The sequence below is a fragment of the Hylobates moloch genome, unplaced genomic scaffold, assembly GCF_009828535.3.
Source record: "Hylobates moloch isolate HMO894 unplaced genomic scaffold, HMol_V3 SCAFFOLD_6, whole genome shotgun sequence".
Taxonomy (NCBI): domain Eukaryota; kingdom Metazoa; phylum Chordata; class Mammalia; order Primates; family Hylobatidae; genus Hylobates; species Hylobates moloch.
Window position 1 is genome coordinate 85,174,061 of NW_026652281.1, and position 52,982 is coordinate 85,227,042.

At 40.0% G+C, this 52,982-nt stretch overlaps 2 protein-coding genes across 2 annotated transcripts; one reads left to right on the forward strand and one right to left on the reverse strand.

The window, feature by feature from the left end:
* Positions 1 to 2,044: 2,044 nt before the first annotated feature.
* Positions 2,045 to 32,181, reverse strand: LOC116470591 (lon protease homolog 2, peroxisomal-like). The gene is made up of 6 exons (XM_058440375.1): positions 31,876 to 32,181; positions 24,346 to 24,448; positions 22,729 to 22,892; positions 21,454 to 21,548; positions 6,028 to 6,166; positions 2,045 to 5,727 (listed from the first exon to the last, which is right to left on the reverse strand). Exons 1-6 carry the CDS (start codon positions 32,106 to 32,108, stop codon positions 5,493 to 5,495), a joined length of 969 nt encoding a protein of 322 aa, XP_058296358.1. The 5' UTR covers positions 32,109 to 32,181; the 3' UTR covers positions 2,045 to 5,492.
* A 12,780-nt stretch (positions 32,182 to 44,961) lies between these two features.
* On the forward strand, positions 44,962 to 49,717 carry LOC116470592 (ATP-binding cassette sub-family C member 11-like). The gene is made up of 3 exons (XM_032156043.2): positions 44,962 to 45,060; positions 46,309 to 46,445; positions 49,555 to 49,717. Exons 1-3 carry the CDS (start codon positions 44,962 to 44,964, stop codon positions 49,715 to 49,717), a joined length of 399 nt encoding a protein of 132 aa, XP_032011934.1.
* The last annotated feature ends 3,265 nt before the right edge of the window (positions 49,718 to 52,982 follow it).

The following is a 52,982-nucleotide window of genomic DNA, read 5'->3' on the forward strand; positions in this document are numbered from 1 at the left end:
TTTCACTTCAACACTTAGAAGCCACTGCAGGGTTATTACTTGGCCTAATTTCAATATTGCTGTGTCTCAGGGAATAAGGGCCAGAGGAGAGGGAGAGAGAAGGGGGAATGCCTGGCCAGTTGAGCAGTTAGTACATACTCAACATTTATTGATTAAGTTTGCTGTCTTACATGGGTGCAGTTTGTGGTGCTCCAAAACAATTACAATAGCAATACCAAAGATCACTGATAACAGATCATCATAATAGATATAATAATGAAAAAGTTAAAAATATTGCAATAACTACCAAAATGTGACATACAGACATGAAGTAAGCTGTTGGAAAAATGGTGCCAACGGACTTGCTTGACACAAGGTTGCCATAAACACTTTTTTTTTTTTTTTGAGACAGAGTCTTGCTCTGTCACCCAGGCTGGAGTGTAATGGTGTGATCTCGGCTCACCGCAACCTCTGCCTCCCAGGTTCAAGCGATTCTCATGCCTCAGCCTCCTGAGTGGCTGGGATTACAGGCATGCACCACCACGCCCAGCTAATTTTTTTGTGTTTTTAGTAGAGACAGGGTTTCGCCATGTTAGCCAGGCTGGTCTTGAACTCCTGAGCTCAGGCAATCTACCTGCCTCGGCCTCCCAAAGTGCTAGGATTACAGGCGTGAGCCACTGCGCCTGACCTGCCATAAACATTTAATTTGTTAAAAAAAACACAGTCTGTGAAGTACAATGAAGCACAACACAATAAAACAAGGTATGCCTTATTTAAGGCATTTTTTTACTCCATTCGATTTTTGGAAATTGTATCATTAATATAGCATGCAGTGAAATAAAAAATTAAAATAATATCTTAGGCCTTAAGCTTTTTTTTTTTTGAGACAGAGTCCCGCTCAGTTGCCCAGGCTGGAGTGCAGTGGTGCGATTTCCACTCACTGCAAGCTCCGCCTCCCAAGTTCACGCCATTCTCCTGCCTCAGCCTCCCAAGTGGCTGGGACTACAGGCGCCCGCCAGCATGCCCGGCTAATTTTTTGTATTTTTAGTAGAGACGGGGTTTCACCGTTAGCCAGGATGGTCTCGATCTCCTGACCTCATGATCCACCCGCCTCAGCCTCCCAAAGTGCTGGGATTACAGGCGTGAGCCACGGCGCCCGGCCAGGCCTTAAGCTTTTTATCCTTAAGAGGATGAAGCTGGATTAGATGATGTCTAAGTCCCTCTCTTCTGACATTCTTTGACAATAATTGTATAGCTCAAATCAAAAGATCATGTCTACTGTATCTAAGTAGTAAATATACTATTGATCTAATTACTAACTGGATCTAATTCTAATTAAGTAAGAACTTCAGTTTTAAAGCAAGTTTACTATATCTAGACTAGTGACTTTTCTATTTTGGGGAATGTATGTTTTTTGAACTGTAAATATTATTGCCTATAAAGACAATTAATTATTGTATCCATGCATTTTATTTGCCCATTCACACAAAAATGTATTTGAGATATGCATTCATATTTAACAATAAAGTCTGGACATGTGCCAGTTATAAATATAACATATATCTGGTAAGAAAATAATTCCGTAATTTTCTTTCAAGTCTATTAATTACATTACAAGCCCTTACTTTCGTTATATCTAATATTTTAGTGCTACTCAGTTATAGACTTGCCCAAATTCTACTGCCTACCACCATTTATTAATTAAGTAGTTGGACCTATTTTTATAGTCTTCCAATAAATTTTCAAAAGAGAGTATCTAAATTTTGAATTCTCCTTTTTTGGACAATATTAAGTAATAACTTGAAATACATTCTGTTTTACATAAGCAACAATCACATGGTAGATCAAGGAAACAGGCATATCCTTCATAAATAAAAAGAGGAATATACAGCAGAAAAAGTTTATTCTTTATTCAGAGTAAGCACTCTAGTGTATATTTACATCTACTATTACATTCTTCACATCTGGCCTATATTACCTTAATAATATAAATTAGCTTAAACATAAAATAATCTTATACATTTACAAATAGTATCTAGATATCATTTTTTAAAAGTAGGTTTTCTATGTAGAAAGATAATAAAACTATACTTGGGTCTCCAAACTCTCAGGAATATTCACTGTAAATATAAAGTGTTGTGTAACTGAATTTGTTCTTTTTTTAAATCTAAGTGAACCTACTGGCAATGGAAACAGCAGGTGGCTTTCAAAATGGACACAGAAGAAATATCAGTGGATATTAAATTAACATCTGTAGAGTACTTTACCATTTATAGAGTGCTTTAAAATGTATTGTTATTTAACTGTTTCAACAATCTGTGAGGTCTGAGGTTTTTACCCAGGACTTGGGCAAGCAGGGAGGAAGAGGCTGTCAGGTACCAAGATAGTCAGTTCCTCCATATGTATGTCTTGCTTCATTTTATAGCATTTATAGTCTGTAAGGAACCGATGCTATTCATAACTAAACTACAATGATTAGTATGTGGGCCCGGGGGCATTTACTCTGAGATATCATTTGAGGTTTTCATACCTTTTTTTTGAATGCTAATAAATCAACTGCCAAAAAAGTGAGTACCAAGGTCTACATCAGACAAGAAAATATCATTATGCTAGCTGCTTGTTATCAAAGATCAATTTAACAAATATTGAATAATTACAAAGTATATATAGGTGAAGACCTAAAACATATTGTGTATCAATTGAACAAATAAACAGGGGACTTAATCATCTACTACTACTTGTAAAGCTGTCTTTGGTGAACTTGCTTCAAAACAGTTGTTGAAAAAATTTAAGTGTCAGGGGAGTACTCTAAAATTCTTTTCAACAGGATAACTATAAGTGTCTAATGGGAGAATCTGTCAGATAACCTGAAAAAATGTCCCAGTATAAATTAAACTGAAAGTCTAAAGATATTATATAAGAAACTACTAAAATCTTAAATAATGTTCACTATTTTACTCTTCACAGTAAAATGAACCAGAGTAAACCAGTTATGGAGCCAGAAGGTAATAATCTTACAATAAAAAATAGCAAAACTGAGCCAAATCAAACCCTTACCTCCAAATACCAGGGCTTTTAAGTAAGGTAACTGTACTTTTTTATTGTCCAAACAAAACCCACTTCCGAGACTAAAAAAGAGAGCAATTAATATTAGGCATAAACTGGGACTGTGCCAGGCAAACCAGAATGTATGGTCTCCTGTTTAATAAGACACATGTTCCAGGCCATCCTGTTCTAAGATCACAAAAACAGAAAAAAAACAGGAAGCACGAGGGAGCTCAAAGCACAGAAATAAACAAGAAAAAAATAAAAACTTCCACAAAGTAAGTTTTCCTCAATTTTACAAATCAATTTGCATTAATAATATTTTAAGCAAGGGTAAAAGGGAGGAGGGGCTGATGTGCTAAAATAAGGAGGACTGGCTGAAACAAATTTAGGAAGCAGTCAGATCCCAGATCCCCTCCCCCACCCCAGCAAAACACTGGAAGTTTATTTTCTTAAGAACATAAAACAGCGGTTCTCTTCACAGGGACCCTGGGCACAGCTGAGAAGAACATATACTATGCTGAAAACGAGAGCTCAGGTGAACGCATATATACGGATGCTGAATGCAGTGATACCTCCAACCCCAATCATTCTTCCCCTGCTTGGTTCCCAGAATGATGCCTTCATTCTCAAGGCAAGAGACAGGAAGAGTCTTCTCTGAGGAATCTGACCATCCTAAGAAGGAAGACTTAAAGCTATTGAGTAGAAGATTCCTCAACCAAACAGCCCAGCCAGGTGACTCTATTGTGGAACTCACTGTTGATAAGCCCCACTCCTATGCTCATCGCCTCCAATCAGCCTTTTTGTTCCTTACTATTAAATATAAACACACAAACAAAAATGTCCAGATATCTAATGAAAGACTCTAATATAAAAGGCAGAGACTAAAAGAAATATATAATAAACAGATAAAAGCAGCTTAAAGAGAAGTAATTTTTTTCTTTTTCTTTTTAATATACCAAGTGGTCAGAGAAGTAAAATTTTAAAAAATATCTATAAGTATCTTTCTCATGGAGATAAGATATATTACAACTACGTAACAAGAACAGGATACTATAAAAGAACGTGCAGAGAAAGTTTTTGAAATAATAAATTCAGAGGGTTTTTAAAAGATAAATCTGAAAAAGTCTGCACAGAAAGTAGAGCAAAACATAAAAGTGGAGACTAATAGGAGAGAAAAGATAAGTCAGAAATGTAATATCCAAGTCATGGGAGTTCCAAAAAATAACAAGGAAAAGTCATCAACAAAAGAATTTAAGAAAAAATTTTAGAACCAAAGAATAGGAAGAATTCAAAGAAAGAATAAGCAAAAATGCATGAAAACAAACCCATGCCAAGGCAGATTATTATGAAATTTCAGAATCCCAGGGAAGAACCTGAAAGTTTTCAGGGTAAAGCAGGTCTGAAAGGATAGGAACTGAATGGAATCAGTTTTACGAACAGCAGCACTGGAAATGGGAAAGTGAAGTAAAATGGAGGCAAAGTACAATTCTGTAGAAAAATTATTTCCAACCAGAATTCTATACTCAAATTACTAATCAAGTATGAGAGAAACATAAAGACATTTTCAGATATGCAAAGTCTAAAACATTTACCACTCATGCAAGCTTTCTCAGGAAACTATCAGGGAGTTAACACCACAAAAATGAGGGAATGGACCAACAAAGAGCAAGAAATGGAATACAGGAGACCGGAAACCCAACATGGTGAAAGGTGAAGGGAGAACCTAGGAAAGCAGCCATAAAACCCGATGTCAAAAACAACCAGTTCAGAATGGACGCTTAAGAAGATAAGATGGATAGAACACCTAAAGTGTCTGAATGTCTTGAGAGAATTAGACGATTGGTGAAAAAGAAAAGAAAAGAAACAAGACAGTTAACTCTGAAAATATTCTTATAAAGTAGAGAAAAAAAAAATAGGAACAGCAAAAGTGATCATAGTTTACCATGTGGCTCCTGCTGTGAAAAGCATTTACATAATCATAATAATGTAAATACTAATATGGATGTAACAAAAACAAGAAAAAATTCTTATTGCGAGATCTAGGGTATAAAAATGATACAGTGGGGACAAGGGAAGAAAAAAGGTAAAATCTTCACCTCCTCTTGGGGGTGGTCTATAGAAAATGACAAAAACTAAAAAAAAAAGAAAAATCAGGAAGTGCAAGATAGCCATGCTATTTTGAAAATAGGATTAATCAACTAAAAGCTAAAGAGGACAAAGTGCAGAAGAGGGCATGGGGGACCCCAGGGAGAAGGAGACTTGCTTGCTGTTTTTTTGCCATAACTGTGCAGAATTGTTGGTCTCTAGATAATAAGTGTGCACAAAATTTTGTTGAACTATTTGATTAAAATAGAAAAGGAAAAAAAAGAGAGGACTTAGTGAAAGAAATCTCAAAAACATTTTAATTTAAGTGCCAAATTGCTCAGACCTCAGCCAGTATCAAACTGTTTTTCCCATAACTAAAGCTACACCACTGTGTATATCACTTGAATATAATTATCAACCCTCCTCCATACTCTTCCAGTATGAAGACAGACAGGGAATTTTCCAAATCTTACCTCAAGCAGAGCTGCTCCTGGATCACCCTGTAGACTTTTTCCCAGTTTGTCAACCTCATCTAATAGGAACACTGGGTTGTTCACTCCCACAGTCTTCAAGCCGTTGATGATGCGACCAGGCATGCTGCCAACATAGGTGCGCCTAGAGAAAGCAAGTAGCACATTCACAGTGTGAGATGTCAGGAGGCAGGAGCGACGCCATTCAGAAATCAAAACTTAGGAATGTGAAAAGATCATTTAGCTATCACTATAATATAGCAAAGAGGTACTATGTATTTAAAAGGTACTATGATAAATCAAAAGTTATTATATTCAATTCTAATCTTATCTTCTACTTAATTCTGGCTACAAGTTGCCCATGATATTGGAAGAACTGTATCACATTTTGCCACTTGCTGAAATGAAGAAACATGACACTTAAGTCACCAGTTATGGTTCTTACTCTTCAAGATTCCAAAATGTCCAAAGTACCCTATGAATTCCCATGCTTTCCATGATTTTTCTGAGCATCCCCCTACCCAACGCAACCACCTTTATACACACTGAAATGGCTGCCCCAGGGCCAGCTAAAACATCATCATCTTCATGAAGGAAATTAAAATCAGTTCAAACGGCCACTCAGAATGCAGACCAAAAACAACCACAGAAAAGAAAAACTCCAATCTCTTTTATTTTCAAAGGAAATAATCTATTAATTATAGTATGAGGATCTGGGGTCAACAGTATTTATATCAGAATTCCATTATTCTGTCCTTTTGAACAAAACTGTATTCATCCCATATGCACTAATTGGCAATAACCACGTTCAGCCAGCCAGGTATTTTGTTGAACGTTAAAATGTGAGAGCCTGCTTTATCGTATTCGGACAAGAATCACCTACATAATTATGACAGATGTAGAGTATGGCATGAAATAAAAACACATATGTTTATCAAACCAAAAAAGGTGTCTTTTTTACAAAGCCAGCAAAACTTAAAGCAGCAATTTACTAATTTTAATTATAATCTTGCTGTCTACGTTGTGCAAAGCAAATGCTGTCTCTGAAAAGGCATAAAAGCCTGACTGCCGAGAAGAAAATGATCAATGATAAGTGGCACAGCCGCAGTTACCTCATGATCTGCACAAAGCTGATTCACAGAGCAGGCCTGATTTCTGCCACATGACTGGTATAAAGTAGGACAGAATAAACAGAGTGACCTTTGAAAAGACAAGCAAGCCTTAAAAACATCATGGGAATGCCTTTCATCTGGGAAAGGTGACCAAGGCACAGAGAAGCAAAGGCAATAAACATTGTCCTGTTAATATAAGGAATTAGCACATTCAAGATTTCAGAATCAGATACAGGAAAGACAAGACTCAGAATTAATAAATTCTTTTTTTTTTTTGAGAAGGAGTCTCGCTCTTTTTTTTTTTTTTTTTTTTTTTTTTTTTTTTTTGACGGGGTTTCACTGTGGTCTCGATCTCCTGACCTCGTGATCCGCCCGCCTCGGCCTCCCAAAGTGCTGGGATTACAAGCGTGAGCCACCGCGCCCGGCGGAGTCTCGCTCTTTCACCTAAGCTGGAGTGCAGTGGTGCGATCTCAGCTCACTGCAGGCTCCGCCCCCCGGGGTTCACGCCATTCTCCTGCCTCAGCCTCCCGCGTAGCTGGGACTACAGGCGCCCGCCACCTCGCCCGGCTAATTTTTTGTATTTTTAGTAGAGATGGGGTTTCACTGTGTTAGCCAGGGTGGTCTCGATCTCCTGATCTCGTGATCCACCCGCCTCGGCCTCCCATAGTGCTGGGATTACAGGCGTGAGCCACCGCGCCCAGCAATAAATTCTTTCCAATTATTTTTCTAGAGAACTTACAGATTTGCCATTACTCTGATTTTTAAGAGTGGTAGGGAAGGGAATTTTTTTAAAGAATCTCAAAGCCTCTAATGGGTCATTTTTTGCTGCAGTTATTTATTTGCCTTTCCTTTTTTGATGAGTAAACTTCAAAAACAGGTATTGACAATTCTACACCTAAAGTTACAGAGAGAAAATAATATTCTAGGTAGGCACCCTTTCCAAAAAAAGTGGAATCCCAGATTCTACTCACACTGCATATAAGCAATTCCTCTTACACTTTCCATTGCTTCCCAGAGCCTACAGAATAAGGTTCAAATTCCTTTGTCTGGAGTTCGAGGCTTTTCACAATCTAGCTCCCATTCATCTTCCCAACTTGCTGCCATTACTTTCTTGCTTCATCCACAATCAAGATCCTATTATGCCCCTTAAAAATTTTTACCTTTCTTAAAAATATGGTGCCTTCCTGCCCTTAATACTACCCTTCCTGCTTGCGTAAACCCCAACAATTCTAAGAAACTTTTTCTGACTACCTCTCACAAGGTGATCGCTCTAATAATGCAATGTCTACAGCACTTACTGGCCCCGTAACTCATCTGATAGTTACTTACAACCTAGTTTTTATTCATGGGTATAATAACCTCCTCTAAAGGGCCAGTGAGCACTTTTATGACAGAGACGAGGTCTTACCACAGAGTAGAGGCTAGATATAGAGCTGTAAGATTGTTCCCCACCAGATCCACCATGCCAGCACTCAAAGCATCTTTCCATCAGCACTCTAAAGGTAACACAGTACAAGCCTCTGAATACTATTTTGGGCAAATTACTTGACCTAAGCCTCAGTTTCCTCACCTATAAGATGGGGATAATAGTGTCAACCTGGTGGGTTATATTAATATAAGGATCATGAGAGAACACAGGCAAAGCACACAGCATGATCCGTGGCACACGGTGAGCTTTCCAATGATGCTCATCCTTATCAGCAACAGCTACTTAAAGTTTACTTCTGGTTTCCTGGAAGAAGCACAAGGGCAGAATTCAGTACACCTGAATTTGAGTCCCATTTCAATTTCTGCCTCAACTTTTGCAAAAGTCTTTTATAGCAGACAAGAAAGAAAAATATAGGCATTTCACCATCCACACTCTTCCTACCTATTCAATTAAAGGGCTCGGCTCCCGCAGGCTATAATGCAAACCGTTAAAATAAAATTTACAAAGAATTTGGAATATAAAAGAGTTTAAGTGTTACAATGTTAAGTGAAAATGACAGGATTACAATTCTGTTACTTAAAATCCAATGATAAGTCTGGCAGAGCAAAACAAATGTTAACAGTGATTATCTTTGTATGGTAGAAAAACATGAGGATTTTTTTCCTTTCTTTTTTTTATTTTTCACATTTTCTACCAAGGGTGTGTGGATGTGTGGGTGTGGGTGTGGGTGTGGGTGGGTGTGTGGGTGTGTGTGTGTATCTCAAACTGGAAAAAGTAATCAGTTTAAAAAAGATTCTAATGATCTCAAAAAGAAAAACAGTCTTTAAGAAACTGGGATTTGAATGCATAGTAGCATGTCTAAACAAATGCAATTATTCTTCTGGTAGTCATTCCTAAATCTTTTTATAGACTAATTTCTATGGGTGTACTCATCTAAAGGGTTGCATAACTTCCAAAATATTATGTTTTAATCTTACATGAGTTCACAAAACACCTAGAGAGCATTCACCACATTTAGCACCATGTTAAATAAGCATCATGGGGTACATAAAGGAGATAGATGATAAATCCCCTGCCTGAGAAAGCTTGTACTTTTTATAAAGGTATTTATGTTTCATCTCCCCAGTTGTATGGTAGAAATGCCAGAGGCCTGTATTCTATAAAGGAGCACAATAGGTGGTCAGTTTAGAGAAGAGTAAAATCATAACTGACTGCACTTACATTAATGGAGGAAGCCTTGGGTTGAGGCCTTAAAATAAACCTAAGTTTTGGACAGGCAAAGAAGAGCTACGTGCAAATACAAGTTGAAAGGATAGTGGGCAAACCATAATATATATCTGGTATACTATGCTAAAAAAATATATTAGAAGCTTGCTGCTTCAGTTATTTTTCCCTTGTAGAAACTAATAATGAAATACTTTATTTATAACTTTACCATTTTAGGTTGCATATGAAAATGTATCAATGTGGAAATCACAAGTTCATTTTTCTTCTCATCTTGGTTGCAAGTTGAGACAAGGATTTCTTGCAATAATATAATTTTATTATCTAAATAAACAGCTGGTAAAGTATTTCTAGGAGTTAATATCCACAGTGATTTAAGAGATATCATAACAATAATATTTCTTTTTACCAAAGAACAAATGAAAAACAATTATGCAAACATTATTTCATAAAATTTCGTCTTAAAAGAAGTTACTTTATATTTAATTTGTGTGAACTGATTTAATTATTTAAATGTAATATTTAAATATAAAAGTTTAAGTTGTTAAAACTGATAGAAGGGAATGGGTATTTTGTGGCTTACAAAGTGGACAGAAAAATCACAATGGAGATAAACCCAAATGAGAAATGTCGAAAAGACTGAAAAACTGAATGAGTTAATACGTAGCATAAACATTATTCTTCCTTTAAGCTACTCAAAACAATACAGACAAAAATGAGGCAATGTTTAGTCAGATCACTATTATTTTCCAAGTTTAAGATTAAATATTAAGGCAAGGCTTTCTTTTGCTTCCCCATCTCCCACCTCATTATCATTTAACCATAAAAAACATATCTTTGCTTGTTTTTAAAATCAATCCCCAACTTATCGGCATCCTCCTTCTCATGCGCAGGTACTTTCAGCAAAAGGAAAGTGTTCCACCCATGGGAAAACAGGGAGAGTGAGTGGCAAAATCGAGAGGATAAGCAAGGGCAATAACAAAGCAGCTTTCTTTTTCCTTCTCTATTCTAAGACTGTGGAACAGTGGTGCCTACTCAGAGGCTGAGGAAAAACAAAACTTTTCATGAACTCTAACTGTGAGCACGTGACCGGTACTCAAATGCCAAGACCTGGGTTGTCTCCCAAATGCCTCAACTGTCACATGGAACCACATGTTCCCCCAGGCACACCCATGGTTGTGCTGGAATTGTCGGCTGTTCTTTCTCTCCTCCTCCTATTCACCTTTAATTCATAACTGACCTAAGTGCATGCTCTGCCCTCAGCCTTTCCTCAACAACTGAACCCCACTACACTCCATGTGCTTCCAAACAGGGTTTGAAATAAAATTTTTCACCAGGCTTTAATAATTCATGGGGTAGATGGGTCATACATCCCCAACAGCACAAGGGCAGGTTGCTATAGTAGTTAATCAAACATCTGGTACACTGATGGCTAAGTAACGCCAGCAAGGTGTATCTAAAATCAGGCTGAATAGAATGATTCACAAAACAAATCCGTATACTTTTTACTTGGCAACAATCACAGCCTCCATATATATGTTTCTAAAAAGGTTATGTTTACAAATATTTTAGGCAATGGTGATTGTAACATGACCTCCTTTTACAAAAGACTCATAAAGTCAATTCTTATTTTCTTCAGACTCAATTTTCTTAATACAGTCACACACACAAAAGCATATTCACTTGAAAAAAAGAACAAATTTTATATGTCAGTAAGGATTTAAAATAGAGATTTATTTTAATCCAACGATGTTCATAAGTGGTGAGAACCATGACACTATACACTGTCCATTAATAGGCAACAGAAAAATGCATTTTCCCGTAATTCTGCCATATAAATTAAGTAATAATGCTGAGAATAGGATAAATATTTTAGAAGGCAATTTAAAAAATCAGATTGAAATTTATAAAAACTCATACTGAAGCTTGTAAATCTAAATTTGTCCTCCTGAGAATTTATTAATAGAATTTAAATAATGGTTAAAGCTAATTTTTAGGGAATGTTCACTGTGTGTCAGGCATTGAATAAGTGCTTTCTAAGCCTTATCAAATAATCAATACCAATGTGAAAAGAACAATTACCTACATGTCATGTGCTTATGATGTCAATTTCACATAGCATTAATTCCACAAACTCACTCTCTAAATGCCATCGAATACTTACTCTGTAGCTAAAATTAGAAGATTAAGGCCGTAGACGCAGCTTCTTTAAGTTTGGTCCAAGAGAAATGCCAATTCCTTTACGAAAGCAAACTACAGCCTCTAGTGGTACATGCAAGAATAAGAAGTCTAGGCAACAAAAACATCTTTTGAAATTGCCAGAAGAAATCACTCAAATCAATTCTCTACTCTGATCTGCACCCCTCATTGTTTATTTACTAAAATCTTGTGATGAGTCTTTTTTAAAATTTATTATTATTATATTTTAAAGATAGGGTCTCACCATGTTGGCCAGGCTGGTCTTGAACTCCTGAGCTCAAGCAATCTGCCTGCCTCAGTCTCCCAAAGTGCTGGGATTACAGGCATGAACTACCACACAAGGCCAGTAATGATTCTTTTTAAATGCATAAGAATTTTAAGTGAGCAAATAAAAGAGAATAAAAATAACCATTTCTTACAAAAAAGTTTCTGAAACCATTTCCCATCCCTGTCTGTGGATAGGGATCCCTTTGAATAAGGTAAAATAGAAAACAAGATATTAAAAAAGCATCATACTCTTTTATAAGCAGTTCATGGTTCCTACATTTAAACATGTTCTTTAACACATACACTACAGGTATGTTTTCTCACAACTTAACAATTGCTATGAATCCCCTAAACCATGAAATGTAAATTCATGCTTTCCCAAGGCATTTTCCATCAGATCAACAAAGAGATCAGTGAGAACAATGAATGCAGGATGAAAATCTGATTCTAATAATGTCAGATTAATCAGAAACAGTTTTGTTGTTGTTTGTTTGTTTGAGATAATGTCTCTGTCTCCAGGCTGGCGTGCAGTGGGACAATCATGGCTTACTGCAGCCTGGACCTTCCCAGGCCTAAATGATTCTCCCACCTCAGCCTCCTGAGTAGCTAGGACCACAGGCGCATGCCACTGGGCCTGCCTAATTTTTTAATTTTTGTGGAGACAAAAATTAAAATCTAAAAATTAAAAATTTAAATATAAATTTTGTAGAGACAAAAGGGTTTCCCTGTGTTGCCCCAGCTGATCTCAAACTGTTGGGCTCAAACAATCCATCCACCTCAGCCTCCCAAAGCATTAGGATTACAGGCATGAGCCACTGCGCCCAGCCTACAGAGACAGTCCTTACAGTTTATTGTTTTTTTATAGAAAGTGAGTCCAAAATGCAAGAATAAGCCTTAATAATTCTTAATAATTATGCTAACATTTATCCCTATTACTCATATTCATAATACAAACCAACCTTCATAAAAGGAAGTTTAGACTACAATCAGAATGAGTTTGTTATCAAAGACTTCTTACCTCCTCCTATTGGCCCTCCCTATTGCAGTTACTTTTTTTAACTCTAAGAGTTAGGGGTCATTATTTATGGAATGCTACTGGGTTGAAAAGAGTGTAAAGACATAATAATATCCAATCATAAATAACTTGTATTTACATTCAAATGAGATTCCAGGAAAGTTGAGGCACAGAGTAGGTATCCACTGCCATACAAATCAAGGTTAGTTTGGGTTTATCATTATGCTTAGAGGCTCTAGGCTAGCTGATAATTCTTGTAAATGCCCTTTCCATTCAAGGGACCACAAATAGCCCTTTAAGGAAAATAGATGTATGCTATGCCTAAGCTGAACTCTCGGCAGAAACTCTACAAGCCAGAAGAGAGTGGGGGCCGATATTCAACATTCTTAAAGAAAAGAATTTTCAACCCAGAATTTCATATCCAGCAAAACTAAGCTTCATAAGTGAAGGAGAAATAAAATACTTTATAGACAAGCAAACGCTGAGTGATTTTGTCACCACCAGGCCTGCCCTAAAAGAGCTCCTGAAGGAAGCACTAAACATGGAAAGGAGCAACCGGTACCAGCCACTGCAAAAACATGCCAAATTGTAAAGACCATCGAAGCTAGGAAGAAACTGCATCAACTAACGAGCAAAATAACCAACTAACATCATAATGACAGGATCAGATTCACACATAACAATATTAACTTTAAATGTAAATGGGCTAAATGCTCCAATTAAAAGACACAGACTGGCAAACTGGATAAGGAGTCAGGACCCATCAGTGTGCTGTATTCAGGAAACCCATCTCACGTGCAGAGACACACACAGACTCAAAATAAAGGGATGGAGGAAGATCTATCAAGCAAATGGAAAACAAAAAAAGGCAGGGGTTGCAATCCTAGTCTCTGATAAAATAGACTTTAAACCAACAAAGATCAAAAGGGACAAAGAAGGCTATTACATAATGGTAAAGGGATCAATTCAACAAGAAGAGCTAACTATCCTAAATATATATGCACCCAACACAGGAGCACCCAGATTCATAAAGTAAGTCCTGAGTGACCTACAAAGGGACTTAAACTCCCACACAATAATAATGGGAGATTTTAACACCCCACTGTCAACATTAGACAGATCAACGAGACAGAAAGTTAACATGGATATCCAGGAATTGAACTCAGCTCTGCACAAAGTGGACCTAATAGACATCTACGGAACTCTCCACCCCAAATGAACAGAATATACATTTTTTTCAGCACCACACCACATCTATTCCAAAATTGACCACACAGTTGGAAGTAAAGCTCTCCTCAGCAAATGTAAAAGAACAGAAATTATAACAAACTGTCTCTCAGACCACAGCGCAATCAAACTAGAACTCAGGATTAAGAAACTCACTCAAAACCGCTCAACTACATGGAAACTGAACAACCTGCTCCTGAATGACTATTGGGTACATAATGAAATGAAGGCAGAAATAAAGATGGTCTTTGAAACCAACGAGAACAAAGACACAACATACCAGAATCTCTGGGACACATTCAAAGCAGTGTGTAGAGGGAAATTTATAGCACTAAATGCCCACAAGAGAAAGCAGGAAAGATCCAAAATTGACACCCTAACATCACAATTAAAAGAACTAGAAAAGAAAGAGCAAACACATTCAAAAGCTAGCAGAAGGCTAGAAATAACTAAAATCAGAGCAGAACTGAAGGAAATAGAGATACAAAAAACCCTTCAAAAAATTAATGAATCCAGGAGCTGGTTTTTTGAAAAGATCAACAAAATTGATAGACCGCTAGCAAGACTAATAAAGAAGAAAAGAGAGAAGAATCCAATAGATGCAATAAAAAATGAAAAAGGGGATATCACCAGCGATCCCACAGAAATACAACCTACCATCAGAGAATACTACAAACAACTCTATGCAAATAAACTAGAAAATCTAGAAGAAATGGATAAATTCCTCGACAAATATTCCCTCCCAAGACTAAACCAGGAAGAAGTTGAATCTCTGAATAGACCAATAACAGGTTCTGAAATTGTGGCAATAATCAATAGCTTACCAACCAAAAAGAGTCCAGGACCGGATGGATTCACAGCTGAATTCTACCAGAGGTACAAGGAGGAACTGGTACCATTCCTTCTGAAACTATTCCAATCGATAGAAAAAGAGGCAATCCTCCCTAACACATTTTATGAAGCCAGCATCGTCCTGATACCAAAGCCTGGCAGAGACATACCCAAAAAAGAGAGTTTCAGACCAATATCCTTGATGAACATTGATGCAAAAATCCTCAATAAAATACTATCAAACCGAATCCAGCAGCACATCAAAAAGCTTATACACCATGATCAAGTGGGCTTCATCCCTGGGATGCAAGGCTGGTTCAACATATGCAAATCAATAAATGTAATCCAGCATATAAACAGAACCAAAGACAAAAACCACATGATTATCTCAACAGATGCAGAAAAGGCCTTTGACAAAATTCAACAACCCTTCATGCTAAAAACTCTCAATAAATTAGGTATTGATGGGACGTATCTCAAAATAATAAGAGCTATCTATGACAACCCCACAGCCAATATCATACTGAATGGGCAAAAACTGGAAGCATTCCCTTTGAAAACTGGCACAAGACAGGGATGCCCTCTCTCACCACTCCTATTCAACATAGTGCTGGAAGTTCTGGCCAGGGCAATCAGGCAGGAGAAGGAAATAAAGGGTATTCAATTAGGAAAAGAGGAAGTCAAATTGTCCCTGTTTGCAGATGACATGATTGTATATCTAGAAAACCCCATTGTCTCAGCCCAAAATCTCCTTAAGCTGATTAGCAACTTCAGCAAAGTCTAAGGATACAAAATCAATGTACAAAAATCACAAGCATTCTTGTACACCAATCACAGACAAACAAAGAGCCAAATCATGAGTGAACTCCCATTCATAATTGCTTCAAAGAGAATAAAATACCTAGGAATCCAACTTATAAGGGATGTGAAGGACCTCTTCAAGGAGAACTACAAACCACTGCTCAATGAAATAAAAGAGGATACAAACAAATGAAAGAACATTCCATGCTCATGGGTTGAAAGAATCAATATCGTGAAAATGGCCATACTGCCCAAGGTAATTTATAGATTCAATGCCATCCCCATCAAGCTACCAATGACTTTCTTCACAGAATTGGAAAAAACTACTTTAAAGTTCATATGGAACCAAAAAAGAGCCCGCATCGCCAAGTCAATCCTAAGCCAAAGAACAAAGCTGGAGGCATCACGCTACCTGACTTCAAACTATACTACAAGGCTACAGTAACCAAAACAGCATGGCACTGGTACCACAACAGAGACATAGATCAATGGAACAGAACAGAGCCCTCAGAAATGATGCCACATATCTACAACTATATGATCTTTGACAAACCTGACAAAAACAAGAAATGGGGAAAGGATTCCCTATTTAATAAATGGTGCTGGGAAAACTGGCTAGCCATATGGAGAAAGCTGAAACTGGATCCCTTCCTTACACCTTATACAAAAATTAATTCAAGATGGATTAAAGACTTAAATGTTAGACCTAAAACCATTAAAATCCTACAAGAACACCTAGGCAATACCATTCAGGACATAGGCGTGGGCAAGGACTTCATGTCTAAAACACCAAAAGCAATGGCAACAAAAGCCAAAATTGACAAATGGGATCTAATTAAACTAAAGAGCTTCTGCACAGCAAAACAAACTACCATCAGAGTGAATGGGCAACCTACACAATGGGAGAAAATTTTTGCAACCTACTCATCTGACAAAGGGCTAATATCCAGAATCTACAATGAACTCAAACAAATTTACAAGAAAAAAACAAACAACCCCATCAAAAAGTGGGCAGAGGACATGAACAGACACTTCTCAAAAGAAGACATTTATGCAGCCAAAAAGCACGTGAAAAAATGCTCATCATCACTGGCCATCAGAGAAATGCAAATCAAAACCACAGTGAGATACCATCTCACACCAGTTAGAATGGCCATCATTAAAAAATCAGGAAACAACAGGTGCTGGAGAGGATGTGGAGAAATAGGAACACTTTTACACTGTTGGTGGGACTGTAAACTAGTTCAACTATTGTGGAAGTCAGTGGGGCGATTCCTCAGGGATCTAGAACTAGAAATACCATTTGACCCAGCCATCCCATTACTGGGTATATACCCAAAGGACTATAAACCATGCTGCTATAAAGACACATGCACACATATGTTTATTGCGGCACTATTCACAATAGCAAAGAGTTGGAACCAACCCAAATGTCCGACAATGATAGACTGGATTAAGAAAATGTGGCACATATACACCATGGAATACTATGCAGCCATAAAAAATGATGAGTTCATGTCCTTTGTAGGGACATGGATGAAACTGGAATACAGGATATATTTTTCTAATTATTCTCTTTAATGATTCAAGAAAGCATACTTCCTGTTTTGAATAACATGTGGTTATATGCAAATAATTTTCAAATTTCAATATAAATTTCCCTGTTTATAATTGGAAGATTGAAATGGTATCTACTGACTCCTCTAAGATGGGAAAATCTGTGAACATATTTCCTACAACTCTTTCCTCTCTGCTTTCCTTTCTGCTTTTGGTTACTATCTGAGATCTCTACTTGGTAGGTAAACTTCTCTTTCAGAAATTATGAACGGGGGGCCGAGCTTGGTGGCTCACACCTGTAATCCCAGCACTTTGGGAGGCCGAGATGGGAGGATCACTTGAGGTCAGGAGTTCAAGACCAGCCTGGCCAATGTGGTGAAACCCCATCTCTACTAAAAATACAAAAATTAGCTGGGCATGGCAGCAGGCGCCTGTAATCCCTGCTACTCAGTAGACTAGAGCAGGAGAATCATTTGAACCCAGGAGGCGGAGGTTGCAGTGAGCCAAGATCACGCCACTGCACTCCAGCCTAGGCGACAGGGCAAGACACCATCTCAAAAAACAAACAAACAAAGATATTTAGGCTGGACACAGTGGCTCAGGTCTGTAATCCCAGCACTTTTGGAGGACAAGGCAGGCAGATCACTTGAGGCCAGGAGTTCGAGACCAGCCTGGCCAACGTGGTGAAACCCTGTCTCTACTAAACACACAAAAATGAGCCAGGTATGGTTGCAAGCGCCTGTAGTCCCAGTTACTTGGGAGGCTGAGGCAGGAGAATTGCTTGAACCCAGCAGGAGGAGGCTGCAGTGAGTTAAGATCACACCACTGCACTCCAGACTGGGAGACAGAGCGAGACTCCGTCTCAAAAATATATATATGAATGGCATTTTCATGGTTTTATAACCACACTCACAATTATCTAGACATAATCCTATGTAGTAATGGTTTAGGAGCTTAACATGACTCCTTTTATACCATAATTTATTCATCTTCAGTTCTCTGTGCTATGTGCAATGATAAACAATGGAATTATTTTCATGATGGATACATGGCTGCTATACATCTCTAGTGCTAACACACACGGCATCTCAGAGTACCAAGAAACGTTTCCTTTCAACTAAAAGGCAGTATTTTGTCATGACATGCAAACATTAAATAAATTAAAAAATAAATTTACTACCATAGTTCACAGTAGCTTTATTTTTTGATATTTTATTTTATTAAATATCTTATTTATTTTATTTTTTTTTTTAAATAGAGTCGGGGTCTTCCTGTGTTACCCATGCTGGTCTCAAACTCCTGGGCTCAAATGATCTGTCCACCTTGGTCTCTCAAAGTGCTAGGATTATAGGCATGAGCCACTGTGCCCAGCCAGCTTTATTTTTAATAGCCAAAAAACTGAAAACAATCCAAATGTCTATCAACAGGTGAACTGATAAACAAATGATGGTATATCCATACAACAGAATACAACTCCAGCAATAAAAAGAAACAAATTTCTGTTATATACAGCAACATGGATGAACCTCAAAATAATCATGCTGAATTAAAGAAGCCAGAAAAAATGGCTCACAACTATATGATTCCATTTATATGAAATTTTAGAAAATACAGATTAATCTTTAGTGGTTGCTTGGGGATTAGGAGGCAAGGAGGAAAGGGGCGGGGAAGAAGGAAGGGATTATCAAAGAGCATGAAGAAACTTTTGGAGGTGATAGTTATGCTCATTATCTTAATTATGGTGATGGTATTACAGATATATACGTAAGTCAAAACTCATCAAAATGTACATATTACATTTGTGAAGTTTACCGTATGTCAATTACACTTCAATAAAGCTCAAAAAAAAAAAAAAACCTTTCTCCAAAGAGAAATTAAGGGCCAGGCACGGTGGCTCACATTTGCAATCCCAGCACTTTGGGAGGCCAAGGCGGGTGGATCACTTGAGGTCAGGAGTTCGAGACTAGCCTGTCCAACATAGTGAAATCCCGTCTCTGCTAAAAATAAAAAAATTAGCCGGGTGTCATGGCAGGTGCCTGTAATTAGAGCTACTTGTGAGGCTGAGGCAGGACAATCACTTGAACTTGGGAGGCAGAGGTTGCAGTGAGCCAAGATCATGCCACTGCACTCCAGCCTGGGTGACAAGAGTGAAACTCCATGTCAAAATAAATAAATAAATAAATAGAAATTAAGGAAACAATCTCATTTACAATAGTTTCAGAAAGAATAAAATACTTAAGTACAAACTTAACCAAGGAGGTAAAAGGTCTGTACACTAAAAATTATAAAACACTGATGAAAGAAGTTAAACACAAATAAATTGAAAGATATTACATGTTTGTAGACTAGAAGAATGTTGTTAAAATGTCTATACCACTCAAAGCAATCTACAAGTTCAATGTAATCCCTATTAAAATTCCAATGACATTTTTCACAAAAATAGATTTAAAAATCTTAAAATTAATAAGAAATTACAAAAGACCCTGAATAGCCAAACCAATCTCGAGCAAGAACAAACATGGAGGCACCAGACTTTCTGACTTCAAGTTATTTTATGAAGTTATAGTAATCAGAGAGTATGATTCTGGCACAAAAACAGACACATGGACCAACGGAATAGAATAGAGTGCCCAGAAATAAATCCTATAAGGTTACCTAGAAGGTCAACCAATTTTCAACAAGGGCACCAAGAATATACAATAGGGAAAGGGCAGTCTCTTCAAAAAAATGTTGCTGGGCAAACCAGACACCCACATGCAGAAGAACGCACTTGAACCCTTATATTACACCACGTACAAACATTAATTCAAAATGGATTAAAGACTTAAATGTAAGGCCTGAAACTGAAAAACTTCTAGAAGAAAATATATTTTAAAAGCTCCTTGACATTGGTCTGGGCATGGTATTTTTGCATATGACACCAAAGTCAAGGCAACAAAAGCTAAAATGAACAAGTGAAATTATATCAAACTAAAAAGCTTCTGTACAGAATTTTAAAAGTTCAGCAAAATGAGAAGGCAACCTATGTAATGTGAGAAAATATGTGCAAACCATATTTCTGATAAGGGGTTAATATCCAAAACATATAAGGAACTCATGAAACTTAGCAAAAAATCAAATAGCTGCTTATCATGACTAATCATCAGGGAAATGCAAATCAAAACCACAATGAGAAAGCACTTTATGCCTGTTAGGATGGCCATTATTTAAAAAAACAAACAAACAAAAAACCATAACCAGTGAAGGTGAGGATATGGAGAAAAGGGCACCCTTGTACACTGCTGATCGGAATGTAAATTGGTACAGTCATTATGAAAACAGTATGGAAGTTACTAAAAAAGTTAAAATACAACTTCCATATGATCCAGCAATCCCACCTCTGGGTAAATAGCCAAAGGAACTGAAATCAGGGATATCTGCACTTCCGTATTCACTGCAGTATTACTTACAATAGCCATGATACAGAAATAACTGAAATGTCTACTGACACATAAGTGAATAAAGAAAATGTGGTATAGACATACAATGGAATATTATGCACCTTAAAAAGGAAGGAAATCTTGCCATCTGTGACAACATAGATGGACCTAGAGGGCATCATGCTAAGTGAAATGAGCCAGACACAGAAAGACAAGTACTGTATGATTTCACCTATTTAATGCATGTGGAATCTAAAATAGTCAAACTCATAGAAATGGAGAGTAGACTAGTAGTTGCCAGGGCATGAGAGGAGAAGGAAATGGGAGGTGATGGTTAAAGGGAACAAAGTTTCACTTATGCAAGATAAATAAGTTCTAGAGATCTACTATAAAGAAAAGTGCCTATCGCTAACAATATTGTTAATTTAACATTAGACCTTACGCTCAATGTTCTTACCACCAGCACCAAAAGAAAAAAGCCAATAATGATGATAATAATAATCACAAAAGAGGTAGGAGGAAACTTTGGAGGTGATGGATATGTTTATGGCTATGAAGATTGTGATGGTTTCATGGGTGTATACTTATTCTGAAACTCACTGAGATGTATTCATCAAATATATACAGCTTTTTGTATGCCAATCACACTTCAATAAAATTGTTTCAAAAAAATTGAAAACAAAAATAATTTAACAGTACGACAGTCAGTGGAGTAAACTTGAAATGAAAAATTGCATGAGCTTTCTGAGTGACAATTAGACTGCAAAAAAGGTGTTATTTTTTGGCTTACCAGTTGTACTTTTGTTCCAAGGAAGTTCTACCATAAGTTCCAAATAATTTCTAGTCAGAGCATATTCTGGCATTGACTGAGGCATTTTTTTGAGTCTGTGGAGAAAGAATACACAGCAAACATGTTCACGAACACAGAAAAATTCCATAACAGAAAAATCAAACACAGCTCTCTTTCTTGGTTAGATGTATCATGCATGTTTAAACAAATCTGAAAAAGTTTTAAAGTATCCAGATAATAAAACGTTTATTTTGTTTTGTAATGTAATGATCACCACTCCTATCTCTCTCCCCAGCCTACTTTACTGCCCCTTCTGGAGTCCCACCAGGGAGGGGTTCTTCCCTTCTGCTTTGCTTTCTCTACAATATATTCTCATATTTTCTAAGTACTAAAGGTACTTACAAAACAAAATAAGGCAGATACCTGCAAACTGCAGGAGAAAACATTATATCTAATTCTAGCCTGGAAATATGGCCTCACTAGTGTGTGTCCCTTTTAAGCTCACAGGGATAGTCAAGTGACACATATCCATTGGTTTACTTATCACAGTAAGATTTAAGTGCCTAACTATGCATAATACAATAATTTTATTTTTTTTGTATCAGAGATGAGTGAGGTCTGCTCATAAAAGCAAGCTAATATCATATATTTAATAACAAATGCTACTTCCACAATATATGCAGTGCTTAGCAAAGTGTTCTGCACATAATAAACGTTCTACACATAGTAACTACTGTCAGAGGCAATATAAAATACCCATCAACTACAATTACTAATGTTCTTAACTGTGAGCCTCAGAAAGTCAAATATTAAGTCACTAAGCATTCAAGCAGGCTCATTACAATTCACTAATAAAAGAAAATGTAATAAGAGTTATAAAGTTAAAAGTATGCAAAGGAAAAATGGCTTTCAGTTTAACGCTGGGGATATCCAGAAAATGTAATCAACCCATATATCCTATTCTGTTATCAAGGTTTCCCCGTACTTTGTCTTGTACAAAGAGAAACGGACAGTCCTTGCCCTTGAGAGTTTATAATCTAGAGAAGAAAAGTCACATGTGAAGAATATGATGCTAACTGTATAAACAAAGAAGCATGGTCTGTTCTTTCAGACAACAAAAAGGCAGCTGCAAGAGTTATATTGCTTGACAGCACACTGCAGGTGGAAGACTTGTATTATGTATCCTCAGTAATTGAGAAAAGAGTAGTGAAAGTGGTGTTAATCAGGAGTGCTAAGAATGAAAACAATAATGAACAAATGCCTTTTATAATTTACCTCTTTATCTCTTTGACACAGACTTTATGGGCCTGCTCTGGCATACTAGATGTTCGTATTTTTTTCTCTAGCATGACAATGTCATCATTATCTTCATCTTCATCTTCATCTTCTAAAGTACCTGAGATATGTGTAATTCTCCTAATAGGGCGTATTGCTATAACCTAACGTAGAAAGCAGAAGAGTAAAACCGTATGTCAAAATAAATTGGAAATGAAGTACTCAGGTACACAAAAGATTATGACTGGTGCTGAATAAACATTTTTATGACTACAGTCTATATCTTTAGGAAGTGAAGTTCAGAATGATAATCAAAAGGCGGTTGTATACAGAGAGGCAGCAGAATTGCAGACGCAGACCAGCATAAGGTAGACATGATTCTTTGGTATATGCTTACAATAATACTTGCATAAGAAAACAAATTTCAAGGAACTGGATACTAGAAATAATTAAACCATCTAGAAATTATGTTTCTTTGAGCTACTGTTGCAGCCACTATTTTCTTGAAATACATTACTTCTTACCATTTGGTGACTGAAAAAAATTCCATTTTACCTCCTACATTACAAAATTTCTTCCTAGCATCTTCAACCTTTCCACCACTGGCTCTATTTTGCCTTCAAAGCTTTCCTGCTTTCAAAGTATTTTTTTCTTACCTCTAGTTTCTTCTAGTTAACTACTGCACTGTTTACTTCCTTTCTTGTGAGGTTCTGCTTCTCTAACAAGTGGCTATAACCACCAGATCCCCTACCTCATCAATTACTTCAGTGAACCTTTGGCATCTGTTCCCATCCTGCCAAAATTGTTCTTTCAAATCTAAAAAACATATTCTGTGCAAAGTCAAATGGCCTTTGTGTTCTCTATGATCTCTGTATCATATGTTAAAACCACCTTACGTGCTCCTTGAAATTCATGAATAAACAACCATTACTGGAGCAAAATTATATACTAGCATTTAATTTAAAAGCCCCCAGAACATTTTATTTTTTGAGACAGGGTCAAGCTTTGTCATCCAGGCTGAAGTGCAACGGCATGAACACTGCTTACTGCAGCCTCAACCTCCCTGGCTCAAATAATCCTTCCACCTCAGCTGCCTAAGTAGCTGGGACTACAGACACACACCAGCATGCTGGCTAATTTTTTAAATTTTTTTTGTAAAGATGAGGTCTCATTATGTTGCCCAGCCTGGTCTTGAACTCCTGGCCTCAAGCGATTCTCCTTCCTTGGCCTCTCAAAGTGCTGGGATTACAGGCATGAGCCACTGCATTCAGCCCAGAACTTATTTTTTAACCTGGAAAATTTATCTATTTAATGCATTCAAGGCCGGGCGCGGTGGCTCAAGCTTGTAATCCCAGCACTTTGGGAGGCCGAGGCGGGCGGATCAGGAGGTCAGTAGATCGAGACCACGGTGAAACCCCGTCTCTACTAAAAATACAAAAAAAAAATTAGCCGGGCGTGGTGGCGGGCGCCTGTAGTCCCAGCTACACGGAGAGGCTGAGGCAGGAGAATGGCGTGAACCCGGGAGGCGGAGCTTGCAGTGAACCGAGATTGGGCCACTGCACTCCAGCCTGGGTGACAGAGAGAGACTCCGTCTCAAAAAAAAAAAAAAAAAAAGACCTGTACAATCTGGAAACGGCACAGGCCTGTAATCAACAGAGTGTAGTGGGGCTTGGGCCAGTTACTGCCCACAACCTGAACGGCCAGTGCAGCTGTGCCAATCCTGAAAAACACACAAAACATCGGCATTATAAACATTCAGTATGGTAGAACAGAAACTCACTTCAGAAAATGTTGGCTTTTCTGATACATTCATTAAGCAAAATACAACTGAAGTGTAAATAAATTGTTTCTCTATTTAACTTAGCATCCAGTATGTGGCCTCTTCCGCCACTACCCTCAGCTATACGGCAAAGCAGACCATCTCACTATAATCCGCACCTCTTTTAAAAAATTAGGGAGGAATTTGTAAACACTTGGATTATTCAAGCATAAAAATGTAAGAGAAAAGCAGCTGAGAATTACATATCTTAAATTAACGTTGCCAACTAAGAATAAGGCAATCTTATACCAGGATAAATATTATCAATTTAAATACATTTAGATATAAATAGCATAAACCAATCTAAGAAATCTCTGTTCCAACACCAGTTGTGCTACTAACATCAAGTCAGTTTTCTTACATAATCAGTCTATGAAACTTCCACATACCCACCTTATCACAAACGGCCATCACAAACTGGGAACTTATATATATGCCCTTAACACTGAATTTCTAAGTGTGAGGGCTAAATATGAGTCCACACACTGCCATAGACTGAGGAGAGCTAAAGAAAGACCCACATCTCAAAAGGTCTCAACCTAGTTCTAAGTGGTAATCACTTTACCTAACAATAGGTGAAAAGGCTTCAAGTCTCAGCTCCTCATCAGCAAATACAACTCTGATCAAATCACATATAAATTTAATTCACAGAAAGGAAGCCTCATCCAAACTAAGTCAGTTATATAAAATACAAAAATCAACATTGAGAGGACAATTCCAGATCCCAAAATAAATAATATTTTCTCCCTTCAGCCATAGGAAAAGTGGTAATTCCAGAAAAGAAAATAGAAGGACTAGAACTCTCAACACCCTAGGAAAGCGGTAATAGAAGAACACCACACCTGCCCATCTCAAAGATAATAAATCATATAATATAGTATGTGAATATGTGAGTGAACTTGCTTACTTCTACACACAGTGAGTTCTTAATTACTTCCTTATAAATTACTCATTCCGTAGATTACACATAGCCTTTGGCTTCTTTCTGCCACTCAGCTTATTCTGAACTACGTCTATCCTTTCTTACCTTTCAGTCATCATGTTTACAATAAAAACTGATTTAAATAATAACTTAAGCCAAACAACTGAGAAGATAAATTGGTGAGGGAAAAAAATCACATACATAAAAAACTTGAAATTATTTAGCAATTAGCTATCATTTTGACTTATTTGTGTTGTGGTTGCTTTTCTTCAATCAATAGTAGATCATATTTCCCACTTCTGAAAGCCCACTCAGATTGCCTGAGAAAGTGAGCCACATCTAAACTGATTAGAGAATAACTTAAACCATAATTAATTGCAGATGATATTCATCAATGTTTGTACAATGCTGAAAGAGCTCACAGTCCTGTTTGTATATAAAACATCCACAGACAAGAAACTGGATCCCCAGCCTAAAGGGTTTACAAAGTAGAAACCAAGGAGGAACCAGAAAGAGAGATGAGACAAATCCAAACCTCCGATCAGGAGACAAATTTAATTATTTGGGCTACGTCATTGGGCTAAAAGGTGATGCTAAAGAGGTTTTTTTTTTTTTTGAGACGGAGTCTCACTTTGTCACCAGGCTGGAGCACAGTAGCGTAATCTCGGCTCACTGCAACCTCCGTCTCCTGGGTTCAAGTGATTCTCCTGCCTCAGCCTCCCAAGTAGCTGGGACTATAGGTGCACACCATCACGCCCAGCTAATTTTTTGTATTTTTTGTAGAGATGAGGTTTCACCATGTTGGCCAGGATGCTCTCGATCTCTTCACCTAATGATTCGCCCACCCCGGACTCCCAATGTGCTGGGATTACAGGTGTGAGCCACTGTGGTTTCTTTGTTTGTTTGTTTTTTAGAGGGAGTCTCGCCCTGTCGCCCAGGCTGAAGTACAATGGCGTGATCTCGGCTTACTGCACTCTGCCTCCTGGGTTCAAGGGATTCTCGTGCCTCAGCCTCCCAAGTAGCTGGGATTACAGGCATACACCACCACGCCCAGCTAATTTTTGTATTTTTAGTAGAGATGGGGTTTCACCATGTTGGCCAGGCTGGTCTTGAACTCCTGACCTCAGGTGATCCACCCACCTCAGCCTTCCAAAGTGCTAGGATTACAGGCATGAGCCACCACACCTGGCCAAAATGGGTTTTCTTATAAAACAAATACAATATTTTTGCTGTGAAAGGAAGATGTTCCAAACTGAAGAGATTAAGCTGAAGGTATAGATGTATACATGTCTTAATTGCTTTTTACTTAAAATCACTTATAGTTGACTAGAAATTATCCCTTTTAAAAAAATCTTTTTTTTTTTTAACAGAGATGGGATCTCATTATGTTGACCAGGCTGATCTCCAACTACTGGCCTCAAGCAATCCTCCCATCTCGGTTTCCCAAAGTGCTAGGATCATAGGCATGAACCACTGTGCCCAGCCTAGAATATATCCCTTTTAAAGAAAATTATAGATGGCCAGAAACAGAGTACCTGGTGAGACACTGTGGGTGAAAAGCATAGTGAAAAAGAATCTATTGTATATTGGGCCCCAGGTTTTATATATACAAACAGGTAAATAAAATACTCAACTAATATTTTCCTTCTATGATATACAAAAGGTTGTATATCAAGTCAGTCATTTTTCTAAAAATTCTGGCTCTTCTATTGTATGTGCATTATTAGGTATGCTCAAAAGGCAGCATTTTAATTTTGCAATAGATCCAAACTTATACATCCCAATGACTGGTGTCCTTCCCTTTAGCTAGTTGCTCTATAAATCTACATCCTAATTATGATATTGTTCAAAGAAGTTTTGAAACCCCTAACTCGAATCTATCCTCAGAGTTTGTAAGATAATGTTTTAATCCAAATCCTAACTCAAATCTACCCTCAGAGTTTGTAAAATATTGTTTTAATTCAAATGAGGTCTGACTACAATGGTTATAATTTGTGTAATTTGGAAACTGACCTAAATAATATAAGAGTTCCAAACATATTTAAGAACCATCAACTGCAGTAGTGGGAAAATCTAAAAGCAGCACTACTGGAAAAAGCAGTTTTCCAAGATGAGGATATTATGTAAATATCTAATTCCAGCCTATATGCCCAGCACTTCCTGTTTTTTTTTTTTCCCCTATAGACAGAATCTTGCTCTGTCACCCAGGCTGGAGTGCAGTGGTACAATTAAGCTCACTGCAGCTTCAATCACCTGGGCTCAAGTTATCCTCCACCTCAGCATCATGAGTAGGTGGGAGTACAGGCACGTGCCACCAGGCCCAGCCACTTTAAAAAAATTTTTTTACTCAAAGCCCTTAATTTTTCTTGGAATCTTTAATCTTCCAAGACCTTCCTGCAATGATGTTAGTTCAGTTCAGCCCGTGTTGGAATAATATGGGGCCTCCCCACTCCTCTCTTTAATCCCCTTTTGTGAAAATCTACATTTAAAACTACCCATTTGGATATAGGTTTAGAATGCTTTGCAGTTTCAAAAGGCTTTCCTATGTATACTTCATTTTATACCTCCTTTCACCCCATGAAGAAGGTAGTATTATTTCCTTATTACGAGTGAGTAAATGAGATTCAAAAAGGTAGAACATGGCATGGTGGCTCACGCCTATAATCCCAGCACTTTGGGAGGCCGAGGCAAGTGAATCGCTTGGGCTCAGGAGTTTGAAACCAGTTTGAGCAACATGGCAAAACCCCGTTTCCACCAAAAAAAAAAAAGCTAGGCATTGTGGCACGTGCCTGTAGTCCCAAACACTCAGGAGGCTGAGGTGGATCACTTGAACCTGGGAGGCAGAGGTTGCAGTGAGCTGAGATGGCACCACTGCACCAGCATGGGTGACAGAGTGAGACCCTGTCTCAAAAAAATAAAAGTAGAACAACTTAGTTACACGTGGTTACAAGAAAATTTAATAGAAATAAATTTAAATTTAAAATTTAAAGGATAAATTTAAATTTAATAAATTGAGTTCCTTACTTATATTTTAAGACAAACTTTACTTTTTTCTCATCACAATGGACAATAGGTACCACTTCTACCTACAAGAATTATAAACATAGGCCAGGCATGGTGGCTCATACCTGTAATCCTAACACTTTGGGAGACTGAGGCAGGAGGATCACTTGAGCCCACAAGTTTGACACCAGCCTGGTGAGGGGGACTGAGAAGTCGGCACTATGAGGAAATGAAGCCATGTACCCTGAAAAGTGTAAATTTGGAAGAAAGCTGGATGACCATCTTGAAATGCTTGAAAGGATATTGTACAGGTAGTGCTAAATTATGACCCCTTTTCACTAAGAAAACAATGGGTCACTCAGGAAGCACTAAAAATGCAGTTCTACTAAGCAGAAAAACACAGGGTGCCCTGGCTCAGCATGGCAGCCAAGTTCTATACTGCAGGACAAGTCCAAAGCTCCTCCTTTAAAAAGGCTCCTGCAGGCAACATGCCTGCACACTAATGTGCAGAAAGGGACTGTACTACTCAAAACCACCAAGGAAGTGGCAGAGGTAAGTCAACATCTAACCCTGCCACTCTGTGTGGCAAAGAACGCTGGGAGCAAATTACTTCTGCTGCTCCTTGAAGGCTGCAGCCAGTGTCACCTGGATGGTGTAAAGGAAACAAGAGACAGGAACAGAGCCCCTCGTCTCACCTCTGCGCTACCATACAGAAAAGCAGGTAACTGGGGAAGGACAGACTTGTGCATGGAAACAGGCTAATACTATGGATAACTCAGTATTGGTATTGTTAAAGCTTTTTTTTTTTTTTTTTTTTTAAGTAGAGTGTTTTAAAGGCCCTATTAGAGAAAAAAAAAGACATTGGAAACTATTACCAAGGAATATGGTACAATCTTCCCACATAGCTTTTTAAGTAGCAAACAATACTTCTAGGATAACTAGATGGTCTGATGAGTTCTTATAATGCTGGACTTCTGTGAAGACTTTTCAATGTATGTTTTCTAATTTAAATGATTAAATTTTAACATTGCTACTCAGTTAAAGGCAATAATATGAACATCAAGGATCAGATCACATAGTATCTGATTATTAGTGATTACTTTCAAGCCGGAGAATTGAGGATTGTTGTTTTGGAGGGATTTTCACAAAATAAATTAAAAACCTGAAGGGTATGGTGGTGCTTGCCTATAGTCCCAGTTACTCCAGAGGCCAAAGCAGGGGGATAGCTTGAGTCCAGGAGTTCGAGACCAGCCTAGGCAACACAGTGAGACCCCATTTCTACAAAAAATTTAAAAATTAGCTGGGTGTAGTGGTGCATGCCTGTAGTCCCAGCCACTCCGGAAGCTGAGGCAGGACGATCACTTGAGCCCAGGAGTTCAAGGTTGCGGTGGGCTACGATCATGCCACTACACTTCAGCCAAGGAGACAGAATGAGACTCTGTCTCAAAAAATAAATGAATAAATAATAAAAACCCTCCAAAATCTTGCCAGAATAATACCAACAAATAGTGAAACTTAAAATGTGACTAAATCGACTTTTCAAGTTCACAATGTGCCATGGCTAATCAATACATAGGCACAGCAGAAAGAAAATGAAAAGTCTAATCATGACCACTCTTGCCTAGACAGGGAACTAAGTGCCTGGGCACAGAAGGCAAAAAAATTTGGGAAAAGTAAGCAGAAGGAGCAGGGTCATATGTTGGGAAACTAGAATCCAATACAATTTATCAAAGAGTACTGAAATTTGGAATGTGACCAATTTCACTCAGGCAGTAACCAAAGCAGGTCAGATGGGAGCCAAAATATTTTCCATGCTTGAGAAAATCAAGGCTTTTACAATATAAATGAATACTGGGCTGTTGTGGAAGGTTTGTTGGTCTTTGTTCCTTTGTTTTGTTTTCTTTTAACGGGAGTGGGGGGGAGGTACCCGTCTCCTTTGAGAACCTGAAGAAAGCAAAGGATTCCCCTTTAAAAAATGTACATAATCACAAGATTTTGAGGAAAAATAAGGCATGTCCAACCCTCTGGAAATCCGTTCAGAGTCAGGAACCCCTAATTTAAAAATGAGGGATAACTGCCAGGAAAGGAGAAGCTCTAAACTGAAAACACAACACCTCCAGTAGAGTTAGGAATAGGAGGCGGGTGCTTGGGAGCTGAGTTTGAAGATACTTGTTGAGAGCACACTATATACCAGCATTGTCCAATAAAAATATAACGTGGGCCACATATAAAATTTTAGTGGCCACATTATAAAGTAAAAACAGCAGGAATCTTAATATTTTATTAACCCCAAGTACTCAAAATATTACCGTTCCAACATTTAATCTATATGAAATGTATTAATCAAAAAGTTTTTTTCAAAATCAGGTGTGTATTGTACACTTACAGCACATTTAGGGTGACCAACCTCCTGGTTTCCCTGGGATGGAGAGGCTAAAACATAGGACTTTCAATGCCAAAACAGACAATCCCAGCAAACCAGGACAACTGGCAACTCTATCATCTCAATTTGACGAGCCACATGCACTACACAGTACTGGACAGCACAGTCATCCATCATGCATAGTGCAAAGCGGAATATACACATTATTCAATTTATTCTTCATAACATGCCTAAGAGATGGATGCTGTCAGTTTCCAAACTACAGACTAAAAGAAATAGAGGTTAAGGCTCTCACCCAAAGTCACACCAATAGGGCGACGGTATTGGGCAATACAGTAGTAAGCCTGGGGCCTAAGAAATGTTATGAGTGAAGCAGCAGAGGTGAGAAGCTAGGAAAGTTCCAGAAAGAGGGACCAGCGAAAATGTAAGCAGGAAACGCCCTTTACAAAGGGAAACAGAAAGATCAGGGGGAGAAAGAAAAGGGTGGCAGGGAGTATAGAAGGCACCCACAAATAGTGCAGTTTAGGAATGAAACAGGAAAAGTTAAAACTCACGGAGCAGAGAATGCCTCAGCGGACAAAAATGATGGGTGACGGAAAAGGGGAGGCGGATAGGAGGAAAGGGCAGTGGGAAGAAAGGTGGAAAACGAAGGAAAGTGAAGGCAGAGATCACCGGGGAGAAAGAAAGGGCCTGAAAAGTTAAAAGCACTGGCCTCGGGGGCTGAAGACCGAGGGCGAGGAATTGCGGGGGAGAAAGAGGATTCAAATTAAATTATCCAGAACGGTAGGGAACTGTGTAGTTTCACCAGATGTCAGGCACTACTTCACAACGATCTCATTCATGGTCATGGGGCAGGTATCTGTCATCCCCATTTTGCACGTGATAGCACCGGAGAGGCGAAACCGAGCCGCGAAGGCCGCCCCGAACCGAGCCTCGTGCTCAAGGCAGGCCGTGGCCTGGGCCCGAGTCCCCAGAGGAGGCCGCGCCGCCCGCCGCCGCCGTAGGGGCAGCCAGGCCTACCTGTGCAGCGGCGGAAGGTCCTGCGCGTCGCTGGCGGGGTCAGGCGTGTTGGGGATGACGCCCAGGATGGTGCTTTGCAGCGACGTGCCTTTCAGAAGGCGGCTCCGCACCAGCTGCAGGTTGCGGGCCGAGTCCACGCTGGTGCGCATGGTGGAGCCGGGCAGCAGGACGCCCTCGTGGATGAGCAGCAGCGGGAGGCGGCTGGGGATCTGGATGGGGCTCACTGATGACATGCTGGCAGCCGTTCGCACTGGCAGCTGTCAAAAGGAGCCGGACAGCTGCCCGCGGCCTGCCCCCCACCCACCAAACCTCAGACCCGCCTCCGCGCCCCCGCTTCCGGCTACGCGCTACGGTCCGTCCCCGGGCCCAAAAGCCATCGCTTCGCGCTGCTCTCTCGCAGAGCCTCCCGGTAAGAATTAAGCGTCGTACCTATGTGAAAAGAGGTGCACTCAAGCGTGCGGCGACTTTCGCCTCACTTACAGAGTATATTTGAAAGGATGATCTTATTTGAATTGTATATACTTGAAGTGTTTTTAACTTTTTTCAATTTTTTACATATACTTGAAGTGTTTTTAACCTTTGATTCGAACTAATTATGTATTTATGTATTTATTTATTTATTTATTTATTTTGAGACAGATTCTCGCTCTGTCGCGGAGGCTGGAGTACAGTGGCGCGATATCCGCGCCTTGCAGCCTCCGCCTCCCGGGTTCAAGTGATTCTCCTGCCTCAGCCTCCCGAGTAGCTGGGATCACAGATGCCCGCCACCACACCCAGCTAATTCTTGTATTTTTAGTAGGGAGGGGAATTCACCATTGGCCAGGCTGGTCTCTAACTCCTGACCTCAAGCGATGCGTCCACCTCGGCCTCCCAAAGTGCTGGGATTACAGGCGTGAGCCAACATGCCTGGCCCGAATTGATTTTAGGTGTACAAAACTACAGCAAAGAGTTCCTATATACCTTTCGCCCAGTTTCGTCTGTTATCATCTTGCATAATCATAGTTTAATTATCAAAACCAGGAAATTAACATTACTATCGTTTAACCTATAGACCTTACCCAAATTTTGCCAGTTTTCCCACTAATGTCCTTCGTTGGATCCAGTCCAGGATCCAATATCCAGGATCCTGTTATGAAATCTCCTAGGTGTTTTGTTATGAAATCTCCTAGGTGTTCTCTAATCTGTGGCAAGTCCTCAATTTCTTTTTATTTTTATTTTTTTTGAGACGGAGTCTCTCTCCGTCGCCCAGGCTGGAGTGCAGTGGCGAAATCTCAGCTCACTGCAAGCTCCACCTCCCGGGTTCATGCCATTCTCCTGCTTCAGCCTCCCGAGTAGCTGGGACTACAGGCTCCCGCCACCACGCCAGGCTAATTTTTTGTATTTTTAGTAGAGACGGGGTTTCACCATGTTAGCCGGGATGGTCTCGATCTCCTGACCTCGTGATCCGCCCACCTCGGCCTCCCAAAGTGCTGGGATTACAGGCGTGAGCCACCGCGCCCGGCCAATTTTTTCTTCTTTTAAAACCTTGATACTTTTATTTTTTTTCCGTTTTTAATTTAATTTAATTTTTTTATTATAGTTTAAGTTCTAGGGTTCATGTGCACAATGTGCAGGTTTGTTACATATGTATACATCTGCCATGTTGGTTTGCTGCACCCATTAACTTGTCATTTACATTAGGTATATCTACTAATGCTATCCCTCCCCCTTCCCCCCTCCCCTCACCCCACGACAGGCCCCCCAGTGTGATGTTCCCCACCCTGTGTCCAAGTGTTCTCATTCAGTTCCCACCTATGAGTGAGAACATGCAGTGTTTGGTTTTCAGTCTTTGCAATAGTTTGCTCAGAATGATGGTTTCCAGCATCATCCATGTCCCTACAAAGGACATGAACTCATCCTTTTTTATGGGTGCATAGTATTCCATGGTGTATATGTGCCACATTTTCTTAATCCAGTCTATCATTGATGGACATTTGCGTTTGTTCCAAGTCTTTGGTATTGTGAATAGTGCCACAATAAACATACATGTGCATGTGTCTTTATAGCAGCATGATTTATAATCCTTTGGGTATATACCAAGCAATGGGATGGCTGGGTCAAATGGTATTTCTAGTTCTAGATCCTTGAGGAATCACCACACTGTCTTCCACAGTGGTTGAACTGGTTTACAGTCCCACCAACAGTGTAAAAGTGTTCCTATTTCTCCACATCCTCTCCAGCACCTGTTGTTTCCTGACTTTTTAATGATGGCCATTCTAACTGGTGTGAGATGGTATCTCACTGTGGTTTTGATTTGCATTTCTCTGATGGCCAGTGATGATGAGCAGTTTTTCATGTGTCTGTTGGCTGCATAAATGTCTTCTTTTGAAAAGTGTCTGTTCATATCCTTTGCCCACTTTTAGATGGGGTTGTTTGATTTTTTCTTGTAAATTTGTTTAAGTTCTTTGTAGATTCTGGATATTAGCCCTTTGTCAGATGGGTAGATTGTAAAAATTTTCTCCCATTCTGTAGGTTGCCTGTTCACTCTGATGGTAGTTTCTTTTGCTGGGCAGAAGCTCTTTAGTTTAATTAGATCCCATTTGTCAATTTTGGCTTTTGTTGCCATTGCTTTGGTGTTTTAGTCATGAAGTCCTTGCCCATGCTTATGTCCTGAATGGTATTGCCTAGGTTTTCTTCTAGGGATTTTATGGTTTTAGGTCTAACATTTAAGTCTTTAATCCATCTTGAATTAATTTTTGTATAAGGTGTAAGGAAGGGATCCAGTTTCAGCTTTCTACATATGGCTAGCCAGTTTTCCCAGCACCATTTATTAAATAGGGAATCCTTTCCCCATTTCTTGTTTTTGTCAGGTTTATCAAAGATCAGATAGTTGTAGATATATGGCATTATTTCTGAGGGCTCTGTTCTGTTCCATTGGTCTATATCTCTGTTTTGGTACCAGTGCCATGCTGTTTTGGTTACTGTAGCCTTATAGTATAGTTTGAAGTCAGGTAGCATGATGCCTCTAGCTTTGTTCTCTTGGCTTAGGATTGTCTCGGCAGTGCCGGCTCTTTTTTGGTTCCATATGAGCTTTAAAGTAGTTTTTTCCAATTCTGTGAAGAAAGTCATTGGTAGCTTGATGGGGATGGCATTGAATCTATAAATTACCTTGGGCAGTATAGCCATTTTCATGATATTGATTCTTCCTATGCATGAGCATGGAATTTTCTTCCATTTGTTTGTGTCCTCTTTTATTTCGTTGAGCAGTGGGAAAACCTTGATACTTTTGAAGGATATCAGTCAGTTATTTTGTAGAAGTTCATTCAATTGGAGTTTATCTACTGTTTCTCATGATTAGATCAATGATATGCATTTTGGGGCCAAATACCATGAAAGAGGTGTTGTGGGCCTGATGCAGTGGCTCACACCTGTAATCCCAGCACTTTGGGAGGCCGAGATGGGTGGATCATCTGAGTCAGGAGTTCGAGACCAGACTGGCTAACATAGTGAAATCCCGTTTCTACTAAAAATACAGAAAATTAGCCAGGCGTGGTGGTGTGTGCCTGTAATCCAGCTACTTGGGAGGCTGAGGCAGGAGAATTGCTTGAACTCAGGAGGCAGAGGTTGCAGTTAGCCAAGATCAGGCCATTGCACTCTGACTTGGGCAACAAGAGTGAAACTCTGTCTCAAAAAATAAAAAAAAAGTGATGTTGTGGCCATGTGATATATGATGGTGAAATGTCTTACTAATGATGATTTGAATCTTGACTACTTGGTGAAGGTGGTATCTGCCAGATTTTTTCACTGTAAGTTACCATTTTTCTCTTTGTAATTAGTAAGTATTGTTTAAGGAGATAATTTCACATTTATTTATTTATTTATTTATTTATTTATTTATTTATTTATTTATTTTTATTTATTTATTTATTTATTTATTTATTTATTTATTTATTTATTTTTCCTTCAACTTTTATTAGGTTGGTGCAAAAGTAATGGCAAGAAACCGCAATTACTTTTGCACCAACCTAATATTTTAAGTTCTGGGGTACATGTGCAGATGTGCAGGTTTGTTACATAGGTAAACATGTGCCATGGTGGTTTGCTGCACAGATCAACCCATAACCTAGGTATTAAGCCCAGCATCCATTAGCTATTCTTCCTGATGCTCTGTCTCCCCCTACTCCTGCCCCCATCAGGCCCCATTGTGTTGTTCCCCCACCATGTGACCATGTGGTCTCATCCTTCAGCTTCCACTTATAAGTGAGAACATGCAGTGTTTGAGTTTCTGATCCTGTGTTAGTTTGCTGAGGGTAACAGCTTCCAGCTCCATCCATGTCCCTGCAAAGGACATAATCTCATTCCTTTTCATAGCTGCATAGTATTCCATGGTGTGTATGTACCATATTTTCTTTATCCAGTCTATTGTTGATGGGCGTTTAGGTTGATTCCATGTCTTTGCTATTGTGAATAGTGCTGCAGTGAACATACGTGTGCATGTATCTTCAAAATAAACTGATTTATATTCCTTTGGGTATATACCCAGTAATGGAATTGCTGGGTCAAATGGTATTTCTGCCTCTAGAACTTTAAGGAATTGCCATACCATCTCCTGCAATGGTCGAACTAATTTACACTCTCACCAACAGTGTAAAAGTATTCCTTTTTCTCTGCAACCTCGCCAGCATCTATTGTTTCTTGACTTTTTAATAATTGCCATTCTGACTGGTGTGAGATGGCATCTCACTGTGGTTTTGATTTGCATTTCTCTAATGTTCAGTGATGTTGAGCTTTTTTTCATGTTTGCTGGCCACATGAATATCTTCTTTTGAGAAGTGTCTCTTCATGTCCTTTGCCCATTGTTTAATGTGGTTGTTTGTTTTTAAATTTGTTTGTAAATTTGTTTAAGTTCCTCCTAGACTCTGGATATTAGACCTTTATCAGATTGCAAAATTTTTCTTCCATTCTGTAGGTTGTCTGTTCACTCTGCCGGTAGTTTCTTTTGCTGTGCAGAAGCTCTTTGGTTTAATTAGATTCCATTTGTCAATTTTTGTTTTTATTGCAATTGCTTTTGTTGTTTTCATCATGAAATCTTGCTGGTGCCTATATCCTGTATGGTATTACCAAGATTTTCCTCTAGAGGGTTTTTTTTTTTGTTTTTTTTTTTGTGACAGAGTCTCACTCTGTTGCCTAGGCTAGAGTGCAGTGGCACGATCTCAGCTCACTGCAAGCTCCGCCTCCTGGGTTCATGCCATTCTCCTGCCTCAGCCCCCCTAGTAGCTGGGACTACAGGCACCTGCCACCACGCCCGGCTAATTTTTTGTATTTTTGGTAGAGACGGGGTTTCACCGTGTTAGCCGGGATGGTCTTGATCTCCTGACCTCGTGATCTGCCCACTTCGGCCTCCCAAAGTCCTGGGATTACAGGCGTGAGCCACCTCGCCCGGCCCTTCTAGAGTTTTTATAGTTTTGGGTTTTACATTTAATCGATCTTGAGTTAATTTTTTGTGTAAGGTGTAAGGAAGGGGTCCAGTTTCAAGTTTCTGCATATGGCTAGCCAGTTCTCCCAGCACCATTTATTAAATTGGGAATCCTTTCCCCATTGCTTGTTTTTGTCAAGTTTGTTGAAGATCAGGTGGTTGTAGGTGTAATTTTACATTTATTATTTAGAATTCTACTGTAAGAAAGAGCTGTTCCATCTCCCCCATTTATTTACTTACTCAATTACTTTTTAATGTTAGTATGGTCTCATAGATATTTAGGTTTTATGGATTTTTTTTTTTTTTTAGACTGAGTCTCCTCTGTTGCCCAGGCTGGAGTGTACTGGTGTGATCTCGGCTCACTGCAAGCTCCACCTCCCAGGTTCATGCCATTCTTCTGCCTCAGCCTCCTGAGTAGCTGGGACTACAGGCTCCCGCCACCATGCCTGGCTAATTTTTTGTATTTTTAGTGGAGACAGGGTTTCACCGTGTTAGCCAGAATGGTCTTGATCTCCTGACCTTGTGATCCGCCTGTCTTGGCCTCCCAAAGTGCTGGGATTACAGGCGTGAGCCACCGCGCCCAGCTAGTTTTTATGGATTCTAATCCAATAATATTTTTTTTTTCTTGAATTGTTTTGGATTTGACCATTTCTGCATGTTGAGATTTGACTTGGGTTTGGCCTTAGGTTGCAGGTGGAATATTTTCTCCAATATGAAGTCCAGCAGTGCTTTCAGAATTCCGGAAGGAATTGAAAGTCCATTCATATCAAGAGTTATTTGCTGAGGGACTTCTCAGTGCCAGGCCCTGAGCTAATTGCAGAGGGGTAGACAGGTCCTAAAACAAGGTCCTACTCTCAAGCACTCTCAGCCAGGGGAACAGACCCATAGGCATCTGAGTATGAGGTAGTGCAGACAGAACTGTGTGTTTACATGTGTGCAACAGATAAGGGAAAGAGAAATCAGGTGACTAGGTGCTGTGGGAGAGACATAAATATAGAAACTTGGAAGCTCCTGCCTAAAGCTCTTTGTCTGACAGGATCCCACCTTCTTTTATTCATTCACTGAACATCATTTTCACATTGCTTAATATTCATTTCAATAACCATTCACTAAAAATATTTTTTGAACACCTATGATGTGCTGGACACTTTTCTAGGTAATGGGGAATACATCAGGGAATAAGACAGACAAGATTTCTGCTTTCATGAAGCTGACATTCTAGTGGGAAAAACAAACAATAAGTAAGGAAAGAAATAAGGAAAATATTTCTGGATAGTAATAAGCCTTTTAGATGGTCAGGGAAGGCCTCTGAAAAGATGACATTTGAACTGAGCCCTGCAGTATGAGAAAGCATAGATCAGTGCAAAGATTGGGGGGTGGGGGCCAAGGGCACTGTTCTAGGCAGAGAAAGCAGCACTTGCAAAGACCCTGTGGCTAGAATGAATTTAGGGTGTTTGAGGAACCTGTTCCTGGAATGTCTGAGCTTGGGACCTAGTGATTCCAGTTGCAATAAGGTGGGCGGAGTCAGATTATAGAGGGCTATGTAGGCTCCGGTAAGGAGTTTGGGTCTTACTCTAAACCTGATGGAAGCCATGGGAGAGATCAAGTTGAGAAATAACATTATCTAGCTTATATTTTCGAAAGTTCATTTTGACTGCAATGTGGAGAATGGAATGTAAGGATTTAAGATCAAAAGCAGGGAGGCCAGTCAGGAGGTGGTTGCAGTTGTCCAGGCAAGAAGTGATGACTTAGACTAGGAGCAGTTACTGTCAAGCTATGTTTGACTGTAGCTTCAAAAGAATATGCTGATGGATTGGACATGAAGATTTAAGGAAAAACAGTTGAGAAGGATTATCCTAGGTTGGGGCCTAAGCCACCAGAGCCTGGAGAGAGGTTGAGCCAGTAGCTGAAGATCCTGGCTATAATGAGGGTCTCAGTCACTTCTCTGGATATATACAACGTACCCTACCCTGTGACAGACTCTGAGGGTGATACAGAGATAAAACATATGTGGCCCAGATTCGCAAGCGCTTACCTTTTCATCAAGGGTCTCTCCAAGGGTAAGAGGGGAGGGGCTGCATTCATTCAGGCTTCCAGAGTTTTAACAAAGAACTTCTAAAACCAGCTTACAAACTTTATGGTATATTTTTATTTTTATTTTTATTTTTTATTTTTTTTTTTTTTGAGACTGAGTCTCGCTGTCGCCCAGGCTGGAGTGCAGTGGCGCGATCTCGGCTCACTGCAAGCTCCGCCTCCCGGGTTCACGCCATTCTCCTGCCTCAGCCTCCTGAGTAGTTGGGACTACAGGCGCCCACCACCACGCCCGGCTAATTTTTGTATTTTTAGTAGAGACGGGGTTTCACCGTGTTAGCCAGGATGGTCTCGATCTCCTGACCTCGTGATCCGCCCGCCTCGGCCTCCCAAAGTGCTGGGATTACAGGCGTGAGCCACCGCGCCCAGCCCAATGGTATATTTTTAAAACACTAATGTTTAATAATTTTAACTCACTTATGCCGGAGGTTGCAATTTTTTTGGATTTTTGCAATCAGACCTCGGTGATGACCTTGAGCAGTAGGATATAAATAACTTTCACAGGCTTAGCATTCCCATAATGGAACACTAGGCATCAATGGCCTAATACATACATGTGCCCCAACAACCACAATAAACAATACTATATAAATGTTCTGTTCACATAATAATGGCTGGATTTAGTTTTTAAAACACAAATTAATGCTGCTCTGTAGAAGATGTGGTGTGTGGTGTGGGAATAGGCCCAAGTTTAACCTGCCTGCTTGATGAAAACCCTCTTTCAATCCTGTCACTATATCTCTGTGATGGGATGTGTCAGCCTACTTTGGAAAACACCAAGAATTTAAATGTGAAGACTTTTGTGACTGTGTGGCTTTCCTAGCTCCTTTTTGGACAGACTCTGCATGTACTTCATTCATTTATCCACTGAATATTTTTTATGCATATACTATGTGCTGGGCACACTTCTAGATCCAAGGACACATCTGTGAACAAGACAGACAAGGTCCCTGGTTTCAAAGAGCTTATATTCTAATGAAGTATGCAGAAAACAAATAAGCCAATGAGGAAAGAAATGGCAATTTCAGAATGTGATGAGTAAAGGAAGTAGATTAGGAAAATATGCAGAAGGTGGTATGGAGAGAGGGGATCTGGGAAGGTTACTCTGAGGAGGTGGCATTTGAGTAGAGTCCTGAATGTCAAGAATGAACCAGCTCTGCAAGGAGGTGGGAGGAGAATATTCTTGTCAGATATTAGGACTAATGCAAAGATCAAGGTGAGAGGATCATCCTAGCTTCTGAAATTGAGGAGAAGGCCAGGTACTGAGATGTGGGGATTCTTCAGGCAACAAGATGCCCTCCTGAAGCTATTGGAACTAACAGAAGGAAATAAACCTAAGAGCAGAGAAAGTTAAATAGCACAGGGTGAGGTACAGGAGGAGTAAAATCTAATCACTTAAACTTCTTTAGGGCCCAGCTGGCAGGTGCTTCTGGTGCCTTGCCCTGGACACTTCCTTAGCCACTGATGTACCTTCTGGTCTTGGACACTAGACCCTGCTGCGTAAGAACATGGAAATAAATCAGCTCCTCCAGAAAGCCCATGATACAGGTTACCCTGCTCCAGTGGCTCCCCTCCTGTTCACAGTCCGTTTCACCATATGCAAACAACCCATGTCCAAACCAAATTTGTCACCTGACCTTTGCCTCTGGGGATTGGGAAAACACAGGGCTGGAAGCATCTGCTGTTTCCTCTCTATTTTATTCCCAGTCATGTCCTGGTTTCCATCCTGACTACAATGATGGTCTTACACTAATTAGAGTGAATAAACTCCAGCTCCATTTTCTTCCGGAAAGAGAATTGGGAGTCCAGGGAACTTTTCCGGGACTGTCAAGGAAAGTTCTGGAGGGAATTCCCCTGGTCAGTCCAGAAAGTGGAGATGGGCCCCATGGAACTGGAAGGAGGCCCAAGCTAATGTGTGGCTGAGCTTGAGCTCATTTGCTTGGGATGAGTGACTGATGTTCTGCAAACATAACTATTACATGTTTGCATTTTCTTAATTTTCGTTGGGTTTCATTTTCCATGTTGTTAGTTTCCTGGATGAATCTTGAATAGGAAAGAGTCACACTATGTGCTGGGCACTCTTCTAGATCCAAAGACACATCTGTGAACAAGACAGACAAGGTCCCTGGTTTCAAAGAGCTTACATTCTAATGAGGTATGCAGAAAACAAATAAGCCAATGAGGAAAGCAATGGCAATTTCAGAATGTGATGAGTAACCCTCATTGCATATCTTTGCATCTCTAGTTGTGAAACCTTCGTTACCTCTCTTTGCAGGTGTATTTGAATAAGCCAGGTTGGCAAATCACACTGTAGCTGAGAGGTGAGAGAAAATCTAATTTCTTTACTTGGTCTTTATAAACCTGGTCTTCCTCATGATTCCCCACTTGCTGGTTAATGAGGGAAAAATAAATGTTTGGGCTTACCATTTTAAGATCTTGTTTGAGCCAATAATTTAAGTAATTTTATCAAATAATTCTCACTAAAGGCTCTGTCTAGGAGTTGTCACCTGGCAGAGAAAGAATCAGGGACTTGGGCACAGTTACCTCTGCTCCTGGGCTCTCCCAGGGGAGGTCTTTTATCTACTTGCTCACTGCCTGTCCTGCTGTCTTTGCAAGCCAGCTAGATCTTGGGTAGGCCTTCAAGTAATGCTTTTTTGGCTCACTCACCTGGGGGTGTCCTCTGAGTTGCTAGGCCTCCCCTGTCCCACTTCCGTTGGCACCATAACCCCCTCCAAGATCTCTCCATGACTCTCAGCTGTTTGCAGTCTGGGTTGTCCACTATGCCACTTGTGGAAAGCCCTTCACCCAGACTTTTAGCAACTTCTTGTTCCCATCTATACCACAGGGAAGCCAAGAAAGCTAACCACCAGGCACAGCCAGCCACAGCCCATAGAGCACTTAGAAGTGAATTGGAAAATGATGTGCCCGGCAAGACGAGGATTTAGGAAAAGGCAGCACTCTCGCAAGACGGATGCCACAGTGGTTGGCTGGCACCTGTTCATACTGCCTCATGAGAATCAGCAGTCAAATTTTCATGAACTTTGAGAGTGTAGTTGCTAAACACAAACATTATTAAAAATCAAGTTATATAAACTTACAGTTAAATAAATTATATCAAAAACAATGATAATACTAAAAATGTATCATTTCCTACTTATTTTGCTACCTTTTGCTGTTATTTATACTTCTAAGGTTACTTACATCTATTATATCTCTATAGTAGAAACACTATATGATGATGCCGTCCTGCGCATCTCTTCCCAGCTCTGCATTCGGTGGAGTTATGTTGGTATCACATCACGAAATCGGCCATGATGGGTGTGTTTACACCACAGAAATAGGCAAAGGCTACATATCAGGGCTGGATTTATCATTTTGTTGACTGTCTAGTCTTAAGAAAGAAATGTAGGAAATGTTAATAATGCAGATTAAATGTACAAGTGTGTGGTGTCTGTAGCCATTACATTGTGAGTAGTAAAATAAAATAAGGGAATATTCTTTCAGCATTTGAAAACTATTCAGCAAAGTTACTCAGGTCATTGACAAATGAGTGAAGATTCAACCAACATACATCTCTGGTATTGCACTTTCCTCTTACTTGTTAACATAGAGCAAAATGTCAAGTAGCATTGGCACTATACTTAATCACCAATTGCAGCCACAGGTTTGTTACAGACACAAACGTTTATCAGCACAGCACTGAGGCAGCCCTTTGCGAGGATATGAGACTTGCGCTCTGAAATTTGCTGCCTCCATCCCTTGCTCTATTCCCTTTACTGGGGATCTTTGTGTATGAATAAATCATACAGCAATATACCGTGGCCCCATCCACAGGGCCTCATTCTAGGGAATCATGCCAGTTTTACTTTAATGCAGCTATATTCTAGGCTGGTTCATGGCAGCCAGTCTTCCTCCCAGAACTGTAAAGAGTGTGTGTCACTCTCTCTTATCTAATACACCTCCTTCTCTCTCTTTTCTCTTTTCTATCATCCCTGAAGTGTCCACATTCTACCACTACATGGCAAGTAAGCCTATGGCCTGGTGCCCTGGCTGGGAAGCCTATCTTATATGGTCTGTAGGAAAATTCCAGCAACTGACTCTACCAGATCTTGTTGTGATTTGGTAAAAGGAAGTGGGATGGGAAGGAGTGGGACAAAGAAATCTAGAGTAACTTCTCACAAAGTAGTGGGTTAGCTTGCAGTCTATTTGCTTGAAGTACAATCCAATATTTGAATGTTTGTTTTGTTCTGTTTTTTGAGATGGGGTCTTGCTCTGTTGCCCAGGCTGGAGTAGAGTGGCACAATCTCAGTTCATTGCAACTTCCACCTTCCAGGATCAAGTTATACTTCTGCCTCAACCTCTCAAGTAGCTGAGACCACAAGCGTGCACCACCACGTCTAGCTAATTTTTTATATTTTTGGTAGAGACAGGGTTTCGCCATGTTGCCCAGGCTGGTCTCAAACTCCTGAGCTCAAGCAGTCCTCCTGCCTCGGCCTCCCAAAGTGCTAGAATTACAGGTGCATGCCATCATACCCAGCCTCAGTATTTGAATGGTAAAAGCTATATCTGAACACCAGGACCAACTACATAATTTGTGGGTCACAGTGCAAAATGAAAATGAAAATGAAAATGTGGGTCTTCTTGTTCAAATTTATTAAGAATTTCAGGATGGCAACAGAAAAGCATTCAACTAAGCCTGGGGCCCTTCTGAGTGTGGGGCCCTGGGGGGGCACAGGCTGCACCCTCATGGCCCTGGCTCTGCTACACACTTTCTCTTTCCATCTCTTCAGAATATTCCTAATTACTACCTTCTCTTCTGTCCCAGGCACATGAATGTTCTGAGTCAAGCAGGGAGTGAGTCACATACTCAGAAAAACAAATATGAAAGGCGTATTTTTTTTTTTAAAGAACCCTGATTATTTAAGTCTCCTAACTTGTGCCCAGATTCCTTCTGGGGTCTGTGAAAACCAAGAGTGAAAGCAGGGAAAAATGATGTTTCTTTCATTCACGTATGCGTCAGTTCATTCTTCATTTATTGAGCACCTGCTGTCCTCCCAGCACGTTCCAGGCCCCGGAAATTCAACAGCGAGGAAAGCAGACATGTCCCTGTGTTCATGAGGCTCTCTGTGTAGTGCATAAATGAAGTCTGAACAAATAATGATTCAAACAAATACACAGTTACAGACTGGGATAAAGCAAGAAGACTGATTTTACGAGCAGGGCTTTGATAGATCAAAGGAGATTGCCCAGGATCAAGGGTGCGGTGTTAGGGGTGGGTTGGGGAGGGTGGTGGTGGTTAGAGAAGGTTTCGCTAAGTGATTTGGGCCTGAGGCCTGAGAAGATGTTTAAAAAGAGGGATCAAGCACATGCTAAGGAGAGGAAAGAGCAGGCACCCAAACCTCTGCATGGCCCCAAAATGCTCCCTGTAGGGTAGTGCCCCCTCTCCTGGCTGCTCAAGACGGGATCTAAGCTGCTTCTAACTCCTGCTGTCTTTTCATATTCTCTGATTCTGGGAAACGAAGAATTGGCAGGAACTGAAAATGACTAGGAAGAGGACATACTGGGTGCCCAACTCTTCTGGTGGCCTCGTGAATCTTGGCATCGACATAGGCGATGAAATGGTTTCAGGACTTAGTTATGTAAGTAGATCTCTTAGCATCAGCACACCAGGAAACTGAGGTGGCAGAGTGCTCTCCATGGTCATAAATTACGTCAAACAATTTCTTCCCATACTTATTTATCCTTGAATTTTTTTTCTTTTCTCTTTTCGCTCTCTCTCTCTCTCTCTTTTTTTTTTTTTTTTGACTCAGGGTCTTGCTTTGTCACCCAGGCTAGAGTACAGTGGCACAATCATAGCTCACTGACGCCTCCTGGGTTCAAATAATCCTCCCACCTCAGCCTCCTGAGTAGCTGGGACTATAGGCACATACCACTACGCCCAGCTAATTTTTAAATTTTTCACAGAAATGGGGGTCTCCCTATGTTGCCCAGGCTTGTCATGAACTCCTGGCCTCAATCCTCCTGTCTTGGCCTCCCAAAGCACTGGGATTACAAGCATGAGCCACCCCACCCAGCTACTCTTGATTTTTTTCAAATAGACCTCAGGCTTCCACAATGAGATCAATTATAATCTGTCATCATGGCACACCTTCATGGTTTATGCATATCTCTATGCATAAGATTGTATAGAGATTAGATTGTATCTATCTCTCTATCACCTATTACCTATTTATCTATGCATTTACTCATATTAATAATAATAATAATAAGCATCGGCAAACCCATCACCAATACATCAGCTTGGACCTTGACAATCACACACAGCAATTGGTCTTCCCCCATTTCATTCCCCAACCCTTCCTACCTGATGTAACCACTATTCTGAATCTCTTTCTGTCAATCCTTGCTGTGCTTTTAAAATAGTATTATTTTATATAGAATATATTATTTATTCTATATGAAGTCCTAAAAATTACCTGTCCTTTTATTTTAGTTGTCAAAAGGGAAACATACAATATTTTAGGATTTGCTTTTTTACTTGTTGGTTTCTTTTTAGTAGATTCACCCTCAAAGAGTGACTTGGTCCCTCATTCTGCAGGTAACTAACTATGGCACCCTTTATTCCTGTCTAAATTGTTTACTATCAGATAAAAATCCAAAGAGGTAGAGTGACTGGGCCAGACTCACTCAGCAAATGTGGGGCAGAGCGAGTGCTGGGATCTAGTTGCCCTGGCTCTCGGTCCCCTGCTTATTCCCGGTATGGAAGCCTTTCTTTAGGAAGCAGGATATGGAAAAATCCATCTCTCCATGGGCATCTGGTCCAACATTCCCTCAGGACAGAATTTACGAGATTTGAAACTGATGCTCTTTTGTTTTTCTTTTCCAAGAAAACCTACACTCTCCAAGATGGCCCCTGGAGTCAGCAAGAGAGAAATCCTGCGGCTCCAGGGAGGACAGCTGTCCCACCGTGGGGGAAGTACGATGCTGCCTTGAGAACCATGATTCCCTTCCGCCCCAAGCCAAGGTGAGTCCTAACGGGGGTGGTGGGAGAGAGCTGTATCCACCAGGGCAATGATCCCCAACCCTCCCAACTAGACCTCTCTCGAAGGTTGCATAACTACATCCCTACACAGCCAAATCCCTTCAGAGCAGCCTAAGGCACACCAGGGAGGCACATCGTCATAGCCATTCATTCATTATTTATTCATTCAGAAAGGATCATTGAGCACCTACATGTGCCAGGCACTATGCTACATCACAGGGGAAGAACAGTGAGCAAACAGACGTCATCTTTGCCATCATGGACCTCACATGGGAGAGAAAGACAATAAGCAAATAAACTTGTGCATGACATGATTACAAGCTGTTTGAGGAAGGTGCTGTGAAGAAGTATGCGAGTGTTGAGGGACAGGAGAACCATGACAACTTGGTAGGTTCTGAGTGGCTTAAGCTGAGTGACACCTAGAAGGAGAACAAGAATTTCCTAAGCAAGAGTAGGAGAAGAATGATCGAGGAACAGCCTGTGGGACAGCCTTACCTGCAGGGGCAAGGAACACAGCATGATGTGTCCAGGAGCTGAGAAAGAAGGAGGCCAGTGTCGCTGGAGAGTCTTGTGTGATGTGGGTGTGGCATGAGGTGAGGCTGCAGAGGCAGGTGGATCAGACAGGTTCTCAAAGGCCACATTAAGGTTACCAGCCTTGGTTATGGGAGTAACTAAGAGCCACAGGAAGGCCCTAGGCTATCAGCCTTACATTTAAGAATGGAAGAAATTCAATGTATACCCCCGAATCAATCATAGCTTAATGTAATCACCCCCAAATTGCTTTCTTTTTTTAACAGAAAAAAGTCATAAGAAAATTTGGTTTGTTTATTTTATTTTTTTTTTGAGATGGAGTCTCACTCTCTTGCCCAGGCTGGAGTGTAGTGGTGTGATCTGGGCTCACTACAACCTCCACCTCCCAGGTTCAAGTGATTCTCTGCCTCAGACTCCCAGGTAGCTGAGATTACAGGTGCCCGCCACCATGCCCGGCTACTTTTTATATTTTTAGTAGAGGTGGTTTTCACCATGTTGGCCAGGCTGGTCTCAAACCCCTGTGATCAGGTGATCTGCCTGCCTCAGCCTCTGAAAGTTCTGGGATTACAAATATGAGCTGCCTCACCCGGCCAATTTTAATAGACTTTAAAACTATGTACAAGTATAAAACACTGGTTTTTATTTCAAAAGTTGGTGGAACATATCCAGTCATTAAACACTCAACAAAACGTATGCCAGTAGATTACATAAAGACTATGTACAATACAAAAACAGCTGAAAACAGTCTTCCCTGTAAAAATAATTTGAAACGAACTTTTCAATTTAAAATATCATCCATAGCAGAAACAGCATTTAATATGAGTTGTTTTTTTCTTTTCCTAGCAGTAATGGTTCTAGCTGGGTATTTTATGCATAAAGAACATATTACAAACCCTTTTTATTCTAATAAATACTAAAGCAACATAGGGATACTTTATAATTTAGGACCAAGTTGCTTTCTAACTTAATACAGCCTTGCTTTCAGGGGCCGCTACAGAATCACGCTCCCGTAAGCATGCACACACTCATCCATTTGTCATTTATTGACAAGACCTTAACGCTCTGTTAGTCTGACTCTTCAGCTTTTAATCACCAAAAGTTCATTTTGTGTTTACGATTTCCCCTTCTCTCCAACATGTTTTCTAAGATTTTTATCTATCAACAAACTGCATTTGTTTTCCCATTTTTAATACTAGTTGCATTGTTACCATATTGAATTATGTTATTTCCACCAAGAACAAAGAACCTTGGTACTTTTATTCACCTGGGTAACCTCATCTTAGATAAATATATTGTTTCTGTTGAGGCTTTGAGATATTAGCACTGGCTCATAGGTCTTGCCCTGTCTTTTGTGATCACAAATGGTACAATCTCTTGCCCTCCCCTCACCTGTTCCTTGCTCCAATATCCCTGGCAACGGCATGTGGCCAGCCTTGTTGAGAATGCTGTGAGGATGTGAAAGGGTGGAGAAAAGATGTCATAGTCCCTCTCCCCTACCCCCCAAAAGAAATCTTATAAGTTCGGCATTTTCATCTTCCCGTCTTTCTCCTCAAGTCTCTTTTCGAATTGCATTTTCTTTCCATTGAAACACATAACCTTAAAGGTAATTTTGAAAAAAAAAGTGGAAAAATGACACATAATCCCAATACCCTAATTTAATCATTTTTGGTATTTGTAAATCATTCTTAAAGATAATACCTTATCATCTTTAATTATGTATGTATTCAATTTTATTGTTTGTAAAAGTTTCACAGAAGAATTAAAGCCATGTGGACCTCTCTTCCTATTTCTTTGCCAACTCCAACTCCTTTTTCAGTGTCAACCACTATCAGCAATGTGATATAAATGTACATACTGTTTTGTCTGCTTTCCCTCCTTTCTTCTTTTTTTATATAAGTGAAAAAAAATACTGAGTTTTTTTTTTTCTTTTGAGACGGAGCTGTGCTCTGTCTCCCAGGCTGGAGTGGCAGTGGCGTGATCTCGGCTCACTGCAACCTGTGCCTCCCGGGTTCAAGCGATTCTCACGCCTCAGCTTCCCAAGTAGCTGGGATTACAGGCGTGCACACCACCACACAAAGCTAATTTTTGTATTTTTAGTAGAGACAGGGTTTCACGATGTTGGCCCGGCTGGTCTTGAACTCCTGACCTCAGGTGATCCACCCTCCTCAGCCTCCCTAAGTGCTGGGATTACAGGCGTGAGCCACTGCGCCCAGCCAATACTGAGTTTTTAATCTGCAAGTGGCCTTTTTTTGGCTTTTGCTTGGAACTCTTCCTGTGTTTTACATATAAACAAACCTTATTAAAAAAAAAAAACCCAAACATCTACATTGCATTTGCATTTTATAGTATGGGTAGATCATAATTTCTCTCTTTTTGTTTAAATAATTCCTCAGTTAATGGGTACTTTTGTTGTTTATGGTTTTCAACTTACAAATAAGAGTCATGAAAACATGTTTGTGTGTAGATCTGGGTAACCTCGTTGTGTTTTAATATGGTTGTCATTCATCCTTGCAAAATCTTGATCCTGAATTCATTCTTATCCTTGTGGCCCCTCTACTAGGTTTCCTGCCCCCCAGCCCCTGGACAATGCTGGTCTGTTCTCCTACCTCACCACGTCATGGCTCACCCCGCTCATGATCCAAAGCTTACAGAATCGCTTAGATGAGAACACCATCCCTCCACTGTCAGTCCATGATGCCTCAGACAAAAATGTCCAAAGGTGAAGCTGCTCTGGGCAAACCAGTGGATAGGTTAAAAGACAATCTCTTGGTGGGAGAATGACCAGAGACGCCTAAGGGTGGTAGGGAGGGTCCATCCCAGATGACTTGGCTCTTCCTGTAGGAAGAGGCCTCATACTAGGTGAGGGTTTTTAACCTGGGGTTCATGAATCTCCTAAAATGGTATGGATATTTTGTACATACGGGCTGGAGATCTTTCTCTGGAGCAAGAATTCACATCTCTTATCAGACTTACCAAAAGGCTTGTGAACCCAAGAAAGTTATTTTTCATTTTTTTATTTTATTTTTATCACTATATATATATTTTTTGAGATGGAGTCTTTCTCTGTCACCCAGGCTGGAGTGCAGTGGTGCAATCTCGGCTCACTGCAACCTCCGCCTCCTGGGTTCAAGTGATTCTCCTGCCTCAGCCTCCCAAGTAGCTGGGATTACAGGCACTTGCCACCACGTCCGGCTAATTTTTATATTTTTAGTAGAGATGGGGTTTCACTATGTTGGCCAGGCTGGTCTTGAACTCCTGACCTCAGGTGATCCACCTGCCTTGGCCTCCCAAAGTTCTGGGATTACAGGCATGAGCCACTACACCTGTCCCAAGAAAGTTAGAAATGACCACTTCTAGTCCCTTTTGATTTTCTCTTCTGGATCAGACATTCAACAGTGGCACTGAATATTGCTTTGGGTAGGTGGCCCAGTCTCCCATTGCTCAAGCCACCGCTAACTAGTTGTGTGATTAAATTTCTTGTACCACCGACCACACACGGTAATATGAGGACAAAAGGTGGGAGAATATGAATATGTGATTTTAAAGATCCTGTATTCATGTTCCTACCTCTAGCTGCTTCATGAGAGATACCAGGTGGAAAATGAGTTTCCAAATGTGTACTGGAAATTATAGACTCATAAGAGCCTCCCCATAAAGAGTATTCAGTAGTCAGAGGAGTTTGTGAAATGTTGTATTATAGCCAGGTGTTGGAGATTTACAAAGCAACTTAACATATTGAAGGCACATGTTTTCACATGGAGTAGAGAAACTGGGTAAACTTTGACCCATTCCTTCTCAGACTTATTTGGTATGAAAAAAAGAAATGGTTCCAGGAAATACTTTTTGGATAATGCCAGATATTGGTCAGAATCTCACCTCTTACTATGATATCAGACAAGTTTCCCTTTCTGGGCCTTGTGTCTTTATGTATAAAATAGTGGATTGGCCGGGCGCAGTGGCTCACGCCTGTAATTCCAGCACTTTGGGAGGCCGAGGCGGGCAGATCACGAGGTCAGGAGATCGAGACCATCCTGGCTAACACAGTGAAACCCCATCTCTACTAAAAATACAAAAAAATTAGCCAGGCATGGTGGCAGGCGCCTGTAGTCCCAGCTGCTCAGGAGGCTGAGGCAGGAGAATGGCGTGAACCCAGGAGGCAGAGCTTACAGTGAGCCGAGATCGCACCGCTGCACTCCAGCCTGGGCAACAGAGTGAGACCCCATCTCAAAAAAAAAAAAACAGTGGATCATAAATTTATTTCATGGTCCTTCATAGGATTGTTGCAAGAAACGAAAGAGGTGATAAATTCATTTTTTAAAGTACACAGAGAATCGCTTGAACCCGGAAGGTGAAGGTTGCAGTGAGCCAAGATTGCACCACTGCACTCCAGCCTGGGTGACAGAGTGAGACTCCATTTCAAATAATAATAATAATAATAATAATGTACCTGGAAACACACTTGATGCTTAATAGGTAACCAGCTAAGTCAATGTGAGTTTGCTTGTTCTTTTCTAACCATTGTGAGTACAAGATCTCCTGATTTTCTTCCATTCTCTTCTAGTTCACTGATTCTCTTTTTAATTTCATTACTCACAATGTCTGTCCACAAACACTTTTGCAATCACTCCGTTTTTGTTTTTTGTTTAAAGATGAGGTCTCACTATATACACAAACTACGGAATACAGAAGGAATGGAAGAATTAGAAAACTCATCATTTTTCCTGCACTAGTGGGAGGTGGCGCTAGGCAATGGTCATCAGTGTTGGAGATCTTGATAATGAAGAAGTCAGGCTGACACACCGTAACCCACTGACCACCCCCAACATTCCTAAAAGTGGGACACCAGACATCATGCGGTTTCTGATGTGAGGCGACAGGAAATACACTACATCACTTCTTACATTTTTTTGCCAAACGGCTGGAATTCTGGATTCTATTAAGCCTTAAGTCTAATGACCAGTTTATTAGGAAGCACAGGGGATCACGATTATGTTAGACAACACCATGGAGATGCAATCAGTCCAGTTCAGAGTGTGGGAGATCCTACAGGATAAATAAAAATCAGTTTCTCCAACAAATAAATGGCATAGAAATGCAGACAAGGGGAAACGCTTACAGATTAAAATGCAACTCAAGATTTCTATCAGATTTCTCCTTTAGATGCAATGTGTGGACCTTGTTTGGATCTTGATTCGGAGAAACTAACTTTATAAAGACATGTTTAAATAATTAGAGAAATTTCAATACAGACTGGGCATTAAATGCCATTAAGTAATTATTGTTACTGTGGTGCTATTTTATTTTTTTGAGACAGAGTCTCTCTCTGTCGCCCAGGCTGGAGTGCAATGACACTATCTCGGCTCACTGGTTCAACTCACCTCCCAGGTTCAAGCCATTCTCCTGCCTCAGCCTCCCAAGTAGCTGGGACTACAGGCGCCCGACTGTAGTGTTATTTTATTGTTACTATTTTTTTTTTGCTTTGTTTTTTGTATTTTTTGAGATGGAGTCTCACTCTGTCACCCAGGCTGGAGTGCAGTGGCATGATCTTAGCTTACTGCAACTTCTGCCTCCTGGGTTCAAACAATTCTCCTGCCTCAGCCTCCCGAGTAACCGGGATTACAGGCGCATGCCACCGTGTCAACTAATTTTTGTATTTTTAGCAGAGACGGGGGTTTCACCATGTTGACCAGACTGCTCTCAAACTCCTGACATCAAGTGATCCACCTGCCTTGGCCTCCCAAAGTGCTGGGATTACAGGCATGAGCCACTGCACCTGGCCCTGTGCTATGGTTTTTTAAAGGACTTTATCTGAAAGAGATAGATACTGAAGCATTTACAGATAAAATGATATGATGACTGAGATTTGCTTCAAATCCTCCAGGAAACAAAAGTGAAAGGGAAGAGACATGAAACAAAAATGTCAAACATTTTTAATTCTGGAAAGGGGGATGAGTACTCAGAAGATTACTACATTGTTCTATTCTGTTA

Excerpts from the sequence above, each read along its gene's own strand:
- LOC116470591 (XM_058440375.1), bottom strand. The coding sequence starts at position 32,108 with ATGTCATCAGTGAGCCCCATCCAGATCCCCAGCCGCCTCCCGCTGCTG. Across the intron at positions 21,549-22,728 it reads TGTGTCAAAGAGATAAAGAG|ACTCAAAAAAATGCCTCAGT; the intron begins GTAAATTATAAA and ends CTTTCTCCACAG. Across the intron at positions 5,728-6,027 it reads ACATTTTGGAATCTTGAAGA|GCGCACCTATGTTGGCAGCA; the intron begins GTAAGAACCATA and ends TGCTTTCTCTAG.
- LOC116470592 (XM_032156043.2), top strand. The coding sequence starts at position 44,962 with ATGACTAGGAAGAGGACATACTGGGTGCCCAACTCTTCTGGTGGCCTC. Across the intron at positions 45,061-46,308 it reads TGGTTTCAGGACTTAGTTAT|AAAACCTACACTCTCCAAGA; the intron begins GTAAGTAGATCT and ends TTCTTTTCCAAG. Across the intron at positions 46,446-49,554 it reads CCCTTCCGCCCCAAGCCAAG|GTTTCCTGCCCCCCAGCCCC; the intron begins GTGAGTCCTAAC and ends CCCCTCTACTAG.